The 72,089-nt window shown below is 42.8% G+C and overlaps 1 long non-coding RNA gene across 2 annotated transcripts; it reads right to left on the reverse strand.

Annotated features, from left to right (window-relative positions):
* Positions 1-19,640: 19,640 nt before the first annotated feature.
* LOC138356339 (uncharacterized) lies at positions 19,641-31,637 on the reverse strand. 2 transcript variants are annotated; one of them, XR_011224366.1, is made up of 4 exons: positions 31,535-31,637; positions 30,808-31,025; positions 26,737-26,896; positions 19,641-19,691 (listed from the first exon to the last, which is right to left on the reverse strand). It is a non-coding gene; the product is annotated as an uncharacterized lncRNA (long non-coding RNA). The 2 variants fall into 2 exon arrangements; XR_011224367.1 differs by lacking the exon at positions 26,737-26,896 and having other exon boundaries at positions 19,655-19,691.
* Between the last annotated feature and the right edge of the window lie 40,452 nt (positions 31,638-72,089).

Consider the following 72,089-nt stretch of genomic DNA (forward strand, 5'->3'; position numbering starts at 1 on the left):
TCGGCCAGTAAGCACCCTGCTCAGAACATATAACGAAAAAGTGTGATGTACCACATCCGATTTCTGGAGAAAGGTAAATTTTTCGGCTCGATTTCCTCCAGAATAAGCACATCTAACCGAGGTGAGCACATGATCGCGACCGCACCGGAAACGAGAACTAGCACCTTGCATTGAGGGAAAAGACTGGAGCCTAAAAACAAAATAATGGGAAACATTTGCTCCTTTTCTCTAGCAACCACGAGACACTATGTCGACAATTCGTCAATACTCGAGTGTAGGCTCCTTCGCATTGTTTTCTAAAACATCAGATTACCCATGAGGAATGTGCAAAAAACACCGAGTCTACCCTATATGTATCGATTACGTTAAAGTGAGTTCATTACATCGTTCATTTGAGTTGCAAATGTTCGGCCAGGATGGGATGCAAACATAGTGTATAATATACTTTATGTTTGAATTGAGATTCCCACCAAAGTTTACCACAACGAAACAAATGTTGCCAATACGCCAGTATCTGTCTGAAGGCTACCTCGCATGGTTCTCTCAGACAGCAGGTTACCCGTGCGGAAAATGACACCAACACCCAGTCTACCCTATATATATCGAATACGTTAAGGTGATGTCGTTACATCGTTCAAATGAGTTTCAAATGGTCGCCCAATAAGCACCCTGCTCTGAACATATAAAGAAAAAGTCTGATGTACCACACCCGATTTCTGCGGAAAGGTAAATTTTTCGGCTCGATTTTCTCCAGAATATGCACATCTAAGTGAGGTGAGCACATGATCGCGAATGCACCGTAACCGAGAACAAACACCTTGCATTAAGAGAAAATACTGGAGCCAAAAAACGAAAATTGAAACATTTGCTCCTTTTCTCTCGAAACAACGAGACACAAACATGTCGACAATTCGTCAATACTCGTCTGTAAGCTCCTTCGCATGGTTCTCTAAAACAGCAGATTACCCATGAGGAATGTGCAAAAAACACCTATATGAGTCTACCCTATATGTATCGATTACGTTAAGGTCATGTCATTAAATCGTTCATTTGAGTTTCAAATGTACGGCCAGTAAGCACCCTGCTCAGAACATATAACGAAAAAGTGTGATGTACCACATTCGATTTCTGGAGAAAGGTAAATTTTTCGGCTCGATTTCCTAGAGAATAAGCACATCTAAGTGAGGTGAGCACATGATCGCGACCGCACCGGAAACGAGAACTAGCACCTTGCATTGAGGGAAAAGACTGGAGCCTAAAAACAAAATAATGGGAAACATTTGCTCCTTTTCTCTGGCAACAACGAGACACTATGTAGACAATTCCTCAATACTCGTCTGTAGGCTCCTTCGCATGGTTCTCTAAAAACATCAGATTACCCATGAGGAATGTTCAAAAAACACCGAGTCTACCCTATATGTATCGATTACGTTAAGGTCTTGTCATTAAATCGTTAATTTGAGTTTCAAATGTTCGGCCAGTATGGGATGCAAACATAGTGTATAGTATAGTTTATGTTTGAATTGAGATTCCCACCAAAGTTTACCACAACGAAACAAATGTTGCCAATACGCCAGTATCTGTCTGAAGGCTACCTCGCATGGTTCTCTCAGACAGCAGGTTACCCGTGCGGAAAATGACACCAACACCGAGTCTACCCTATATATATCGAATACGTTAAGGTGATGTCGTTACATCGTTCAAATGAGTTTCAAATGGTCGCCCAATAAGCACCCTGCTCTGAACATATAAAGAACACTTAGTAAGCCAACCAGGGGCTTAGGGCCCGCGCAGGAATATCCCTCCTAAAAAAATTCTCTTAATAAAGCACAGTACTTCAGCTTTGCAGCTTACATGTGCATACCTCACCGATTGCAATTCATCCACTTTTCATGGTGTTGTATTCAGTGTATTTTAAACTTTGTATTTGAAGTCTTTAAATCTTTGCGCTGCATAAGATTTAATGAAGCATTAATGATTCAACAAATTTTACTCCATTAAACATTGGATGAGGGAAGTTTTTACTCAGTCTAAGCATACTCCATTGTGAATTGTGTTAAGAACATTTATATTGCGACATGGAATTGATAAGCTCTTTATTTTGAGGATGGGATGCAAACATAGTGTATAATATAGTTAATGTTTGAATTGAGATTCCCACCAAAGTTTCCCACAACGAGACAAATGTTGCCAATACGCCAATATCCGTCAGAATGCTCCCTCGCATGGTTCTCTCAGACAGCAGGTTACCCGTGCGGAAAATGACAGCGACACCGAGTCTACCCTATATATATCTAATACGTTAAGGTGATGTCGTTACATCGTTCAAATTAGTTTCAAATGGTCCGTCAGTAGGCTCCCTCGCATGGTTCTCTCAGACAGCAGGTTACCCGTGCGGAAAATGACAGCGACACCGAGTCTACCCTATATATATCTAATACGTTAAGGTGATGTCGTTACATCGTTCAAATTAGTTTCAAATGGTCGCCCAATAAGCACCCTGCTCTGAACATATAAAGAAAAAGTCTGATGTACCACACCCGATTTCTGCGGAAAGGTAAATTTTTCGGCTCGATATTCTCCAGAATATGCACATCTAAGTGAGGTGAGCACATGATCGCGAATGCACCGTAACCGAGAACAAACACCTTGCATTAAGGGAAAATACTGGAGCCAAAAAACGAAAATTGAAACATTTGCTCCTTTTCTCTCGAAACAACGAGACACTATGTCGACAATTCGTCAATACTCGTCTGTAGGCTCCTTCGCATTGTTCTCTAAAACATCAGATTACCCATGAGGAATGTGCAAAAAATACCGAGTCTACCCTATATGTATCGATTACGTTAAGGTCATGTCATTAAATCGTTAATTTGAGTTTCAAATGTTCGGCCAGTATGGGATGCAAACATAGTGTATAATATAGTTTATGTTTGAATTGAGATTCCCACCAAAGTTTACCACAACGAAACAAATGTTGCCAATACGCCAGTATCTGTCTGAAGGCTACCTCGCATGGTTCTCTCAGACAGCAGGTTACCCGTGCGGAAAATGACACCAACACCGAGTCTACCCTATATATATCGAATACGTTAAGGTGATGTCGTTACATCGTTCAAATGAGTTTCAAATGGTCGCCCAATAAGCACCCTGCTCTGAACATATAAAGAACACTTTGTAAGCCAACCAGGGCCCGCGCAGGAATATCCCTCTTAAAAAAATTCTTTTAATAAAGCACAGTACTTCAGCTTTGCAGCTTACATGTGCATACCTCAATTATTGCAATTCATCCACTTTTCATGGTGTTGTATTCAGTGTATTTTGAACTTTGTATTTGAAGTCTTTAAATCTTTGCGCTGCATAAGATTTAATGAGGCATTAATGATTCAACAAATTTTACTCCATTAAACATTGGATGAGGGAAGTTTTTACTCAGTCTAAGCATACTCCATTGTTAATTGTGTTAAGAACATTTATATTGCGACATGGAATTGATAAGCTCTTTATTTTGAGGATGGGATGCAAACATAGTGTATAATATAGTTAATGTTTGAATTGAGATTCCCATCAAAGTTTCCCACAACGAGACAAATGTTGCCAATACGCCAATATCCGTCAGAAGGCTCCCTCGCATGGTTCTCTCAGACAGCAGGTTACCCGTGCGGAAAATGACAGCGACACCGAGTCTACCCTATATATATCTAATACGTTAAGGTGATGTCGTTACATCGTTCAAATTAGTTTCAAATGGTCCGTCAGAAGGCTCCCTCGCATGGTTCTCTAAGACAGCAGGTTACCCGTGCGGAAAATGACAGCGACACCGAGTCTACCCTATATATATCTAATACGTTAAGGTGATGTCGTTACATCGTTCAAATTAGTTTCAATTGGTCGCCCAATAAGCACCCTGCTCTGAACATATGAAGAAAAAGTCTGATGTACCACACCCGATTTCTGCAGAAAGGTAAATTTTTCTGCTCGATTTTCTCCAGAATATGCACATCTAAGTGAGGTGAGCACATGATCGCGAATGCACCGTAACTGAGAACAAACACCTTGCATTAAGGGAAATTACTGGAGCCAAAAAACGAAAATTGAAACATTTGCTCCTTTTCTCTCGAAACAACGAGACACTATGTCGACAATTCGTCAATACTCGTCTGTAGGCTCCTTCGCATGGTTCTCTAAAACAGCAGATTACCCATGAGGAATGTGCAAAAAACACCGCGTCTACCCTATATGTATCGATTACGTTAAGGTCATGTCATTAAATCGTTCATTTGAGTTTCAAATGTTCGGCCAGTAAGCACCCTGCTCAGAACATATAACGAAAAAGTGTGATGTACCACATTCGATTTCTGGAGAAAGGTAAATTTTTCGGCTCGATTTCCTCCAGAATAAGCACATCTAAGTGAGGTGAGCACATGATCGCGACCGCACCGTAAACGAGAACTAGCACCTTGCATTGAGGGAAAAGACTGGAGCCTAAAAACAAAATAATGGGAAACATTTGCTCCTTTTCTCTAGCAACAACGAGACACTATGTCGACAATTCGTCAATACTCGTCTGTAGGCTCCTTCGCATGGTTCTCTAAAACAGCAGATTACACATGAGGAATGTGCAAAAAACACCAAGTTTACCCTATATGTATCGAATACGTTAAGGTGATGTCATTACATCGTTCATTTGAGTTTCAAATGTTCGGCCAGGATGGGATGCAAACATAGTGTATAATATAGCTTATGTTTGAATTGAGATTCCCACCAAAGTTTACCACAACGAATCAAATGTTGCCAATACGCCAGTATTTGTCTGAAGGCTACCTCGCATGGTTCTCTCAGACAGCAGGTTACCCGTGTGGAAAATGACAGCGACACCGAGTCTACCCTATATATATCTAATACGTTAAGGTGATGTCGTTACATCGTTCAAATTAGTTTCAAATTGTCCGTCAGAAGGCTCCTATACACCCTCCTCCTCTACACCCGTCTCCTCTACACCTACACCCCTCCTCCTCTACACCTTCACCCGTCTCCTCTACACCTACACCATTCTCCTCTACACCTACATCCTCCTCCTCTACACCTACACCCGTCTCCTCTACACCTACACCCGTTTCCTCTACACCTACACCCGTTTCCTCTACACCTACACCTGTCTCCTACACCTACACCTGTCTCTTCTACACCTACACCTGTCTCTTCTACACCTACACCTGTCTCTTCCACACTTACACCCGTCTCCTCAACACCTACACCTGTCTCTTCCACACTTACACCCGTCTCCTCAACACCTACACCCTCCTCTACACTTATCTCCTCTACACCTACACCCCTCCTCCTCTACACCTTCACCCGTCTCCTCTACACCTACACCAGTCTACTCTACACCTACATCCTCCTCCTCTGCACCTACACCCATCTCCTCTACACCTACACCTGTCTCTTCCACACCAACACCTTTCTCTTCTACACCTATACCCTCCTCCTCTACACCTACACCCATCTCCTCTACACCTACACTCTCCTCCTCTACACCTTCACCCGTCTCCTCTACACCTACACCAGTCTCCTCTACATCTACTCCCTCCTCCTCTACACCTACACCCACCTCCTCTACACCTACACCCGTCTCCTCTACACCTACACCCGTCTCCTCTACACCTACACCCGTCTCTACACCTACACCCACCTCCTCTACACCTACACCAGTCTCCTCTACACCTACACCAGTCTCCTCTACACCTACACCCGTCTCCTCTACACCTACACCCGTCTCCTCTACACCTACACCCGTCTCCTCTACACCTACACCCGTCTCCTCTACACCCGTCTCCTCTACACCTACACCCGTCTCCTCTACACCTACACCCGTCTCCTCTACACCTACACCCGTCTCCTCTACACCTACACCTGTCTCCTCTACACCTACACCCGTCTCCTCTACACCTACACCCGTCTCCTCTACACCTACACCCGTCTCCTCTACACCTACACCCTCCTCTACACCTACACCTGTCTCCTCTACACCTACACCCGTCTCCTCTACACCTACACCCGTCTCCTCTACACCTACACCCGTCTCCTCTACACCTACACCCACATACAATATAAATAAATCAAAATAAAAACGCTTGCATAGATTAATCAACATTACCTAGAACATCGTCAGTGGAGAACAATTGATATTACTGAGGAACAAGTAAGTTGAGAGCCAAGAACATTCTCATGAAGAACACTCTGGCGTAGAACAATGAACATTTCCCTGAACACTCTGAGAAGCAGGTGAGGAAACACCTCAGGAGGAGTTTTTCTCAGATGTTTCAAGAATACATGTCTGAAGATTTTCAAAGTTATTTTTTTTCAGTTCAGTGTTGAAGCGAAAGTCTTTTATGCCTTTGATAAATTACAAAAAAGAGAGGAGGTAGTATAATAAAGTTTTTATGGAAGTATTTTAGTAATATTTCATGAAAAAAGGTCCTTTTTGACGAGTACGATAGCAAGGACTCCACGCCGGGGCGGCAACACATAAAACAAAACAAAAAAGCCAAACTGCATGCAACAAACAAAAGACTTTTCTCTTAATGCCTGGTAAGAATTGCTACAAAAGTTCGATTTTTAGAGCTTGTTGGAACAAAGAAAGAACTTTAGAGCTGTTGTCCTGCGACCTTTGAAGAAACGGGTTGTCTGGGAGAACTGACGGAGAACACTGCCCTAACTTTCTCACTCTGTCACAGCAATGTCTCGTGGTTACGAATGTTGCAGGTCACTGCTCGTGTTGGCCTTGGTGAGTTTCTGTATTTACTACTAGCTGTACCCGGCCATGCGTTGCTGTGGCTCAGCAACCCTTCCCTGTCCTCTCGTCCTCCCCGCCATTCCCCACTCTCCGGTCCCCGGTCCCCCTCGTCCTCCCTACTATTCCCCACTCCCTCGTCCCTTGTCCTCCCACCATCCCCCACTCTACTCCTTCGTCATCCCCACCATCCCCAACTTCCCCATCCCCTCGTCCTCCCTGCCATTCCCCACTCCCTCGTCCTCCCTGCCATTCCCCACTCCCTCGTTCCTTGTCCTCCCCACCATCCCCTACTCTATTCCCTTCGTTCTCCCCTCCATTCCCCACTCCCTCATCCGATGCATTCCCAAATGATCTGATGAGCACCCACTGTACACAGCCCACCTCACCACCGTAGGGGCGAGTGCCATTTCGTTCCTCCCTTCTGCTTAGCTGTGACTCCGTAAGCTCCTTTGCCATCACCTGGGAGAGAACCTAACTCACTTTTGTGACCCAGAAGCACAACGCACGCTGCCTCCTCTGCGTCCCACTGCGCTGTCCCACCCGAGCACGCTAAGAGGTTAGGACAGCGGGAAATTCTCTTAAAGTTTCAAAACGTCATGAAAAAACGTTAATTGAAAGTTTCCTCTCCTAACCTTACCGAGTAGGCCGGACGACTCAAACAGAAAACGGGACAGTACGTCACTTTCATGAGCCGATTTCATTTCATATTATGTCCAATTTTGGCCAAAGCAGACGAGCGAAAAGCGACATTACTTTAAGAGGACGGGATGTAGTGTTATCGTGTTTGTCTGTCTGCGTGACGAGGTTAATTGAAGAGTCAGTGAAGTAAATTAGTTGTGGTCATTAACTGTCCGGTGAGGCAGTGTAATTAGCGTAATTATGTGAGGTGACACATTCTTGTTTGGGAAGCTGTCTTGAGTGATATAGTTGTGTTAATGTAATTTGTCTTGATTAAGCTGTCCTCCGTGTGTCAGTACTAATTACTTACTGATTGTTTAATTGTCTTGATGACAGAGTAATTACTGTTAATTATTGCTTCAGTTGTCGGACTGAGTGACAGGTGGTCATTAACGTAAATTACTGTTGTTGTTAACTGTCTGGATGACAGTAATTAACGTAATTAATCATTGTAAATATCCCAAATTGTGGTTTTGATTAAACTGATTTGTAGTCAACTGTTCTTATCTGTGTGATACGAACAGATAAAGTAATTGTTTTGATTGTCGTCCTTAATGACATGTATTAAGGTAATTTGTGAGGGTTTACCACCCTGGAAACACAAACCGAAACTGTCTCTATTTTCCGCTTGTTACAACTTGAAATAACGTGGTTACATCGTGTTTATAACGTATTAGAACGTTGTTACAACTTGCTATATTGGTTGTTATAACTGGTTAGGTGTTAAAACTTGTTCCAACGTTGTACCAACGTCGTAGTTTCGGTGTGTGTTTGGTCTCCATGGAGACCGTCTCAGTGACCCAAATTCAAATTTAAAATTCAAATTAAAATTTTTATTGAGGAAAAGTACACACACATAGATGATTTACAACATAATGTTGTATTTATAGATAGAGCTAGTACATACATTACCTAGAGCCACTAGTACGCAGCGTTGTAGGCAAATAGCATTGTTGTTATTGTTTTGTTGCAATTGTTTGGAGTTGCATCTTGAGTGCAAGTGAGCACCCGTATTGTTGAGTCTAGTTCAGGAGCCAGATTCACGAAAGCACTTACGCAAACACTTACGAACCTGTCCATCTTTTCTTAATCTTTGGCGGCTTTGCTTACAAATATTAAACAGTTAATGAGCCCTGAAGCACCAGGAGGCTGTTTATAACAATAACAACAGTTGATTGGCAATTTTTCATGCTTGTAAACTGTTTAATAAATGTAACCAAAGCCGTCAAAGATTGAGCAAAGATATACACGTTCATACGAACATACGTTCATACGAACATACGTTCGTATGTTCACTCAGCCACCGGCCCCCTGTGTGTGTGTGTGTGTGCTTGCAGGGGTTGAGCTCTTGTGGGATATTTGGGGCTTGATTGTGATTATTTAAATATTAATGTAGTAAATTAAATTACGAAGGACCACCCGCTTTTATAGTAAAGAGGGAAACTGAGAATTTCTGATCATTAGATAATTCCTAGATGAACCAGTAACTATGGATAAAATACTAGAGAATATGATCATAGAAATAATTAATGGGCTGTATAATTAAATGAATCAAACCCTCAAACACCTACATTGGGGGGTTATTACTGGAGGTAAGTACGTCCAGGAATTAGTGTGGTTCGTTCACTAATTCAATTAATAATAATCTAATCCTATAAATTTTATATTGAAACTGATATCATTACCATAAATGAGAACATAGATTATAAGTATAGTAATGAGAGTTACAGTAAACACATATTAATCCTGAGGAATTCTGCACATAAAGAATTGCAATAGATTCATGAAAGAATATAAAATCTTAGCTTAATGATGATTCCTCTAGACAAGCCATGGAGTTTCCTCTTATTCTCTGGACTCGGTTGGCTGACGAATGGGACAGATTAACATGGGAGAAGGCGGCAGGAAGAATTCTTCTCACGTGCTGCAAGACAAATATTTACAGTAGCAACTAATTTAACTACTGAATCTCTATATTCAAGAAATTGAGAGTTACAGGTGACAAAATTTAATCACCTGTTATTAGATGTTATGCGTCATAACGGTCAATCACCCAGCTACTACAAAACTCTTTACTAGATGCATCACATAAAGGGAATATACTTAGCTGAAAGGGCACTGTATAAGTTTTAAGATTGCCGGAATTCGCGTCCCCAGGCTCCGGCTAAGCCTATCCTGGATAGTGGCGCACTTCGCTGGCTGGTCACGTGTCGTCAAGAACCAGGTTAAAAGGTTCCTTATCTGACACCAACACCAGCTGAAGATATTATCTGCAAGGTTATTCACGCCTCACAGTGGCGACTTTCATCTGAGGATGGATAACGTCTGCCCTAGTGGCTGGGCAATGGCGTCTCCTTGTGAGTACGGTATGCGCAGGTCTGCCTCTGAGCGGCTCCACACGTGTACTGAGTTGGTCCTCTTCAACCCACGCCGCGTCGCGCGTTCATAAAACAAATTATGTCACGAACATTAATATTTCTCGCATTTACGCTTGAAACGTTGAAGACTGGACGGGTTTATTATTTAGAGGAGGAAATTATTATTTACCACTTTAAGAATAGTAAATATATAAGGGAGAGGAATTAATGTCTCCCCATGGCATTCACTGGTGACGTTAGCTTTATTACGAGATAAACGTTATGACTCCAACGCTCTATTCGGCTTTTAGTTGGAAGTCAATTCATCTGCAATTAGTTATCATACAAAATGCCTTAGTTATAGAGAATCGAATTTAATTCTCACATACATTGGATATAATGTGTTTACTGTAAGGAAATCTGACGCAATACTGGCATCAGGTGACGTGAGAATTCTAGCCTACTGTACAGATGGAATTATTAGTACATGAGAATTCTACGTGTTGTTAATTTTTCTTACTACAATAATTAATATAGTAATAAGTAATGAGAATACAACAGTGTTGTATTCGGTGTTGGAAATATCCAACATAACTCCGGGGGGAGGATTCTAGGGTCGTAGTGTACTGTGTAGTACTGACCTATCCCGAAGTGATATTAAGATTAGTACATTAGTATGTTAGTACACACATAACAAACGTCCCGGATTTATCAAGGGCTTACAAGAACTTGAGTCTTGCTATTTACATGTCAAATGAAACATGTTGCTTGTAGCCTACACAATATTTATAGAATTTAACTCTCCCAATTTAAACTAACAGAATCTACGGTGATGCGATATCCTGGGTCATAGTGACATGTAATGTTTTGTTATGTGATATCACATCGTAGTATCATCATAGTTATCTCAGTGGGAAGTGAAGGAAATTACTCTTCTTCAGAGTTGTAATAGGCTTGCTGTTTCCCTTAGTGGAAACATGCATGAAATATTGAAACATTAAATGATTAAGTTATCGGCAATCAGGAACACACTAAAGCTCACAATAAACTCAACAACTAGGGTCGCAGTGACATGTAATGGTGTATTACGTAGCGGCTGAATCGTAGGTAAACTCAGAATAAGTTCCTAAGAACTGATAACACTATTGTATGATTATACAGTAAAGTATTATTAGTCATTTAAGATCAAGGAGACTATGACACTACAGTAAGGTGACTGTCTAGGGTCGCTGTGACTTGTAACTATTGAGTTACTAGACAATAACATCACGCAGCATCACGATCACCTCAAATTCAAATGAGGAAATTGAATTTAATGTGCACTGCCGTGCAGTAGTCATTCTGACTGATGGTACAATTAATTTGCTAACTAGCTAAAATAATAGAAGTAGAGAACTGAAAAGTTTATTCATTAAATCAAGGAAAATTCTGAGTCGACAGTGAGATTAGTAGCCTAGTCATTCTGACTTATGAGCTAATTAAACGGCAGCTCATAGGCTTGACACTGTAAACTGGTTAGTACGAAATCACCTTTACATGAATTTGAGTTTATTAAATCAGTCCCTATAAGTATAGTCAACTGCAATTAATGGTGAGTACAGACTAGGCTAGTACTCAGTTGACATTAACTAAAGTCCCTAAACCTACCTAAATAAATGGTTTGAATTTCTAACCTACCTAAGTAAGGGACTAAGCTAATTGTGAGCAAAAATGTACTCGAATTAAGATTGTGAGCAGTATTGAGCTCATTAACAAGTCGAGCTACATTGAACTCGTGAACATGGTGAGCTACAGTGAGCTCGTCAACAGTGTTGACAGGGTGAGCTGCAGTGAGCTCGTTAACATGGTGAGCTACAGTGAGCTCGTCAACAGTGTTGACAGGGTGAGCTGCAGTGAGCTCGTTAGCAGTGCTAACAGGGTGAGTTACAGTGAACTCGTCAACAGTGTTGACAGGGTGAGCTACAGTGAGCTCGTTAGCAGTGCTAACAGAATGAGTTACAGTGTTGACAGGGTGAGCTACAGTGAGCTCGTTAGCAGTGCTAACAGGGTGAGTTACAGTGAACTCGTCAACAGTGTTGACAGGGTGAGCTCGTTAGCAGTGCTAACAGGGTGAGTTACAGTGAACTCGTCAACAGTGTTGACAGGGTGAGCTACAGTGAGCTCGTTAGCAGTGCTAACAGGGTGAGTTACAGTGAACTCGTCAACAGTGTTGACAGGGTGAGCTCGTCAACAGTGTTGACAGGGTGAGCTACAGTGAGCTCGTTAGCAGTGCTAACAGGGTGAGTTACAGTGAACTCGTCAACAGTGTTGACAGGGTGAGCTCGTTAGCAGTGCTAACAGGGTGAGTTACAGTGAACTCGTCAACAGTGTTGACAGGGTGAGCTACAGTGAGCTCGTTAGCAGTGCTAACAGGGTGAGTTACAGTGAACTCGTCAACAGTGTTGACAGGGTGAGCTACAGTGAGCTCGTTAGCAGTGCTAACAGAATGAGTTACAGTGTTGACAGGGTGAGCTACAGTGAGCTCGTTAGCAGTGCTAACAGGGTGAGTTACAGTGAACTCGTCAACAGTGTTGACAGGGTGAGCTCGTTAGCAGTGCTAACAGGGTGAGTTACAGTGAACTCGTCAACAGTGTTGACAGGGTGAGCTACAGTGAGCTCGTTAGCAGTGCTAACAGGGTGAGTTACAGTGAACTCGTCAACAGTGTTGACAGGGTGAGCTCGTCAACAGTGTTGACAGGGTGAGCTACAGTGAGCTCGTTAGCAGTGCTAACAGGGTGAGTTACAGTGAACTCGTCAACAGTGTTGACAGGGTGAGCTCGTTAGCAGTGCTAACAGGGTGAGTTACAGTGAACTCGTCAACAGTGTTGACAGGGTGAGCTACAGTGAGCTCGTTAGCAGTGCTAACAGGGTGAGTTACAGTGAACTCGTCAACAGTGTTGACAGGGTGAGCTCGTCAACAGTGTTGACAGGGTGAGCTACAGTGAGCTCGTTAGCAGTGCTAACAGGGTGAGTTACAGTGAACTCGTCAACAGTGTGAGCTGCAGTGAGCTCGTTAGCAGTGCTAACAGGGTGAGTTGCAGTGAACTCGTCAACAGTGTTGACAGGGTGAGCTACAGTGAGCTTGTTAGCAGTGCTAACAGGGTGAGTTACATTGAACTCGTCAACAGTGTTGACAGGGTGAGCTGCAGTGAGCTCGTTAGCAGTGCTAACAGGGCGAGTTACATTGAACTCGTCAACAGTGTTGACAGGGTGAGCTACAGTGAGCTCGTTAGCAGTGCTAACAGGGTGAGTTACAGTGAACTCGTCAACAGTGTTGACAGGGTGAGCTACAGTGAGCTCGTTAGCAGTGCTAACAGGGTGAGTTACAGTGAACTCGTCAACAGTGTTGACAGGGTGAGCTGCAGTGAGCTCGTTAGCAGTGCTAACAGGGTGAGTTCAGTGAACTCGAATTAACGAGGTGGAGTTTTGCATCATTCAATTGTCATAGCGAGCAATATTAAGCTCGTACGCATGGGGAACAAGCACTCATATTATTACATTAATTCTAAGGTGAGCTATGTTAAGCTCATGAAGCATGTTAATTAACAATGCTAATGTTTAACGATAATGCATTAAACATATTAGTTCTCTGTAAATTCACTTACATATTAGTAAGTTTGCAAGTTTGTTCGTGCTGCGCTCCTACACTAAATAAGCAGAAACGAAAGAAAAAACAACTCAAACAATTAATGCAAGTATTTATCACTAACTCTTAGTGCAGAAAACATGGTATTAAGAAGGTTTTCTTGGCAAACCTTTAAGCGCAAGTATAGTGGACCAGTGGTCCTAGTGAATTTATTACTAAATTCAGGAAATGCCAGTGGCATTGAGTGCTAGATTCTCTAGCCTAACATTATTAATTACCTAGGGAGTACTAGATTCTCTAGCCCAACATTACAATTTAACTAGGAAGACTGAGTGTGGTCAGTTACTACTTGTCGAGAATAATTCTAGGTCTGCAGTGAATTCAATGGCTTGGTCGCTGTGACTTGTACTTGTTTGAGTACGGACCATTGGTTTTCACTGAGAGCTATGAAACATCTCGGCGAGTATCAATTGCACTACATTCAATCTGAGTTTATTACTCAGCTGTGTCTCTCCTTTTAGCTTGCTGCTTGAGAATTGATTTACTGCTGACTAATTTATTATTGTTGGCAGGTTTAGGCTTGTTCACATTCAGAACTTTACCAGTAAGTAAGTAGCCTCCTGCAGATTGGAGCATATTCATTCCCAATCGTTTAACATGTCCAGTTATGAACTGGAAATAGTAGTCGGCCCCTACTAGTACATCTATATTGTTAAGGCGGTCAGACGTTAACTTGTTGTCAGCCAAATTAATTTCACGTTCCTGCAGGAAGTGGGCTGTGTACCCCAGACCCTTAATATGTAAGTCTAAAGGTATTTGATCTACAACAATGGCTTGGATAGCCTTGGCACCCAGCAAACATTTTCATGTTTTTAAAACATCCTAAAAACGACATTTCATTGTTTTCAGCACGTTTATAATTACGTTTAGAAAAGGTTTTTTGAGAACTTTGATATACAACCTTAGAACGTATATAATTAACATTTCTAAAAACTTTTTTATGATCTTTTAATTACCTACATTAAAGCGTTTAGGGTAAATTAGGGTATAATAATTTTGTAATTCATATCTGAAATAGAAAGGGAGAGAAAGAAAGAAGACATATCTGAGAAAGAAATGGACATCCTATATATGTATGTGTAAATTACAAATAAATAGGGTACAAAAAGAGAATTAAAATATTATATTTATTTAATTAAGAATGAGTAATACAACAAAATATATGTAATAGCTCGAAATATATAGACTATATCTATAACAGAATATAAAAGTAAAAATTTAAAAATCTATAAAAATCTATATATGCAATATGTGAACACAATAGATTTTGTGATCAAGCAGCCTGTGATTCATGTCATGCTGAGATCAGTCTGACGTTACAAGCAGTTATTGTTACTTAAAACTAAAACAAGTAAAATTTTCCGAGTATACATATAACACTATAGTTTTTCTATGACTAATAATAAAAATCTATTAATCAAAAGTTTAGGACTAATTAACTAAAAATAAAAATCTACAAGTGAATGTAAACACAGTCAAGTATAATATTCATGTAGAAAGAGAAAGAAAAAGAGAGAGAGAAGGAAAGAGAAAGAAAGAAAGGGAGAAAGAGAGAGAGAAAGAAAAGAAAAAACAGTCATGTATAATATTCATATTAGCACCATGCAATATAACTTAGATTAAGTAAAAATCTCAGACATTTTTAAATCAAATGAAATATGAGAGCCAGAGAGAGAGAGCGAGAGCCAGAAAGAGAGCGTGAGCCAGAGCCAGAGAGAGAGTGAGTCTGAGCCAGAGAGAGAGCCAGAGAGAGAGAGAGAGAGAGAGAGAGAGAGCCAGAGAGAAAGAGAGAGCCAGAGAGAAAGAGAGAGCCAGAGAGAAAGAGAGAGCCAGAGAGAGAGAGCCAGAGAGAAAGAGAGAGCCAGAGAGAGAGAGCCAGAGCCAGAGAGAGAGAGAGAGCCAGAGAGAGAGTCAGAGCTAGAGAGAGAGTCAGAGCTAGAGAGAGAGTCAGAGCCAGAGAGAGAGAGTCAGAGCCAGAGAGAGAGAGCCAGAGAGAGAGAGCCAGAGAGAGAGCCAGAGAGAGAGAGCCAGAGAGAGAGAGAGCCAGAGAGAGAGAGAGCCAGAGAGAGCGAGAGAGCCAGAGAAAGAGAGAAAGAGAGAGAGAGAGCCAGAGAGAGCGAGAGCCAGAGAGAGCGAGAGAGCCAGAGAGAGCGAGAGAGCCAGAGAGAGAGAGAGCCAGAGAGAGAGAGAGCCAGAGCCAGAGAGAGAGAGAGAGAGAGACAGAGAGAAAGAGAGAGCCAGAAAGAGAGAGAGAGCCAGAGTCAGAGAGAGAGCCAGAGCCAGAGAGAGAAAGAGAGCCAGAGAGAGAGAGCCAGAGCCAGAGAGAGAGAGAGAGCCAGAGAGAGAGAGAGAGAGAAGAGCCAGAGAGAGAGAGCAAGAGAGCCAGAGAGAGAGTGTGAGAGAGAGAGCCAGAGAGAGAGCAAGAGAGCCAGAGAGAGAGAGAGCAAGAGAGAGAGAGCGAGAGAGAGAGAGAGAGAGAGAGAGAGAGCGAGAGAGAAAGCCAGAGAGAGAGAGAGAGCAAGAGAGCCAGAGAGAGAGAGTGAGAGAGAGAGCAAGAGAGAGAGAGCGAGAGAGCGAGAGAGAGAGAGAGAGAGAGAGAGAGAGAGAGAGAGAGAGAGAGAGAGAGAGAGAGAGAGAATGAGAGAGAGAGAGAGAGAGAGAGACAGACAGACAGACAGAGACAGAAAGACACACACACAACAAAAGAGGAGACAGAACAAAATTAAGGGAAGGAGAGAGAAGACAGAACAGAAACAACAGAGAGAGGAGAGAAATGAGAAATCATTGAAGAGAAGGGGAAGAGAAACAAGATAAGAAAAAGATACAAGAAAAATATACAAGATAAAAATGACATAAATGAATACCACAAATATAAAAAGTAAAGGAAGAGAGAAGCTAGAAGAGACAGGAAACGAGAGGTGTTAGAAGAGAGGAGGAAAGGAGAGATTAAAAGACAAGAAAAACAGGAGAGAAACGTAAAAGAAATAAAAAAAAGGGACATTTGTGAGGAGAGAAAATAAAGAGACCAGAGAAGACCATATATCAAGAGTGTGAGGATAAAGACTTATATATTTTCTTAGTAGACATCCTCTGGCTCTTGTTGCCCCTCTTGTATACGAATTGTACTTGCAAGTTTTCCCTGAAAAGATATTAACAAAATTAATATTTAATTATTTATTTATATAAATTACACACACAAACTTTATATATATATATATATATATATATATATATATATATATATATATATATATATATATATATATATATATATATATATATATATATATATATATATATATATATTATATAATTTCGTAAACCTCACCCTGTAAACATTCATGTTTCTACATGTTAAACAAGCTACGAGGATGAGGGAAGGTGATGTTCCCTCCATGCTGGATATTATATTTACCAGGAAAGAGAAAGATATATTTATCATTCAGTACCTCCCTCCTTTGGTACCGCCCTTTTCCTCCTTTCAGTACCTCCCTCCTTTTACCCAAGTGACATGGTCACTTGGGTAAAAGTGACCATGTCTTTTTGGGAATAAAGTATGCAATGCATTATAATCTGGAAGAAAATGAGCTTGAAGCAGTTGAAAAAACCTGACTTGTGGAGAGGTCATTATGGGGAACTCAGATATTTCCTTAAGGAATTTGACAAACACTTGCTGTTAGGACATGAAGTAAATGAGATGTATGTCAAGTTTTGTGAAATATATGATAATGGCACAACAAAATTTATACTAAAGCAGAGATGCAGAACTAGGAAAAGGGGAAAAATTGCCCAAACATACAAGCAATACAAAGATGCGAGAAACAACAATAGCAGTAAGGAGAGGGGCAGAAAGACTATGACTTTCGGTCATATTCAACAACACAAATATACACACACACACACATTATTGGAAAAAATTGGAATTGGAATATTGGAAAAAATAATTAAAACTAAATTCAGATGTTTATTCAGGTAAGGTATATACATACAAGTGATGTTACATTAATGGATTGATATATAGATAGAGCTAGTACATACAATGCCTAAAGCCACTATTACGCAATGCGTTTCGGGCAAGAAAAACATTAATATCTAGAACTTAATACTAATTGAGCATAAAGAATAAAAAGTGTTGAGAACAAATACAAATAAAGATAAAAAAAAGGGGGAACATGACTGAAAAAGCAGCACAAATACAATAGGTTGACAAACAGTGTTGATTAAAAAAAAAGAAAATAAAAGAAAATAGAAAATAGAAAAAAAAGAAAAGAAAAGAAAATGGGTAGAACACCTGGAGAGAAATGATATAATTTCAGACAGACAGTATGGTTTTCGATTTGGAAGATCCTGTGTATCGAATTTACTCAGTTTCTATGATCGAGCAACAGATATATTACAGGAAAGAGATGGTTGGGTTGACTGCATCTATCTGGACCTAAAAAAGGCATTCGACAGAGTTCCACATAGAGAGGTTGTTCTGGAAACTGGAAAATATTGGAGGGGTGACAGGTAGGCTTCTAACATGGATGAAAAATTTTCTGACTGATAGAAAAATGAGGGCAGTAATCAGAGGCAATGTATCGGACTGGAGAAATGTCACAAGTGGAGTACCACAGGGTTCAGTTCTTGCACCAGTGATGTTTATTGTCTACATAAATGATCTACCAGTTGGTATACAGAATTACATGAACATGTTTGCTGATGATGCTAAGATAATAGGAAGGATAAGAAATTTAGATGATTGTCATGCCCTTCAAGAAAACCTGGATAAAATAAGTATATGGAGCACCACTTGGCAAATGGAATTTAATGTTAATAAATGCCATGTTATGGAATGTGGAACAGGAGAACATAGACCCCACACAACCTATACATTATGTGAGAAATCTTTAAAGAATTCTGATAAAGAAAGAGATCTAGGGGTGGTTCTAGATAGAAAACTATCACCTGAGGACCACATAAAGAATATTGTGTGAGGAGCCTATGCTACGCTTTCTAACTTTAGAATTGCGTTTAAATACATGGATGGTGATATACTAAAGAAATTGTTCATGACTTTTGTTACGCCAAAGCTAGAATATGCAGCTGTTGTGTGGTGCCCAACAACAGAAGTTGGCCCATATCTTAAGAAGCACATCAACAAACTGGAAAAGGTGCAAAGACATGCTACTAAGTGGCTCCCAGAACTGAAGGGCAAGAGCTACTAGGAGAGGTTAGAGGCATTAAATATGCCAAAACTAAAAGACAGAAGAAAGAGGTGATATGATCACTACATACAAAATAGTAACAGGAATTGATAAAATCGACAGGGAAGATTTCCTGAGACCTGGAACTTCAAGAACAGGAGGTCATAGATTGAAACTAGCTTAACACAGATGCTAAAGAAATATAAGAAAATTCACTTTCGCAAATAGCGTGGTAGACGGTTGGAACAAGTTAGGTGAGGTGGTGGTGGAGGCCAAGACTGTCAGTAGTTTCAAAGCGTTATATGACAAAGAGTGCTGGGAAGACGGTCTCATCCTGTAACTACACTTAGGTAATTACACACACACTTACCTAGTAGCCAGAACGCACTTTTCAGCCTACTATGCAAGGCCTGATTTGCCTAATAAGCCAAGTTTTCATGAATTAATATATTTTCTCTATTTTTTTTCTTATGAAATGATGAAGCTATCCATTTCATTATGTATGAGGTCAATTCTTTTTTTATTGGAGTTAAAATTAATATAGATATATGACCGAACCTAACCAACCCTACCTAACCTATCTTTATAGGTTAGGTTAGGTAGCTGAAAATGTTAGGTTAGGTAGTCGAAAAAACATTAATTCATGAAAACTTGGCTTATTAGGCAAATCGGGCCTTGCATAGTAGGCTGAGATGTGCGTTCTGGCTACTAGGTACGGCACATTATATATATATTTATATATATATTTATATATATATATATATATATATATATATATATATATATATATATATATATATATATATATATATATATATATATATATATATATATATCGGACAATTAGTAAAAAAAAAAAAAAAAAAATTTAAATTATTTTACCTTGTACCTAGATCCACCAGGCCTGTTTGGTGCATGTTTCAGTACTTCAAAAATCTGGAAGGTCACATCCTCTTCCTCAACTTGTGGATGTGCGTTGATAGATGATTCTGTAAAATTAAGTTATTTATATAATAATAAATTCAGTATAACAATAATATTCTGTAAAATTAAAAGTAATTTATACATCAATCAGATAAAACTCTCCAGAGATGGTGATACACAACATATAAAGGACAAGCTTCAGAACAAAATATGCATTTAGGAATAAGGTTTTGTACATGTAGGTAGCACATGAGAAAATAAGTGGAAGGTGATCAAGTTTATATTAACATGTTAATGACTTTGTTAAGGCTTTGCAAGAATGAAAAAATATTAATAATATAATATCACCTACCAATTAATTGTACATCATTTATAAGTCAATTATTTGCATTATTATTATTCAATACTAATGATATAAAAATGCATTTTGTAATCTACTATTTATGCAAGTATTAAGCACAGGATCATGAAATAAACTGCAAAATACTGTAATGGATAAACCAATTAAGTTTACATTTTCCTATAGCTAAGTCAGTCAGTTCTATTAGCAGCAGAGAACAATTATGCCCAACCTCTATTAAATGAAACAATCTTAAGAGCAAGTGATAGAAATATAATCATTTATGCTTGGGAAAATATTATGGAATGGTTCCAAATATGAAAAATATTAAGTTTTTTGGTTAAAATTTTTTAACTTAAAATTTACATTTTTAAGTGAATTTTAAACTTTAAAAAAACCAGCGTTGAATGTAATGAAACGCCATTTTCTGGGTGAGTCCCGGAGGCTCCCCGGAGCTATCCCAGGCTGATATGCTAATGTCAGACTTTGGCATCAGTCATGTGTATGGAGTTCTTAGGCATACCGGGAACCACGGCCAGAACCGGGCCCCCTCAGAGAGGCAAGGGGAGCAATGGCCTATAGAAGCCCCCGTGTAGTTGGAAGCATTCTATGTCTGCCATCGACCGGAACAGGCACCCAGAAAGGTAAGCGCCCCAAAACAAACCCCTATTCTGGTTAAAATTGCTACCTAATACCGAACTAGTGGATAGAACTCCCCAACCGAAAACAAGCAAATTAGTGTGACGTCACACACTGCCGCGCCGCTGTCTGCGCAGCTCCCCCCTCCCCGGGAGGGGGAAGGGGGAGCCCCAGACCCCCCGCGCCGGCTACCCACACCTCAGTTCTTGAGGCTGGATGTCAAAAACGCGAAAAAACGCCGACCGGAGGGAGGGAGGGATGCCGGGGAGCCTCCGGGACTCACCCAGAAAATGGCGTTTCATTACATTCAACGCTGGTTTTCTGGGGGGAGCCCCGTCGGCTCCCCGGAGCTAACTACCCACAGACAGAAAAAGAGGGACTTACCCGGGAGGCGGTCGTCGCTCACCCCTCAACTCGAAGCCGAGACAACTGGCTGCAACCGCCGACCCAAAGCAACACAGGCCCGACGAGGGCCAGGGACATTCACAAGGTAACGAGCAGCCAGGACCCTGTTCGACCGCCAAAATCCCCGCGCCCGAATATCAGACCAAGACATATTCCCAAAGACGGCAGCAAGAGCCGCGAACTTACGAACGTCATGGGCACGGGGATAGACCGCAGGCTGGCTAGACCTAATAACCCTGCGGACGACCTGAGAGACCCGAACCCGCGAACAGGGAAGAAGGGAAACCGGATCAGCCCACAGCGCGTCCCCGGACACAGAAGCTGTGGCGCGCAAATAACGGCGAAGCGCCGCAACCGGACACAAAACATGATGCACCCCCGGCCTGACCAACCAAGCATCGACCACCCATGGACCCCTCCGGAACGCAGCAGTCTCATTCTTCGCCAGAAAAGAAGGAGACGGCTGCAAACGAACAAAACTATCACCACGACCAAAAGAGCAGAAACCCCTGCGCCGGAGGAGTGCATGAAGCTCCCCCACCCGACCCCCAGAGGCCAAAGCCAACAAGAAAAGTGCCTTGGAAAAACAATCCTGGACCGAAGGGGCCACAACGAAACGAGGAGATGAAAGGAAAGCGAGCACTCTGTCCAAAGACCAGGACGGCTCAGGCGACGCATGAGCAGGCCGGAGGTGAAACAATGCACGAGACAGCTTGCGAAACGGCGCAGACGTAACATCGATACCGAAAGCAAGCTGAAGCGGCTCCGCCAGCGCCGCACGATACGAAGCGACAGTGTTAGGCATAAGATGACGGTCCTGAAACAACCACGAGAGGAAGGACAAGACCACCCGAACAGACAAGGAGCTAACACGACGAAGACGCAAAAAGAAACAGAAGGACCGCCAGGAAACTTCATACTGCCGCCGAGAAGAAGCCCTCAGGTGGGACACCAACAAGGAGGCCACCTGATCACCATAGAGATGATGATAGACTCGAGTCAAAAAAACCATACGCGAAGACTCGAGGAGAAGATCGAACCAGCTACGTGACGTACCGGCCCGATCTGCTGAAAGAGGCGGAGCCGCGGGAAAACCCTCGGGTTCGGACACCGAGCAACCAGCGCCTGAAACCAAGGCTGGGCCGGCCACCAAGGGGCCAGAAGGACAACTCTCCCCCGGTAAGTCTCTAAGCGAGTCAGGACCTGGAGCAACAGCCGAACTGGGGGAAAGAGGTACAGGAACCCCCACCTCGACCAGTCGAGCCGAAAGGCATCGACCCCGACGGCCTCGCAATCGGGGAAGGGCGCCGCATAAACGGGAAGACGCCGCGACCACGCCGACGCGAAGAGGTCCACCTCGGGGCGCCCGAACGTCTGGCAAAGCCAACGGAAGGACTTGTCGTCGACCGTCCACTCAGTGGAGAGGGGAACGAAGCGAGACAGGGCGTCGGCCAAGACGTTGGACACGCCCCGTACGTGAACCGCCAGGAGAGCCAAACCCCGAGAACTCAGCAGACGAGTCACCCGAAGCGACCAACCCCAAAGAGACAAGGACCGCATCGAACCCCCGCGGTTCAGGCAATGAACCACCGGAGAGCAGTCCGAATGGAGCCGAATCGTCGATCCGCGGGCCACCCGAATCCTCCCCAGAGCAAACCACACTGCCGCGAACTCCCGCACCGTACTGTGAGCTCGACGGAAGGACGGATCCCAACGCCCCTGGCCGGCCTGGTGAGCACTGGTCACAAAACCCCAGCCGAGAGACGACGCATCCGTGTACACATCGAGCGAGGGCTCGGGTAGGCGCCAAGGCACTGAACCCCGAAAAACCCGAAGAGGAAGCCGGTGACGCAGCAACCGACGCAAGTCCTCCGGGGGTCGAACTCTGCGATCGCGAGAGAGGCGGAAGGGGGAACCCCGAAGGAACCAGAACAGCCGTCGAAGCCAAACCCGACCCGGCGGGTAGACCACCATCGCAAAGTTCAGGCTCCCGCACAGCCCCTCGAGCAACCGCCGGGTGACCCGAGGGCCCTCCAGAAACAGACGAAGGCGGGACCGCAGCCGCAGGAGAGACTCCGGAGGGAGAGACAAGGAGGCGGTCCGAGAGTCCCACACGAGACCCAGCCAAGTCCGAACCTGAGAGGGAACCAGATGGGACTTCCTCCAGTTCACCAAGAACCCGAACCCGGCGAGCTGGGAAAGAACCAAATCCCTGGCTAGCAAGCAAGCTGACTGGCTGGGAGCCCAAACCAGCCAGTCGTCGAGGTAGGCCAACACCCGAACACCTAGGAGACGCAAACGAGCCACCACAACCCGTGTAAGGCGTGTGAACACGCGAGGTGCCAGGTTCAACCCGAACGGGAGACAACGAAAGCGGTAACTCAGACGCCCCACTACAAAACCGAGCCAGTCCCTGAACCGCGGATGAATCGGGACATGCCAATAAGCGTCCCGGAGGTCCAGGGACACCATCCAAGCACCCGGCTAAAAGAGGAGCCGAACCTGAGACAGCGTAGTCATCCGAAAGGAGGGGCAATGAACCCAGGGGTTCAGACGGGACAAGTCCAGAATGAACCGCAGGTCCGCGCAGTCCCGTTTCGGAACCGGAAACAGACGGGAAACCCATCTGAGGGACGACGTCGTTTCGACGACGCCCAAGCGTACCCACTCCAAGACTACTCGACAGAGCGCAGGGGAAGAAGCCTGCCCCGCCAGCCCCGACCCCCCAAAGGGGGGAGGGGCCACCCAACGCCACCGCAGGCCGCGAGACACGACCCGAAAGGCCCACGAATCGTGGGACCAGGCGCGGGCGAACAGCGCAAGCCGCCCCCCCATCGCCCCGTCAAAGGGGCAAACCGCGAAAGGGCCGGCGACCCTTACGAGACCCAGAACCCCGCACAGCGCGAACACCGCGCCGACCAGACGAGGGAGGGTCCGCAGGAGGAGCCAACCCCAAACCTGACACCAGAGGCCTACCACGACGAGAGGAACCCCGAGCCCTGGCACGACCTTTCCGGGAAGACCCACCCCGGGACCCCCGGAAAACCAACAAGTCCGACATCGGACGACAAGCCGCCGACGCAGCCTGAATAAACTGCGCCACGGCCGACTCCCCAAACAGGAGAGGACAAAAAGGTGAAGAACGCCTAAGAGCCAGAGCCCAAGCAGATTCCACGGAGGAACCCAGCACCGCCTGCCGACACGCGAGACGGGAAGCATAGAACAGGGAAACCGCATCCCGCAAAATCGGCGTGAACAGCTTCAACAAGGCAGCCGACGAACGCGCAGCCGAGGACAAAGTGCCGGACCCCGGGACGGACCCAAGCGTCCCCACATCCTCCACGAGCCAATCTGAAGACAGCTCCAGGAGGGAAAAGAACCGCAAGGCCGAACACAAAAGGCCCCGAGCGCGCAAGTCCTCCGCCACGAGCGCCGCCGAAAGGGAGGGAACCTGCACATGGAGCTGAATAACGCCCACATCGCGGGGAAGGGCAGGGGCAAACAAGCACTCATTCAGGTACTCAAGTTCACCCCCCAGGAAAACCTGAAGCACCGTGGAAGCTTCCCGCCACTCCAGCGTGCGGGAACGACAGAAGGAATGCCAGGAATCCAGACCAAACAAGGGGCAGTCTGCTAGCCAGGATGACTCCGGAACCTCGTAACGGAGCCAGAAAGGGAACGAAGTCCCAAACCTGAACGTGGACGGATCCATTTCCGAGGCATAATCCGGGTCACGCAGGAGGTAAGCTGCAAAGGCCGCTCGCACCACACCAGGTTGGATGCGATAAGCTGAAAACCTCCGGAAGGACGGAACCGACGTACCCGGGGTAACACGGAACCGTACCCGGGGAGGGGCCGACACCAAATCCAACTCGTACGCAGAGGGGGGGAAAGAAAACCCCACTCCTTGTAACAATAAGCCCTGCTCAGTGGGAAGAAAAACCCAGGCGGGGTCCAGCGGGGCCCAAGGCCCCCAAGTCAGCCCCTCCCCAGCCTCGAGGTCCGTCACCACAGGACCCGAGGCCGAGTCCTCTCCCCAAGCCCCGACCCCACAAGACAAGGACGGAGCAGCCGGAAAAGCTGGAGGAAGGGGGGCCCACTGGTCAGACCCTGAAGCTTCGGCCGGGAGACAAGACTCGAATGCCTCTGCCGCCCCCCCGGAAGGGGCAACCCCCGAAGCTGCCCGAGTCTCGAGATCAAATAACCCCTGCTCCGACCCCGAAACCCTCAGACGCTTCGGGGCCGGAAGCAGGGGCGGGGGACCAGAACGAACAGAAGGACGAGGAGGTGCGGACTGAACCAGGATCGAAGCGACCCCCACCCCCAAGTCTGGGTCTCGAAAAGCAAAGCGGGGCAGCCCCAGGGCATCCGGGGAAGCAACCAACCGAGCGCGTTGCAACAGACGAAACCTAGACTGCAACGCACGTGCCGCCTGTACCCGAATAGAATCATCAGAGGATTGGATAAATTGAGTCACAAGCAAGCAGCAACACTCACAGGACTCAGGGTCGAAAGTATCACCGACCCAACAGGCAGCGTGGCAGAGGCAAAAACAATGAGGGTCACCCTGAGACAAGGGGACCGAGCAACCCTCAAACTCGCACACAGCGAGTGGGGACTCCGGGGTCACATCCATCGGACCCACGCGCCCCCTAGGGGATTCCCAGGGTCCTGAGCGTTTACTTTAAGAGGACTCGCGCTCAGGTAGTCCCAGGCAGGGTGCTGCAAACCGGCGCCCAAAACTACCAAGCTTCTAAAGCTGAACCCCAGGGACGTGTACACTCACGGGGACCTAGCAGGGGGCGCCACCGAGGAGAACAGTGGAAGGGCAAAAACAAACTGAATAAAATGACAGAACCCCCCACCAGGCAAAAACAAAACCCCGCAAGAGGACAGCGAACCCCAAGGAACAGAGCCGGCCGCGATGTCGGGAAGTACAAGCTGAGCAGCACCCTGCGCCCCTACCAGTGCAAACTGCCTCTTACCTGCCGGTAACAAGGGAGAACAGAACACCCAAGAGCCCAACAGGCGGCCGAAAAACCGAAAGGTAAAACGGACCAGCAGAGGCAGACCCCGAGGAGCCTGTGGAAGGTGGCCCCAAGCCCCAAGGGCAGTACTTACAGGGCACCTAGGGAAGGCAGCCCTAGGCGCATGCAGCCCGAGTACTGAAGATAACTCCTGGCTCTCGCACCCACAAAACTAACACCACACTCAAAGCACAGTGCAGTAGCGACACCGGAGCCAGAGCACACGACCATCGCCTATAGCATCAGCCTCAAGAACTGAGGTGTGGGTAGCCGGCGCGGGGGGTCTGGGGCTCCCCCTTCCCCCTCCCGGGGAGGGGGGAGCTGCGCAGACAGCGGCGCGGCAGTGTGTGACGTCACACTAATTTGCTTGTTTTCGGTTGGGGAGTTCTATCCACTAGTTCGGTATTAGGTAGCAATTTTAACCAGAATAGGGGTTTGTTTTGGGGCGCTTACCTTTCTGGGTGCCTGTTCCGGTCGATGGCAGACATAGAATGCTTCCAACTACACGGGGGCTTCTATAGGCCATTGCTCCCCTTGCCACTCTGAGGGGGCCCGGTTCTGGCCGTGGTCCCCGGTAGGCCTAAGAACTCCATACACATGACTGATGCCAAAGTCTGACATTAGCATATCAGCCTGGGATAGCTCCGGGGAGCCGACGGGGCTCCCCCCAGAAAATTATTTAATTTTTTGGTTACTTACTTAAAATAACATTATATAGTTCTTGTTTTTGTAGAAATGCCAATTTCTTCTTTTGCCCTTCCAGACTGTATAGTGACCACAGGCCGTTTGTTCATATCTTCATTATTCTTCGAACTGTGGTTGCACAATCAGACCCACGTACACTGGTTAAAAGCATCACCTAAAAGCAACAACAAAAATGTAGTACACTGATGAATTTTGAATATATATATATATATATATATATATATATATATATATATATATATATATATATATATATATATATATATATATATATATATATATATATATATATATATATATATATATATATATATATATATATATATATATAGTTGATTTTATACCCGCATTAGGTCAGGTGATAATACAATGAAGGTGAAAACATGGGGGGATACATAAGGGATAAACATAGGGGCTGCAGAAGGCTTATTGGCCCATACGAGGCATCTCCTATCTAAACACAAAGATTAATCCAGTGTAATTGGCCTGTTATGTTGTAACATAACATAATATATATATATATATATATATATATATATATATATATATATATATATATATATATATATATATATATATATATATATATATATATATATATATGTGTGTGTGTGTATATATATATATATGTATGCCATATACATATATATGCTATGTTGTATGCTACAACTTGGCTGATAATAAAGCCATTCACAACTGCAGGCCTAATAAAAAAAGGAGGTGGCATAGCAATAGCTTACAAAGATACCTTCATCTGCAATAGTCTCATTAGTAATAGAGACGACTATTGTGAATATACCTTTGCCAAGTTCTCCAGTAAATCCCTTAAATCCTCCTTGACTATAAGTGCCATCTATAGATTTCCCAATACCGACATAGCTTCATTCTCAGATAACGTAAGGAATCTTATCATAAATAACAATCTCAACAAAAATCAAACCAACTTAGTGGTTTGTAATGGTGAACAAAACATGCAGATACTTATATATAACCTGTGAATAGAGTGTAATAACACCAAAACTATTTGTTTATTGTTTTATGACCATAATAATTGAATCACTAATATGATTCACTAATATATAATCCTAATAATAATCACTAATATATAATCCATTGAGCATGCTGCATCTCTTTCAGTCTCTTTGCAATTTGAACAAGAGGGTTTTTAATTGATCGAACCATATTCTTAAAGTAAAGTAAATGAGATGTATTCCATATTTTGCAAAATATACGATGAAGGCACACAAACATTCATACCAAAACTGAAGGGCAGGATTTATGAGGAGACATTAGAGGCATTAAATATTCCAAACTAGAAGACAGAAGGAAAAGAGGAGATATGATCACTACGTACAAAACAGTAACAGGAATTGATAAACTTGATAGGGAAGATTTCCCGAGACCTGGAATTTCAAGAACAAGAGGTTATAGATTTAAACGAACTAAACAAAGATGCCGAAGAAATGTAAGACAATTCACTTTTGCAAACAGAATGGTAAACGGTTGGAACATGTTAGGTGAGAAGGTGGTGGAGGCCAAATCCGTCAAAAGTTTCAAAGCATTATATGACAAAGAGTGCTGGGAAAATGGGACACCACGAGTGTAGCTCTCCATCCATCTGATTGATAACCCAAATGAATTTTTCATGGATATGATACCAACATCAAATCATAAATCAGATGTGATCCTATCCCCACTGGATTTTGAAGAAGCCATAGACAGTATGCCTATGCACTCTGCACCAGGCCCTGACTCTTGGAACTCTATATTCATCAAGAACTGTAAAAAACGTTATCGCAGGCCCTTCACATTCTTTGGAGACAAAGCCAAGATACTGGCATTGTCCCTGACATACTAAAAACAGCAGAGATAGCACCGCCCCATAAAGGAGGAAATAAGGCAGAGGCAAAAAACTACAGACCGATAGCACTAACATCGCACATCATAAAAATCTTTGAGAGAATGCTAAGAAGTAAGATCACAAAATACATGGAATCACAGCATCTCCATAACCCCAGACAACATGGTTTCAGAACAGGGCGCTCTTGCCTATCACAGTTGCTGGACCACTCTGACATGGCACTAGATGCCATGGAAGACAAACAAAACGCTTTGACAAAAAAAAGCCTTTGACAAATGTGACCATTGTGTTATTGCACATAAAATGCGTTCAAAAGGAATTACCGGAAAAATAGGCAGATGGATATACAACTTCCTGACTAATAGAACCCAATGTGTAGTAGTCAACAAAATAAAATCTGGACCATCAACCGTAAAGAGCTCAGTCCCCAAGCGTACTGTGCTTGCTCCAATACTTTTTCTCATCCTCATATCGGACATAGACAAGGACACAACCTATAGTACTTGATCATCCTTTGCAGATGACACTAGAATCTTCACGAGAGTAGGCAACATAGAGGACACGGCAAACCTCCAATCAGATGTAAATCAGGTCTTTCTATGGGCTACAGAAAATAACATGGTGATTAACGAACATAAGTTTCAGCTCATGCGCTACGGAAAAAATAAAAAATATAAAAACGGAAACCACTTACAAAACTCAGTCAAATCATAACATTGAACGGAAAAGCAACGTAAAGGATTTGGGTGTACTGATGTCAGAAGGCCTTACATTTAAAGAACACAATAAAGTAGCCGTCACAACTGCAAGAAAAATGACAGGATAGATAACAAGAACTTTTCACACTAGAGATGCTATACCGATGATGATAGTTTTCAAGACGCTAGTGCTCTCTAGAGTGGAATACTGCTGCATAATGAAAGCCCCTTTCAAAGCTGGAGAAATTACTGACCTATACTTATGCATTTATCTTCGGTTTAACACAACAGGCACCAGACACACGCTAGGCATCATACACACTAGGATAAAACAAACATTAGGCCAGAAGTCAGAAAAGAATTCAAAGAATTTTACTGGAAAGGCTTGCTGTTAGGAAAGGAAGTAATTGAGATGAATTAATGCACAGTATGTCAATTTTGTGAAATATATGATAAAGGAACAAAAACATTTATACCAAAACAAAGATGCAGAACTAGGAAACAGGATTTGTTCAACTGAAATTTCAAGACGGACAGAGACCAAAAGACACAAAAATGGAATCAATATACGAAGAGGCCAAACCCCCAAACATACCAGTAATACAAAGAGAAACAACTACACGGCAGTGAGGAGAGAGGCAGAAAGAAATTTTGAAAAAAGGAACAAACAAATGTAAAGTAGAACAAATCATATTCTATAAATACAGCAACAACCAATTGCAGGTAAAGGATAATATTCAGAGCTTTTAAATGCATGGATGGCGAAATACTCAAGAAATTGTTCACGACTTTTGTTAGACCAATGTTGGAATATGCAGCGGTTGTATGGTGCCCATACCTTAAGAAGCACATAAACAAACTGGAAAAGGTGCAAAGACATGCTACTAAGTGGCTCCCAGAACTGAAGGACAAGAACTATGAGGAGAGGTTAGAGGCATTAAATATACCAAATATACTACACAAATATATATACTACACATGCACAATAAACTACCCTACACAGGCTGAGTATGGTGTGTACAATAAATTATTAGCTAAAAGATAAGACTGAGTTTGTATAAATGGGGGTTAAGTCAGAGTGGGAAAATGTAAGTGGAGTGCCTAAAAACCCTGTCCTGGGACCTCTGTAATTCATAATATATACAAATAATTTAGACTCAGGTTTGATCAGCAATATTTGAAAATTTCCAGACGATACAAAAGGGATTTTTTTCTGGATTCAGGATTATTTTTTTATGGCTGAAAACAGGTTTTCAGCAATAAAAGAAATACAGTATTGCTGGAACAACCGTCGACATCTTCAAGAGAAAACCTGAACATCTTCAAGAAGTGAAGATGACCTTGAGAAGAAGTATAGGTTGGGAGAAGTATAGGTTAGGAATTGTCTCCAAAGAATTCTCAAAGAATTACTCGTTATTGCTATCCAAGATAATTAGACGAGCCAAAGCTAAATACTACGAAGATAAATTTACCCAAATAAAGAGTACCTTACCTAAAAATATGTACCTTACGTAAATAAACATTTGATTTTGAAGTGCCGGACAAACAAGGCTGTGGTGGATATGTGGGCCTGAGGGGCCTGTCCAAGCAACAGCCTGTTGGACCAAGCTCTCACATGTCAAGCCTGGCCTTGGAAGGGCTTGGTGAGTAGAACTACCACCAGAACCCTATAATGCATGTATCAAGGTGTCCAGGCAGTGAGCACCACATAATGCAGTGCAGTCCTGTAAGAATAAGCACAGTAAGTATGGGCATGGAGGGGGTGCAGCAGTGGCTTGTGAAGGGCTGGAGAGTAAATGGACATGCCCAGGGGTAAAAAGCATTAGGGTAACAGAACATAGCCCATAAAAATAGTAATGACAATGAATGAATAATTATATGAATGCAATAATACTTCATATCTCAATAGGAATACTAAGCAGGATGCAAGACAAGGTACTGGTGGTGATAGTGGTTGGTACAAGTCCTCACATCCCCACAGACACCAGTAACAGCCCTCACCTCCCAACACAGTACCCTTGTAGCGAGTTAATCTTATACTCGCTTCATTATCTTATAGCATAACTAATTAACACTAATTACAGAAGCTACACAGGTGATACTTTGGTGTGAGTTGAGCGCACTGAGCGTCGGTATCGCTACACCCTTGTTCCTTAACAACCCTTTGGACCTTTATTACAGAAAAATAGAATCAATTAATTTAATAAAATATAAAATATAAGTGCTTACTTACGATAATACTATCGGTGGAACACAAAATCTTCTTCTTCTTGATAGTAGGTGCAGTTTGCATGAAGGGTTAGTCCTCGCCATGACTGAACTGACGACAAAATGGCCGATGTGTTGATATGGCGTCAGATGACGCTGTGACGTCACAGGTGAGGGACGCTTTGCGCATTACTCCCTCGTACTTAAAAAGTACTACAGGTACTTTTTGGTTTTATTTTTGAATATGGCAGAAGTTGGACAGCTTTTCAAATCATTATAAGGGAGTGAGTTCCATAGACTAGGTCCCTTTATTTACATAGAGTGTTTACATAGATTAAGTTTGACTCTGGGGATATCAAAGAGATATTTATGTCTGGTGGGGACGTGGCCATGTGTTCTATTACATCTGTCCAGGAAGAGTTTCAGAACAGGGTTTGCAGTTAGAAAAAGGGCTTTATAAACGTAATTTACACAGGAGAATGTATGGAGTGAATTTGTTTAGCATGTTTAAGGATTTGAACAAGGGAGCTGTGTGTTGTCTGAAGGTAGAGTTAGTTATTGTCCTGATAGCAGATTTTTACTGGATGATGATGGGCTTGAGGTAGTTTGCAGAGGTTGAACCCCAAGCACAAACGCCATAAGAATGATAGGGATAGATAAGTGCATAATAGAGTGAGAGGAGAGCAGAGTAGGGTACATAATATCTGATCTTAAACAGTATACCAACTGTTTTAGAAACCTTTTTAGTTATGTGTTGTATATGGGTGCGGAAGTTGAGTCTCTTGTCTAAGTATAGGCTAAGAAACTTTCCATCATTTTTATTGCTAATGTTTACATTATCTATCTGAAGCTGAATTGCATTTGTTGATTTGTTTCCAAATAAGATATAGTAGGTCTTTTCTATGTTTTGTGTGAGGTTTGTTGGTTGACATCCACAAGTAGACTTTTTTTTAATTAATTACAACATTATTTAACAGGAGTGGGTTGGGGTCAGAGTAGATGAGTAGTATCATCAGCCAACAATATAGGTTTAAGTATGTTAGAGACATTAGGGAGATCATTGATGTATATAAGAAACAGGAGGGTCCTAGGATGCTGCTCTGTGGCACCTTTACGGTAATTAAGTGGTAGAGTGGGAGAGGTTATATCATTGATGGCTTCATATTGGTGTCTGTTACTAAGATAGGATCGGATATAGTTTAGGGCAAGGCCACGGATTCCATAATGGTGGAATTTAAGTAAGAGGTAGTTATGGTTAACAGTATCAAAGGCCTTTCTCAGGCCGATGAAGAGTTCAATTGGAAACTCACTTTTGTCAAGGGCTGAGAAGATTAAGTCAAGCAGACTAACAATAACATCATTGGTACTCTTTTGGGAGCGGAAGCCAAACTGACAGGGACTTAGTATATTGAATTTTACAAGATTGGAGTAGAGCTGTTTGTAAAAAAAAAAAAAATAATTTTGATAATATAGGTAGATTCGATATGGGTCTGTAATTATTTATGTCTGCCGTGTTACCTCCTTTATGAACTGGCGTTACTCTTGCTTTTTTAAGGATATCAGGGAAGGTATGACACTCTAGGGATTTGTTGAACAGCAGTGCTATGGATGGTGCAAGGGCATGGGAGGCACGCCTGTGTACCATCGATGGTATTTCACTAATGTTCCCAGCTTTGGTTTTTAGCGAGTGAATGATGGACACAACATCTGTAGGGCTGACCGGAGAGAGGAGAAGAGAGTTTGGATAGCTGCGTGAAAGATATGTGGTAACATATGTCTGAGTCTCTGGGATTTTTCGGGCAAGGTGAGCACCAAACGATGAAAAGAAGCTATTAAATTCAGTTGCTGTTTCAAGATCTGTTGCAGGTGTATAACCATCCTTGGAGATTTTTATCTTATTATGTAAATGTTGTTTAGCTCCTAGGATGGTAGAGATGGCTCTCCATGTGCTTTTTATGTTGCCTTTTGCTTCTTTGAATCTATTCTCGTAATAGGAACGCTTTGCTCTTATTATACTGGTAAGCACTGATGAATACCTCTTAACTACTTCTTTTCCAACTAGGCCAATCCTAAGTTTTTTTTCATATTCATGTTTCTTGTCGATTGCTTTAAGTATGCCATTAGTGAGCCAGGGATTATTTAACCTTTTTGCCAGTTACTTGCTTGGTGAGGAGAGGACAATAAGTATTGTAAAGGCTTTAAATTTTGGAAAGAGGCTAGTTAACGAATTATTATCCTGTGTATTGATAAATTTAGATTCCCAGTTTACATTGTGGAGGGCATTTGTGAGATTGCCTATTGCCGCTTCACATTGTAACCTAAAGGTAATTTTCTTGTTACCTGGTGGTGTTATGGCCATGTTCGCTACAAGGAAGGTAGGATAGTGGTCAGTTGTTCTGTCAGTGATTATACTTGATGTAAGAGGAGCTGTTATGTTGGTCCATCAGTGATCCAGGGTAGTCGCAGATGTTTGAGTGACTCGGGTGGGCCTGGTGATTGCGGGGATGAGCATACAGGAATTCATGCTGTTGAGGAAACAGTCTACTTGAGGGTTATTTTGTAGCCCTAGGTCAATATTGAAATCACCTCTGAGAACTATGTGATTTTTGTTGAGATTATTGTTTATGATAAGGTTCCTCAAGTTGTTATTGTATTTGTGTCTAGCTTCAGACACAAGCATGTTACAGTTATGTCTTAAAGAGTTGAGAGCAATTAAGGATGATAAAGAGTCACTTACAACTAATGTATCAAGTTTGGATACTTGTACACATTTCAGTGCAAGGAGCAAGGCAAATAGTTCAGTCTGAAGGGTAGAGGCCCAGTTGTTTATACGGACTCCCCACTCAAAATATAAGTCATATCCTATTGCCAGGACAACTGCACTTCCAGCTGCACCCGTTGAGCGTTGTAGGAAACCTTCAGTGTATATGATTTGAGAGAGAGAATGCTCTGTGGACAGAGCATCAATATGGCTTAAGACGTTGAGCTTTGCCTCAAGACAAAGCTGGGACTGATCTCTAATTTGCTCCTTTGATGGAAAGGGAGGGATTAAAATTGAAAAGGGTGTAATTTCCTACAGTGCAGGAAAGTGCTATTGTTGTCTCTCTTGGTACAAATTATAAATCTGATACTTTCTGAGTTCAGTTCCAATTTTATTTATCTATTTGAAACAATGTTTACATTCAATAAAGAAATTCTGGAGGGCTTCTGTGCAACGGTTAGGATGAGCTAGCCTAAGCATTTTTATACCAATTTGACAGTTATTTTCAGTAACACGATAAACAACGCTCGGAATATTAAGTTCCATTCTCATATTTAGTATCTTTGTGGTACGAAGGCACCCAAGGATTATCCTCAAGGCTTCGTTCTGCAATTTTTCAAGCCCTCCAAGCTTTCTTTCAGGATGCCTTAAAGTTAGTTTAGTTCATTTATTATGCACCCCATACCCATCTTGTGGGCGGTAGTGGAAAGGGTTGCAGAGGCACATAATGGGCTCAGGGACTGAACCCAACAATTCATTTAGCTAAGCAAGTTACAATCTTGATGAGCTAGTTACAAAATTCAGTATAAGTCGTCACATCAACAATAGGTTCGAGATCGATCACAAGTACAGTTTCTAAATTAAGCAACTGACATATGTGGAGAGCTAGTGTCACAATTGATATGTTTGTCCTGCACACCGCTCCCCATCCAGTGGGCAGCGGTGGATAGGTTACAATCACTTAGTTACTACTTACAGTTAGCAAACTGGGGATATTTGGCTAAAATTTCTGGTACCAGATCATTTTGAATGAAATATTGACACATCGTTGGTACATTGGTTATAGAACTGTCTCTGAATTCACTATCACATAGTGACGGAGGGTGTGCAAATAATTTTGTTGACAGTTAACATTTGGTCAGGTCTACATCGGCAGATAATGAGAATTCCCAGAAATACTTGTAACCGAGTCTAAGCCGAGCAGTAGTAACATCTAGAAGTCTGCTGATTTTATTGGATGAACCATAGATGTGTGGCTCCTTTTGCATAATAGTATTGAACGAAAGTTAATCTCCCCAAACACTTTCGCGTTTTGGGCAAGTTACCCCTCCACTCTCTCCATTTTTGTTTGGACATTCCCTGGTAGTGCGCGGAAATACTGAAAAGTGTATACTCTTTTCAACTTTGTCACCTTAATTCTCGTCCTATGTCTTTCATTTTGGTATCAATGCGTTCGCAATAGAATTCCCAACAGAACTATGTGCATATAATGTCAAAGACAGCAGCGCGCTCCACCCGCCGACAAGATGAATGTAGGCCAAGGGTACCAGAAAAAGAAAGCTGAGCGACCCTCAGGCAACTCTCATTACATTAGAGAGCGTGATAATACTGAAAAGTGTATACCCTTTTCAACTTTGTTACCTCAATTCTCATCCTAGTTTTTTCAATTTGGCATCAATGTGTTCGCAATAGAATTCTCTACAGGACTAAAGGCATATAAACTCCAAAAGCCCGGCTTACCATCCGCAACAAACAGAGTAAGCGAGAGTGTGTTACCAGGGAGCGCACAAGAGCGATAAAATGTATACACTCTTTTCATTTTGGTCACCCCAATTGTCATCCTAGGTCTTTCATTTTGGTATCAATGTGTTAGCAATAGAATTATCTACAGGTTTAAATGCATATAAACTCCAAAAGCAAGGTGTACCATCCGCACAAAACAGAGAAAGTGAGAGAAAGTAACCCGGGAGCACTCTAGTGCAATGTAATGTGAACACTCTTTTCACTTTGGTTACCTCAATTCTCGTCATATGTCTTTCATTTTGGTATCAATGTGTTCGCAATTGTATCTGCTGGCATTTTACCCTTTGCTTGGATCTGAAGTGTTTTAGGCTCACCACGATGCAATCTGATAGTACCACACGTGTATATACCTATCTTCAAGCAGCAATTCACTCATTCAAACTGACTTATAATAGTTATCCATATATAAATGGTAATCTTTGTTCTACCTGTTAACCTGTCATATGAAGAAAGATTGTCAAAGCTTATATTACATTCTCTAGAAAAGCAAAGAATTAGGAGTGACATATGGTAGAGGTGCACAATGGGATGAATGGACATAACAAAGGGGACATTAATGGGGTATTAAAAGTAGCAACACAAGACAGAACTCGAAACAAAGTGTAAAAATTGGAAAAATTTAGATTTAGGAAAGAACTGCATGAGTAAATACACTGGGTTTGTACCTTAAGGTTCATGTATGCAATATTACAGAGTTCCAGTTAACTCCCATGCATGCAATTAATTTATGTTATGTTTATGTTTTTTATGTTAAAATGTTTTTGTTGATTTGTTTGTATATTTTCATAAGTAAAGCATGCTTACCGTCTTATTCCAAGTTTTATGATAACTTTACAAGGTTTAAAACATAAAGTTCAATATATATTCTGGTTTTCACACAGGAATTATACGTTAATATAACATCATAATAACGTAATGATGTCGTGTAAATAACGTTATACTGACGTCATATAAATGTTATATTTATGTTATAAGAACGTAAATTGGATAGCTTTACAGAAAGTAAACAAAAAAAACTAAATGTTGACTGAAAATTATTTATTCTTAAATATAAAGCATGAAAACATTATAATACCATAGCATTCACTATTATTTTTAAATTTTTACATAAATCTTAAAAAACTGTGTCTCAAGAATATATGTTTTTAGTTATATCCTTTGGTTTTAAGAATGTCAGATATACGTATTTATGTCAAAAGTTACAGTATTACCTTTGTGGAACCATTTAAAAACGTCCACAAACGTTCTGTGTTTGCTGGGCAGTATCATAAGAAAGGCAAAACTTGCATATTATGTGAATAGATTCAGTGAAGCAAAAGGCAACATGAAAAGCACTTGGAAAACCATTTCTAGTATCCTAGGAACTAAACAACACTCACATAACCAAATAAAACTCTACAAGGATGGGGATATACCGTCAACTGATTTAGAATGGCAAATAAATTTAATAGTTTCTTTTCATCGGTTGGTGCTAATCTTGCCAGTAAAATCCCACATACTCAGACACATATTAACACATATCTCTCAGGCAGCTATCCAAACTCTCTTCTCCTTTCACCAATCAGCCCGGCAGATGTTGTGTCCATCATACACTCTCTAAAAGCCAAGGCAGGGAACACCAGTGAAATTCCGTCCATTGTGTACAAGAGCGCCTCCCATGCCCTTGCCCCACCCATTGCACTACTGTTCAACAAATCTATAGAGTGTCACACCTTCCCTGATATCCTCAAAAAAGCAAGAGTAACGCCAGTCCAAAAAGGAGGCAATCCGGCAGACATAAACAATTATAGACCAATATCAAATCTACCCATTCTATCAAAAATATTTGAAAAAAAATATTTACAAACAGCTCTATTCCTACCTCGTAAAATTCGACATACTCAGCCCCTGCCAGTTTGGCTTCCGGTCCCAAAAGAGCACCAACGATGCAATCATTAATCTCCTTGACGTTATCTACTCAGCCCTTGACAAAAATGAGTTTTCGATTGGACTCTTCATTGACCTAAGAAAAGCCTTTGATACTGTTAATCACAACTACCTCTTACTTAAACTCCAGCATTATGGAATCCGAGGCCTTGCCCTTGACAACATCCGATCCTATCTTAGTGACAGACACCAATATGTAACCATCGATGATACAACTTCTTCCACTCTATCAATTACCGTTGGAGTGCCACAGGGCAGTATCTTAGGACCTCTTCTATTTATATATATAAACGATCTGCCTAATGTCTCTAATATTCTTAAACCTATATTGTTTGCTGATGATACTACCCTTATCTATTCAGACCCCAACCCACATACACTAAATAATGTTGTGAATAATGAATTAAAAAAAAGTCCACTTATGGATGTCAACTAACAAACTAACACTAAACATAGAAAAGACCTACTACATCTTATATGGAAGCAAATCATCGAATGCAATTCAGCTACAGATAGACAACATTAACATCAGTAATAAAAATGATGGCAAGTTTCTTGGACTATTCCTAGACAAGAGACTCAACTTCAGCACCCACATTCAACACATAACTAAGAAAGTCTCTAAAACGGTTGGTATACTCTCCAAAATAAGATATTATGTTCCTAACTCTGCTCTCTTCTCACTATATTATGCACTAATTTATCCCTATCTTAATTATGGTATCTGTGCATGGGGGTCTACCACTGCAAACCACCTTAAGCCCATCATCACCCAGCAAGAATCTGCTATCAGAATAATAACAAACTCTGCTTTCAGACAACACTCAGCTCCCTTGTTTAAATCTCTTAACTTGCTAAATATTAACTCCCTCCATACATTCTCTTGTGTTAATTACATTTACAAAACCCTGTTCTTAAATGCAAATCCTGCTCTGAAACTCTCCCTGGACAGATGTAATAGGACCCATTATCACCACACCAGAAATAAATATCTCTTTGATATCCCCCAGGTTCAAACTTAATCTGTGTAAATACTCTATGCAAATTAAGGGACCTAGTCTATGGAACTCACTCCCTAGTAAATTGAAAAACTGTAAAACTTTTGCCTCATTTAAAAACAAAAACAAAAAGTACCTAATTTCATCTTCGTAGTTTCCTACACTGAGCTTTAAATTTGCTCTGTACCTAGTGTTACGCAATCTTCCAATCTTTATGTACTTAATCCAAACAACTTTATCATTGTGTTCATTGCTGTTTTTTATGTGCTAGCCATATGCTGTATTGTGCCTATTAATTTTTGTTAAACTACCATTCAAGCTGTCATTGCAATCAATCTGAGCTACCTATGTACTTTAATATGCCTACAATTTTCTCTCATCTTTTATTTTTTTCTTGCTATGTAACTTTTATCATTTTTATAAATTTTGCAGGTAAATACCTACTTAAAATTTTCTTAGATTAAGGACCTGCCCGAAACGCTGCGCGTACTAGTAGCTTTACAAGAATGTAATTACTATGCTATGTATCCTCTCAATCTCAATGTACCTGTGAGCCTCTTGTTGATCACTTGTGACACAAAGATTATTGATGTGTGTATTTCGGTGGGTGATTAGATATGTATGTGTATGTATATATGTATACATATATATATATATATGTACATGTATGTATGAGAGTGTATACATGTATATAACATTAATAATCTTGTAACTAGCGTCAAAAATTGTTATTTGCTTAGCTAAACGAACTAGAGGGTTAGATCCAGCAGCTGATGGCCCAGCTGGTGGTGTTCCAGCTGAGCATGCCCCTGGAGGCCAGGCACAGCTGCTGACGTTCCGGCTGACGTGGTCCCAGCCGATGATCCAGCAGCTGATGGCCCAGCTGGTGGTGTTCCAAGCTGAGCACGCCCCTGGGGGCCAAGCACAGCTGCTGACGTGCCGGCTGTTGTGGTCCCAGCCGATGAGCCAGCAGCTGCGGGCTCAGCTGACGGTCTTACAGCTGAGCATGCCTTGGCCAGACCCAGCTGCTGAGGAGGTGGCTGACGTAGTACATGCCGATGATCCAGCAGCTGAGGGCCCAGCTGGTAGCGTTACGGCCACTGGGCGAGGCCCAGCTGTTGGGCCAGCTGGTGGTGTGCCAGATGTTCATGACACCGGGGGGCCTGGCCCAGCTCCGGATGTCCCGGCTGACGAGTTTTCAGCCGATGACCCAGCAGCTGAGGCTCCGGAAGGAGGTATCCAGCCAACGATGTCCCAGCTGCTGAAGTTGCCATCTAGCGGCGTCCAACTGAAGATGCTGCAACTGCACTGGTCCAGCTGCCAAGGCTAGTTATGCTGGGCTTCATTCAATTCCACCCATTCCTGCCTTACGCAACAGGTGTCGCAGCCAGTTATCCCCACTCTCACAGCCTAAGTTGCCAGCAGTACGCTTTGATGCGGGTCCCACACACCTGTGCCTTTGCTTTTCACGTTACCTCTGCACACCAGCTCCTGCCCACCCTTACTGCTTTAATACTTCCAGATCCACAATAGACCGAGGAAGAGGAAAACCTGTGATGATGGACCAGTACGGCTCTCATGCCCACCGTGCGAGGTATCCTGGGAGGTGACCAACACGCTTCTAAGCCGACACCTCCACTCCACACCCGCGGGGCTCACCACAGCGACAATGTGGTGAGCCCACTCCCACACCTGCCCTGGGGCCAGCCTTCCAGGACTGGTCTCTGTGAGGGCGGGCTACTACGACGAAGATAAACACGGGATCGACCAGTCATTCGCCATGGCGGAAAGCGCTCCCTGCTCGGAGTACAAACCCGGCAGTAGGTATTCCTCTCAGGGCACAGTCGGTGGGCCATCTCGCCTCTCTGCTCCACGACTCGTCAAGATGGAGCTCCGTCGGCCCACCAAGCGAGCTGCGTCTGTTAGCAGCATCTGTCTAGTAGACCCGGATTGGTACCTTTTTCAGTCAGGATCCTGATTGTTTTTTAATGGACTCTCCGGGCATACGGGCACGCTTACGGCCACGGTAGCGAGAAGTCATGTTCCTACTTAGAGCAGCCAGCTTCCGCTCGCCCTTCGGGGGTGGGGGTTCTGCGCCGCTGACCCTCACGGGATTGGGGGTGCTCCTACGGAACCCCCAAAGTGAACCCCCAAAACTAATTAGAGATGTCACTTCACTGTATTTGATATAATCATCATTATAACGGCTATCCATTAATATTATTTCAGTATAATAATTTATGGTTATTCACTAATCATTATTAGCCACCATAATTAATTATCCACTTTAATTATCTATTTATTCGTTATAATGAGCTAGTAGGCTTCTTCATTTAAGGATTATCAATTACTTAATCACTTATGATTATTAATTAATTATTTGTTTTTAATAATTAATTATTATTATTTATTATTATAAAAATAAATTAAGTCCCACTCTGTAAGCGTTTTCTTCCAATCCGCAGAAATATATATATATATATATATATATATATATATATATATATATATATATATATATATATATATATATATATATATATTAGTATATTTTGGTAGCAGTCTTTCCTGTAGACATATATTATTAAATATGACCGAAAAAGTAAGATTAATAATTCTAAAACGAATTTTCTCAATCTTTCGTACATTTCTTTTCACTGTTGGAGGTAAATCAAAAATCAATTCTCCAAAATTCATTTTTATTTCTAGTCTGACGCGACACGAGCGCGTTTCGTAAAACTTATTACATTTTCAAAGACTTTAGTTTACAAATACACAACTGAATAGAACTTACGCATCTCCGATTTTATATCTACATTTGAGTGAGGTGGATGGGGTGAGGTGGCATTAATAGGGTATTAATTTCATCAACACAAGACAGAACAAGAGGGGGCATTAATAGGGTATTAATTTCATCAACACAAGACAGAACACGAAACAATGGGTATTGAATAGAAGTGTTTGTAGAAAGCCTATTGGTCCATATTTCTTGATGCTTCTATATTGGAGCGGAGTCTTGAGGTGGGTAGAATATAGTTGTGCATTAATTGGCTGTTGATTGCTGGTGTTGACTTCTTGATGTGTAGTGCCTCGCAAACGTCAAGCCGCCTGCTATCGCTGTATCTATCAATGATTTCTGTGTTGTTTACTAGGATTTCTCTGGCGATGGTTTGGTTGTGGGAAGAGATTATATGTTCCTTAATGGAGCCCTGTTGCTTATGCATCGTTAAACGCCTAGAAAGAGATGTTGTTGTCTTGCCTATATACTGTTTTTTTGGAGCTTACAGTCCCCAAGAGGGCATTTCAAGGCATAGATGCCTTCAAATGCCCTCTTGGGGACTGTAAGCTCCAAAAAAACCAGTATATAGGCAAGACAACAACATCTCTTTCTAGGCGTTTAACGATGCATAAGCAACAGGGCTCCATTAAGGAACAAATAATCTCTTCCCATGTACATGTATATATACCATTAATAATTTTGTAACTAGCTTCAAAAGATTGTTATTGGCTTAGCTAAACGAACTAGAGGGTTCAGATGTGCCTCTGTAATCCTTTACACAACCGCCCACGGGATGGGTATGGGGTTTATAATAAAGAAAGCTGTTATACCAACTAGTCAGCTATAAGGGTGATATTTGGCCAGATGTGGGCCACAGGCAAGCCCGGCCTGGCCCATTAACCCCCAACAGACACTGTAACCACAGACAATACTGCATTTATTTATTTATTTATAGTAATATACCAGAAGGTACATTGGGCCTTAACACAGAATATAGAAATGAAGTTGAATTTAGATTCTTGTAAAGCCACTAGCACGCATAGCGTTTCGGGCAAGTCCTTAAACTAACAGAAAATTTTAAATAAATTGACAGTAAAATTTATAAAAAATGTTTACAGGTACTTTACAGCTTTTCTTTACAGGTACAGATAATTTTACGTAGACTAATTACAGTAAAATTGTCAACAAATGTTTACAGGTACATTGAAGAAATTTTGACACAAAAGCAGATTAGAATAATACATAATAATAATAACAATACACAATAAAGAAACAAGGATTACTAGGTACATGAGGACTGGCCACTGTACTGGCATCTGAAAGTTAGTTTAAGTAGTTTGCAGTTATTTTTACTCTACAATCTCAATATGTATGTAGAACAAATGTATAATACATGTATAACAAATTCATTTAGAAAAATCAATTATCCACTATATAGACTGAAATTTGACACCCTACCTCTGAATCTGGCAACTTTGATTTAGCATGTAAACATTGACTTGCATTCACAATATAGTTATTTATATTTCAATAATATAAAATGGGTTATGAAAATATACACATTGGTATATTATTGTAAAGGCACTATACTATACACACACACACAGACACACACGCACACACACACACACACTAAGGATAAGGATAGAGGATTAGTGGGGGATGGGTTAGTGACTACGGTTGGGATGGGGAATCCCCAGGGGACAGGCTACCAGCATGACAATGAATTACCGAGGAGACGGTCTATTATAATACATGGATTATTCGAATCTAGGGCACCAACAAGACAAGAGAGAATAGAAACAGAAAAATACGAATTGCACGAGATATTGAGGTGTATTGGAGCAGGAATGGCAGAACACGAGGTGGATATAAATCGACGGGTTGGACCTTACAATTGTACCAAGAATAGACCTGTTCTGGTGCAATTCTCCAATGAGGAGGCAGTGGAGTACATAATGAGGACCAAGCATTTACTCAGAGGAAGTGAAACCCATTACAATGTGTTTATAGAGAGGTTTATGACGAAAGATGAGCAAATAGCCCACAAAAATAGATGGCAACAACGACACCGAACTAGCCTTTCAGGTAGTCTCACCTCCCAGGTCACATCCCAGGTCACCTCCCAGGCCACCTCCCAGGTCACCTCCCAGGTCGCATCCTCCCCAACTCAGCCCTCCTATACCTCCCCCCTGCCTCAGCCTCCCAAAACCCCCCTGTCCCTTCCACATTTGCACCTCCCCAACGATTCCCCTGCCCCTGCTACATCACACTTGTCAGCGACCCCAGTGGGTCAAGCCATGCCCTCCCCAAACCCACCTTCCCATCCCCCCTCCCCAAATACCCCTTCCTACTCCCCTGCCCCTTCTACCCCATTGACTTCAATTCCATCTACTCCATCCCAGCTTCCACTGCACCCCTCTTCCACTCACCCCCAAACCCCACCCAACCCTCACCCCTCCTATGCACCTCCAACCCACATTTAACCCCCTCACCTTGTGACCCCCTAACACCTTCCCCCATCTCCCTCTTCCCCTCTTCTACCCCAAAACCCCCACCTACCCCCGATTCCCCCCTAACTAATATACCCTCTCTTCCACTCCCAGCACCCATGCTCCATTCTCATATCAGCTCTCCGCCCTCAGTATCCCTCTCCCCCCCAACCTCTCAACCTCTATCTGACTCTCAGTCTCACTCTATTTCTCAGCCCCCCTATGCTATTCAGACCCCTAACTTTCAGACCCATTATGCCCTTCCTACCCCCCTAGATGCCCAGACCCCATTCGCCTACCAGGCACTCCCAGGCACCCCCCTAGCACCCCCCCACTCACCCCCACAGCCCCCACTTGCCCCCCAGACACCCCCCAGTTCCCCCCAGACCGCTGGTGAAAGGGGGAACTCTGACACCAGAGTTTCCAAGAAGAGTCTCAAGGTTTGGTACACCAATGCTGATGGGGTAGCCAATAAAGCAGAAGAGATAAAAGAAAGAGTTAGTGAGGCAGACCCAGACATAGTGGCAATAGTGGAAACTAAAATAAATGGTATGATCTCGGATGCAATCTTTCCAGAGGGGTACCAGGTGATAAGAAAAGAAAGGACACAGAGACAGGGAGGAGGAGTGGCACTACTAATAAAGCGGAAATGGAAGTTTGATGAGCTGGAAAATCCGGGTACCAATGAAATCACAAGCTTCATACATGGAACTCTGACAGTGGATGGGAAGAAGATTGTAATCTTGATACTCTACAATCCCCCACCAAACAGTAGAAGGCCCAGGCAGGAGTACGAGGACAGCAACAAGACATGTATGGATGAACTGCAGAGGGCAGCAACTTTAGCGCATAGAATGAGAGCGAAGCTGCTGGTCATGGGGGACCTAAATCACGGAGAGATAGATTGGGAAACGAGGAATCCCCATGGCGGGGAAGAGACCTGGGGAGCGAAGCTGGTAGACGTTATTGACAGGAATTTCCTAACACAGCATGTGGAAGAAGATACTAGGGAAAGAGGAGGGGATACGCCCAGCCTATTAGATCTCATTATCACTCAGAATGTAGAAGACATCGAGCAGTTGGAACATGAAATACCACTAGGAGCTAGTGACCATTGTGTCCTAGTCTTTGACTACATGATGAAGTTTAAAATTGTGACCAAAGGACAAGAGGTCCGGGAAAGGAGACTTGATTACAGAAAAGGGGACTACAGAAGGATAAGGGACTACCTGGGAGAAGTGCAGTGGGAGGAAGAACTTAGAGGAAAAACAGTGCAAGGTATGATGAACCAAGTCATATTGAAATGCAAGGAGGCTGAAGATAGATTTATTCCAACAATAAAGGAAAAAAGCAGGAGGGAATATAATAACCCATGGTTTAATAGACAGTGTCAGGAAGCAAAGGTGAGAAGCAGGAGGGAGTGGAGGAAGTACAGAAGACAAAGGACAGAGGACAACAGGATTAGATGTAACAGAGCTAGGAATGATTACATTAACATAAGACGAGTGTCGGAAAGAAATTATGAGAATGATATTGCAGTCAAAGCGAAAAAGCAACCAAAATTACTACATAGCCATATAAGAAGGAAGATGTCGGTAAATGACCAAGTGACAAGACTGAGGAAAACAGAAGGGGCATATACAGAAAGCGACAAGGAAATCTGCGAGGTACTGAATGCAAAATTCCATGGAGTGTTCACAACCGAGCCTGAGCAGCTCCCTTTGTTAGAAGAGATTACCCAAGATGAAAGACTATCAGATATAGAGGTGACAGCAGAGGATGTAATGAAAGTTGACAACACTGGATGCAAATAAAGCTGTTGGACCAGACAAAGTATCACCGTGGATACTTAAAGAGGCAGCGCAGGCTCTCAGCGTGCCTCTGGCAATGATCTTTAATGAGTCACTTATGTCGGGAGAATTGCCCAGTTGCTGGAAGGAGGCAAATGTCGTACCGATTTTCAAAAAAGGTGATAGGGAGGAGGCACTTAACTACAGACCCGTATCACTGACAAGCATCCCCTGCAAAATACTTGAAAGAATAATTAGGCTAAGACTTGTTGAACACCTGGAGAGCATTGGGTTTGTAAACAAGCACCAACATGGGTTCTGGACAGGGAAATCATGCCTAACAAACCTTTTAGAATTCTATGATAAAGTAACAAGGATAAGGCAGGACAGAGAAGGCTGGGCAGACTGCATATTTCTTGACTGCCAAAAGGCCTTTGATACGGTACCGCACATGAGACTGCTATACAAACTTGAGAGGCAGGCAGGAGTAAGCGGAAAGGCCCTAGTATGGGTGAAGAACTACCTAACAGGAAGGAGCCAGAGGGTAATGGTAAGGGGCGAAAAGTCGGACTGACGAACAGTAACAAGTGGAGTACCTCAAGGATCGGTGCTGGGACCAATCCTCTTTCTAATTTACGTAAATGATATGTTTACAGGAGTGGAATCATACATGTCAATGTTTGCAGATGACGCAAAATTAGTGAGAAGAGTTGTGACAGACGAGGATTGTAGGATCCTCCAAGAGGACTTAAACAGGCTGCAGAGATGGTCAGGGAAATGGCTACTGGAGTTTAACACCAGTAAATGTAAAGTTATGGAAATGGGATCAGGTGACAGGAGACCAAAGGGACAGTACACAATGAAGGGGAACAGCCTACCTGTAACGATTCGAGAAAGAGACCTGGGAGTGGATGTGACACCTAATCTAACTCCTGAGGCACATATAAATAGGATACGACAGCAGCGTACTCTACACTGGCGAAAATTAGAACTTCATTCAGAAACCTAAATGAGGAAGCTTTTAGGGCACTTTACACTGCCTACGTGAGACCCGTCTTAGAGTATGCCGCGCCATCATGGAGCCCCCACCTGAAGAAACACATAAAGAAACTGGAGAAGGTTCAGAGGTTTGCGACGAGGCTTGTCCCAGAGTTACGAGGGATGGGATATGAAGAGCGGCTGAAGGAACTGAACCTAACGACACTAGAGAAAAGAAGGGAGAGAGGAGATATGATAGGGACATATAAAATACTCAGGGGAATTGATAAAGTGGAAATAGATGAAATGTTCACACGTAATAATAACAGAACGAGGGGACATGGGTGGAAACTGGAAACTCAGATGAGTCACAGAGATGTTAGGAAGTTTTCTTTTAGCGTGAGAGTAGTAGAAAAATGGAATGCACTTGGGGAACAGGTTGTGGAAGCAAATACTATTCATACTTTTAAAACTAGGTATGATAGGGAAATGGGACAGGAGTCATTGCTGTAAACAACCGATAGCTAGAAAGGCGGGATCCAAGAGTCAATGCTCGATCCTGCAAGCACATATAGGTGAGTACATATAGGTGAGTACACACACACATATATATATATATATATATATATATATATATATATATATATATATATATATATATATATATATATATATATATATTTATATATATATATATATATATATATATATATATATATATATATATATATATATATATATATATATATATATATATGTCGTACCTAGTAGCCAGAACTCACTTCTCAGCCTACTATGCAAGGCCCGTTTTGCCTAATAAGCCAAGTTTTCATGAATTATTATATTTTCTCTAATTTTTTTCTTATGAAATGATAAAGCTACCCATTTCATTATATATGAGGTCAATTTTTTTTATAGGAGTTAAAATTAACGTAGATATATGACCGAACCTAACCAACCCTACCTAACCTAACCTAACTTATCTTTATAGGCTAGGTTAGGTTAGGTAGCCGAAAAAGGTAAGTTAGGTTAGGTTAGGTAGGTTAGGTAGTCGAAAAACAATTAATTCATGAAAACTTGGCTTATTAGGCAAATCGGGCCTTGCATAGTAGGCTGAGAAGTGCGTTCTGGCTACTAGGTACGACATATATATATATATGTCGTACCTTGTAGCCAGAACTCACTTCTCAGCCTACTATGCAAGGCCCGATTTGCGTAATAAGCCTAGTTTTCATGAATTAATGTTTTTTCAACTTCCTAACCTACCTAACCTAACCTAACCTAACGTTTTCGGCTACCTAACCTAACCTAACCTATAAAGATAGGTTAGGTTAGGTTAGGTTAGGTAGGGTTGGTTAGGTTCGGTCATATATCTACGTTAATTTTAACTCCAATAAAAAAAAATTGCCCTCATACATAATGAAATGGGTAGCTTTATCATTTCAGAAGAAAAAAATTAGAGAAAATATATTAATTCAGCAAAACTAGGCTTATTAGGCAAATCGGGCCTTGCATAGTAGGCTGAGAAGTGAGTTCTGGCTACTAGGTACGACATATATATATATATATATATATATATATATATATATATATATATATATATATATATATATATATATATATGTCGTACCTAGTAGCCAGAACGCAGTTCTCAGCCTACTATGCAAGGCCCGATTTGCCTAATAAGCCAAGTTTTCATGAATTAATGGTTTTTCGACTACCTAACCTACCTAACCTAACCTAACCTAACTTTTTCGGCTACCTAACCGAACCTAACCTATAAAGATAGGTTAGGTTAGGTTAGGTAGGGTTGGTTAGGTTCGGTCATATATCTACGTTAATTTTAACTCCAATAAATTTTTTTACCTCATACATAATGAAATGGGTACCTTTATCATTTCATAAGAAAAAAATAGAGAAAATATATTATTTCAGGAAAACTTGGCTTATTAGGCAAATCGGGCCTTGCATAGTAGGCTGAGAAGTGCGTTCTGGCTACTAGGTAGGACATATATATATATATATATATATATATATATATATATATATATATATATATATATATATATATATATATATATATATATATATATATATGTCGTACCTAGTAGCCAGAATGCACTTTTTGGCCTACTATGCAAGGCCCGATTTGCCTAATAAGCCAAGTTTTTCTGAATTAATATATTATCTCTAATTTTTTTTTATGAAATGATAAAGCTACCCATTTCATTATGTATGACATCAATTTTTTTTAATTGGAGTTAAAATTAACGTATATATATGACCGAACCTAACCAACCCTATCTTTATAGGTTAGGTTAGGTTAGGTAGCCGAAAAAGTTAGGTTAGGTTAGGTTAGGTTAGGTAGGTTAGGTAGTCGAAAAAAAATTAATTCATGAAAACTTGGCTTATTAGGCAAATTGGGCCTTGCATAGTAGGCTGAGAAGTGCATTCTGGCTACTAGGTACGACATATATATATATATATATATATATATATATATATATATATATATATATATATATATATATATATATATATATATATATATATATGTCGTACCTAATAGCCAGAACGCACTTCTCAGCCTACTATTCAAGGCCCGATTTGCCTAATAAGCCAAGTTTTCATGAATTAATGTTTTTTCGTCTACCTAACCTACCTAACCTAACCTAACCTAGCTTTTTTTGGCTACCTAACCTAACCTTACCTATAAATATAGGTTAGGTTAGGTTAGGTAGGGTTGGTTAGGTTCGGTCATATATCTACGTTAATTTTAACTCCAATAAAAAAAAATTGACCTCATACATAGAGAAAAGGGTTGCTTTATCATTTCATAAGAAAAAAATTATAGTAAATATATTAATTCAGGAAAACTTGGCTTATTAGGCAAATCGGGCCTTGAATAGTAGGCTGAGAAGTGAGTTCTGGCTACTAGGTACGACATATATATATATATATGTCGTACCTAGTAGCCAGAACGCACTTCTCAGCCTACTATGCAAGGCCCGGTTTGCCTAATAAGCCGAGTTTTCATGAATTAATTGTTTTTCATCAACCTAACCTAACCTAACCTAACTTTTTTGGCTACCTAACCTAACCTAACCAATAAAGATAGGTTAGGTCAGGTTAGGTAGGGTTGGTTAGGTTCGGTCATATATCTACGTTAATTTTACCTCCAATAAAAAAAAATTGACCTCATACATAATGAAATGGGTAGCTTTTTCATTTCATAAGAAAAAATTAGAGAAAATATATTAATTCAGGAAAATTTGGCTTATTAGGCAAATCGGGCCTTGCATAGTAGGCCAAAAAGTGCGTTCTGGCTACTAGGTACGACATATATATATTTATATATATATATATATATATATATATATATATATATATATATATATATATATATATATATGAATTAATATAGAGTGTGGCAGCCGTAACAGTCGGTCGTGCAGGGGGTTGGGTCCCACATTTGTGCCCATTCAACAAGGATAACAGTGCCTGAGGAAGTCAAGAATCGACTCATGTTGTGGGAACCGACCTGTGAGATTTATATTTATTTAATTTATATGAATTTATATTTACGTTAATTTATATACTTCGATAGCAATTTGTATAATGTTAAGTGGACTGTATTTCTGCAATAATCTCAATCTCACAAATCGATCCTCTACACATTAGGGGGGTTTATTAAATTAATATATATGCAGCCAATCAAACTACAGTATTAACTACATACATTGAAAAGGTTCCTTATCTTATAGTACAGCAGGCTAGTCCACCAGGTATAACTAGGGTGTAGACACCAAATTATCCTCTTTGAGGTAGCTTCCTCACCCAGTAACTGGTGCACAAAGTCTTCCATCCTCGTCTTGACCTGTCAAAAGTGCGCTAGCTGTGAAGCCAGAATCCTATATATGACAAGCTATATCAGAGAAAACACTATACAGTACATGGAACATTGAAGACCTGGCTTAATTACCTTTAGTTTGAGGCTTCCACGTAATCTAACCGGGTCACCCTATATCCTGACATTAATGGCCATAAATGAATGATAAACGGGTTTCGGATAGACACTTAACTTGAATTTGTAGACAGCGTGTTGACAAATGGTACACCTTTGGTTTCCATAACACTACGTCCAAGTAAATTTAACAGGAGCCGAATTTGCTCCCGTGTGAGCCTCTGGTCTCAATATAAACAATGGCTGCCCCTTCCTCCTCACTCTGACGCCTGGCTTACATTGTCCACATTTCAGAAAGTGATAGAAGGGTCACATTTACTCTACTTTAATATTGATAATTAAGTTAATTTATATAAGATGTTTTTATGATGGTAAAGTCCAAAGACTAATGTATTTAAGAATAATTCCCACCATAATAGGTGGTGAATTATAATAGTATGTGGTGATGATATCCCGTTTTCTTTAGACGGTAATTCCACTACAAGTTACGTTTTCTATGGGTTACTTGTTTATACAATACAGCTATTATCTGTATGATTATTAAATGGTGTCGGATTTTCCAACACATGTCTGTGTTAATACCTGCTGAAGACTCTTAGTGGGTCGAGGAAGCCTACCTCTCCAGCAGTGCAACAGAATCAACTGTAAAAGGTGTGTTGTCCTGGCGGGAGGCGTGCTATGGAGGGGAAGGACACAGGCCTGGGTGAGGGTTATCTCAGTGCCTCCATAAACAACAGCCTCCAGGCGGGGAGGAGGCCTCATGTGGAGTGGGGGGGGGGAGTGAAGGGGAGGCTCACAAACCTGCTTGTATTCCAGCAGTCTTATAAGTGAATGTGTGCGTCTTTTCAGATGAACGGTGAGTTTGTAGTGATAAACATAATGCACCTGTGAAACTTTGTGCTAATTGTGTGTGACCGGGATACCTTCTCCCCCCCTCTCCCTAGCCTCCCACAGGCCTCGCCAGCCCACCCAGCTACCCGCTCCCGGCGGCTGACCCGACGACCATCGTCCACCCCACGACCACCGTCACCCCACGCAACCCTACGCCCACCGCCACCCCACGCCCACCGTCACCCCACGCAACCCTACGCCCACCGCTACCCCACGCCCACCGCCAGCCCACGCCCACACACGCCACACGCCCTACGGCTCCCTCACCAGGAAAGGGTGGAAGGACACATGTGGTGGGGTCAAGAGACTGGGTCACCAGTGTGCCAATAAGTGCTTGAAAAAGATAAGTTGAGTCCAGTCCTGTGGTGACTGGACCATTGTGAGTATCGTGTTGAGAGCACCACACCCAGTGAGCCAGGACACATTCACCAGTGTTTAGTGACAAAAAGGAAATTATCCAAGTGTTACGTGCCACATCAACCCTCCCCTCACCCCCTGAGTGTAGTGCCTCCCCCCACCCCCTGAGTGTAGTGCCCCCCCCCACCCCCTGAGTGTAGTGTCTCCCGCTCGACCACTCCACCTGCGTAGTGTCTCCCGCTCGACCACTCCACCTGCGTAGTGTCTCCCCCCCCCCCCTCCGTGTGGTGCAGTGTCTTCCGCTCCCCCGCCCCCACCTCCCACGATCAGGTGGTCGCGCCTTCCCTCCCCGGCCCCCCTCCCAGACCGGGCCAGCGCGCAGCCTCCCAACCCCCACCCACCACCTCCACGAGCCCACCCACCCCAGACATCTGCCCAGACATGTCGCATAGTATAGGGGACAACCTCGTCCCCCCCAGCCAGGAGGGAGAGACAAATACTCCAGTGCAAGGTGACATTCACTTTACCTAAGGGGATGACAGAAGAAGCCGCTACCAGCCAGCTCACCCCTCCCGAAGCCAATCAAAGGAGAGGCACATGCAGTGGTTGTGGGAACATCGTCAGCATCAACTCTGTCTCCAGAGTCATACGCCAGCATGGTGACTGTCCTGGGTCAGGGAGGCCTCCCGTGGGAGGAGGCAGCACTCAGGAGCCTGTTGCACCAGTACAAATCGCAACAGATTACATTGCAACAGACGACCTGCTAGAGGCAATTAAAGCAACGTCAACCAGGACACTCACCCACATCCCAAAGGCCTCTCGCCCTTTTGCTGCAGGGAAATACACGGACCTCATCGCAAAAGTCAACAGAGGGTCAAATAACCTTGTTGCACCTGATACCATCAAAGCCTGGCACAATCTGTTACTTTTTGGCAATGCATGCTTAGGTGTACCAGACAGAGGAGGCAAGACACTGGCCTCATCCGTCAATAAAGCAATTAGGGATTTTCCGAGGGCTGACAACCTAGTCCGCCTCCCCAAACACACCAAACACCGCCGAGGCAGACCAAGTACGACAATCAGCGACAACAAAAAATTAGGTACCCAAGTCAGCAAGAAAATTGAAGAGGGCAATACAGTCGGGGCACTCAGGTTAATCACAAGTGAGGACAAAATTTTGCCCAGGGATGAAACCACAGCCCAAGCACTGAGAGAAAAACACCCCGTCAGGGCCGTAGGTGGACCTCCCCCACAGGTCAGGCTCGCCCCTAATCAGGAACCTCTCGTCCTCCGGGAGTCAGAGGTTTATAAAGATATCGTTTCATTTCCCCCGGGCTCCTCAGGAGGCTACACAGGGGTAAGACCTCAACATGTGAAGGAAATGGTGAACCCTGTTCTTGGCCCAGCTGCAGAAGCGCTCCTGACAGAAATCACAACGTTTGTCAACAACTGCCTCGCCGGGTTAATCCCTGATGAAATCAAACCATTCTTCTTTGGTGCATCCCTATGTGCCCTCAAAAAGAAGGGGGGAGGGATCAGACCCATTGCCGTTGGTAATACCCTTCGCCGCCTAGTTGCAAGGGCTGCTGTCAGAAGTATCCGAACGGAAGCAGCCACCATGCTGCAACCCAACCAGCTGGGGTTTGGAGTCCCCCAAGGCTGTGAAGCAGCGGCTCATGCTGCACGAGCCTACATTAGCTCTCTTACTGAAGACCAGGCAGTAGTAAAATTAGATTTTAAAAACGCTTTCAACACGGTCAAAAGGGAAGCAATCCTCACTGCAGTCCAGGAACATTGCCCAAGCATTCTCCCGTTTGTGTCAGCAGGCTACAGCAAAGACTCAACCCTCCTGTTTGGCAAACATGAAGTCACCTCAGCAGAGGGAATTCAACAGGGTGACCCACTTGCACCGTTCCTCTTTTGCATAGCGGTTCGAGAAATTACAACCAGACTGTCCAGCGAGCTCAACATCTGGTTCCTGGATGATGGCACTCTGGCAGGCACACAAGATTCCCTGCTAGAAGACTTACAGCTGGTGAAGACACGGGGGGAGTCCATGGGTCTCGTTCTTAGCCCCTCCAAGTGCGAAATTATTGCATCTAGTGAAGTAATCATTAGAGCAGTGAAATCAGTTCTACCAGAAGCCTCAGTCGTTAAACCTACCGACAGCACACTACTCGGAGCACCTCTGGGCCACAATGCCATTGCTGCAGTCCTTGACGAAAAGTTTAGAGACCTAAAGAGGATGGAAGAGAGAATTGGGGACTTGGACTCCCACGATGCCCTCTACCTTCTCACAAAGTGCCTTACCCTGCCCAGGCTAACATACTTCTTAAGGTGTGCACCAACTTTTGGCAACCCACTTCTAAATCAATATGATGAGCTCCTCAGGTCAATATTCAGGAAGGCGCTCAACCTAGATTTAGATGACAGTCAGTGGGACCAAGCAACACTACCAGTGAGATTTGGAGGGATAGGCATACGAAAGGCAACTGAGGTAGCACTTCCAGCATTCTTCTCCTCATGTACAGCAGCCAACGAATTGGTAGGGCAGATCCTACCAGAGCGTATGAGAGAGACAGCGGGAACTCATGATCAAACGTTCATCGAAGCAGCCAGACAATGGGACACCATTGCACACCCTCAACCCCGACCACAAGTCCCAAAAGACCACAAGCAGGCCCACTGGGATAGCCCCATAATGGAAAAGACTGTCACAGCAATGATTGACAAACGCTGATGCTGAAAACAAAGCCCGCCTCCTAGCGGTAACAGCACCCCACGCCGGGGATTTTTTATTTGCTGTGCCCAATGCAGCCCTGGGAACTCGCCTCAGTCATGACGCTCTCCGCATTGGAGTTGCCCTTCGCCTTGCCGCCCCCATCCTCACCGAACATAGGTGCATCTGCGGAACTGCGATGGCAGACCAATATGGTCGTCATGGTCTGGTATGTCGTAAATCACAGGGTAAAATTGCAAGACATGAAGAAGTCAACGACATCATCAAGAGGAGCCTCGCCACAGCCCGCTGCCCGGCACAAAGAGAACCACACTTATCCAGACCTAACGACCCTCAGAAGCGCCCTGATGGGGTCACCTTGCTACCTTGGAAGGATGGTAAGCAAGTGGTATGGGACTACACGTGCGCTGCCACACTGGCCAGTACCTACCTCCACTACAGCACACGTGAAAGCGGTGGTGCTGCTTCTTTCAGGGAATCGCAGAAAATTGTTAAATACAGAGGTCTAGCACACTGCTACAGCTTTGTTCCGATCGGCTCGGAGACCCTCGGTTCGTGGGGAAAATGTGCATTGAAGTTCCTGAAGGAATTGGGGGACAAATTGATCAGCGCTACAAAAGACCAGAGAGCAAAAAGTTTCTTGTTCCAGCGCCTCAGTGTTGCGATTCAGAGGGGAAATGCCTGTTGCGTCTTGGGCACTAGTCCAACTTCAGAGGAATTCGAAGAAGTGTTTGACTTGCAACAATGATCGAACCCGTCTGTGACATTCATCAATGTTTCCCATTGTTGTGTTCTTCAAGAGATCCATAACCTTTAAGCACCTTTTTGCATTATTATTTTTGTATCAACCCATGTATATCTTGTAACCATCAAATGCATAATAAAGCACAAAAAATATTCAAGGAAGGGGGTGGTAGGAGAAAAGCACACAGAAACTGTATTGGAGGGGATCTAAACATTCCCTCTAATGCGTTATGCGTGGTTTCCTCCGAGGCTATGGGTCCCCCTTCTTCCAGCTAGAGGTGGTACTCTTTATATATATATATATATATATATATATATATATATATATATATATATATATATATATATATATATATATATATATATATATATATATATGTCATACCTAGTAGCAAGAACGCACTTCTCAGCCTACTATGCAAGGCCCGATTTGCCTAATAAGCCAAGTTTTCATGAATTAATTATTTTTCATCAACCTAACCTAACTTTTTTGGCTACCTAACCTAACCTATAAAGATAGGTTAGGTTAGGTTAGGTAGGGTTGGTTAGGTTCGGTCATATATCTACGTTAATTTTAACTCCAATAAAAAAAATTGACCTTATACATAATGAAATGGGTAGCTTTATCATTTCATAAGAAAAAAATTGAGAAAATATATTAATTCTTGAAAACTTGGCTTATTAGGCAAATCGAGCTTTGCATAGTAGGCTGAGAAGTGCGTTCTGGCTACTAGGTACGACATATATATATATATATATATATATATATATATATATATATATATATATATATATATATATATATATATATATATATATATATATATATATATATATATATATATGTCGTACCTAGTAGCCAGAACGCACTTCTCAGCCTACTATGCAAGGCCCGATTTGCCTAATAAGCCAAGTTTTCCTGAATTAATATACTTTCTCTATTTTTTTTCTTATGAAACGATAAAGCTACCCATTTCATTATGTATGAGGTCAATTTTTTATTATTGGAGTTAAAATTAAGGTAGATATATGACCGAACCTAACCAACCCTACCTAACCTAACCTAACCTATCTTTATAAGTTAGGTTAGGTTAGGTAGCAGAAAAAGTTAGGTTAGTTTAGGTTAGGTAGTCGAAAAACAATTAATTCATGAAAACTTGGCTTATTAGGCAAATCGGGCCTTGCATTGTAGGCAGAGAAGTGCGTTCTGGCTACTAGGTACGACATATATATATATATATATATATATATATATATATATATATATATATATATATATATATATATTTATATATATATATATATATATATATATATATATATATATATATATATAAATTGTTGCAAGTCGAGCAACAAATATTTTACATTGAACAACAAATGAGATTGGAAAAGCAGTATTGCCACCTCTGCTATACAGAAAAAAATGACCCTGGACACACCCTGAGGGTAGCAATGGACCCCCTTACCGACCCTGTGGGTGGCAGTGGACCCCTTACCGACCCTGTGGGCGGCAGTGGACCCCTTACCGACCCTGTGGGCGGCAGTGGACCCCTTACCGACCCTGTGGGCTCTTAATTTATTTATTAAGTCGTACTCTTAGAATATCAAAACTGTATTAGTTTCTGGTGTGGTGCTCATGGGTTCTGTTACAACCTTCAATGAAACTTTTGAGGTCAGGATTGGCATTACAGTTCAGCGTTTTATATATGTATAATACTCATGAGAAAATGTGCAGTTACTTAATATCTTACATATTCAGAGATTTGAGTAGGGGTACCGAGTGATGTCTGGGGCCAGAGTTGGATATTGTCCTAGTAGCAGCTTTGTGTTGAGTAATTAGAGGACGTAAATGATTTTCGGTAGTAGAACCCCAAGCACAAATACCATAGTTGAGATATGGATAGATGAGGGAGTAATAGAGAGTAACCAGGGCAGGGCGGGGTACATAATATCTGATCTTAGAAAGAATGCCAACAGTTTTTGAAACTTTTTTTTGTATATGTTTAGAATGTGTCCCCTGGAAATTTAGCTCGTGGTCAATGAGAAAGCCAAGGAATTTGCCATCTAATTTGTTACAAATTAGGGTATTGTTTATTCTGAGATTTATTTGATTAGAGGATTTATTGCCAAACAAAATATAGAATGTTTTGTCAATGATAAGGGTGAGTTTGTTGGCAGTTAGCCAAAGATGGACTTTATTTAGCTCAGTATTTACTGTGGCATTTAGAGCAAGGGGGTCAGGACTGGAATAAATGAAGGTTGTGTCGTCAGCAAATAGAATTGGTTTGAGGTGTTGGGAGGCATTTGGAAGGTCATTAATGTAGATGAAAAAGAGGAGAGGGCCAAGTATGCTGCCTAAAGGAACACCAATGTTGACGGGCAGGGTGGGAGAAATTGAATTATTCACAGAAACATACTGGAGCCTGTCAGTAGGGTAGGATTTGAGGTATTGCAGGGAGTGTCCTCTGACTCCATAATGATGTAATTTAAGAAGAAGGTTTTGGTGGTTGACAGTGTCAAAAGCCTTACGCAGGTCCACAAATAACCCAACAGGGAACTCATTTTTATCAAGAGCTGTATGAATCAAGTTAAGCATACTAATAAGTGCATCGTTAGTGCTTTTTTTGGGTCTGAAGCTATATTGGCAAGAGCTAAGTATATTGTGTTTGGCTAGATAAGAGTAAAGCTGCTTGTAGATTAGTTTTTCAAAAATTTTTGACAAGTTAGGCAGGATTGATATAGGTCTGTAGTTGGTAACATCTGTGAGACCACCACATTTGTGTACAGGGGTAACTCTCGCTTCTTTTAGGATATCTGGAAAGGTTTGGAGTTCAAGTGACTTGTTGAAGAGCAACGCAAGTGCAGGGGCTAACGTTCTGGAGTGTTTTTTTTTGTAAATTAAAGTTGGTATATCCTCAAGGGCACTAGACTTGGTTTTAAGGGAAAGGATTATATCTCATTGACGTCAGTGGAATTAATAGGCTTTAGGTACAGAGACTGTGGATACTTACCTATAAGATAGTCCTGAACATCAGTACTGGAAGATGGAATATCATTTGCAAGGGATGACCCAATGGAAGAGAAGAACCTATTGAACTCAATAGCAGAATCTGAGGCTGAAAGCTGACCATCGTTATTGGACAGGAGTGTTGGTTTGTTATTTAAAATCTTCTTTGATCCCAATATTTGTGAAATTGTGCCCCAAGTTTTTTTAATGTTGCTCTTTATATGGGTAAATTTATCTTCGTAGTATTTAGTTTTGGCTCGTCTAATTATCTTAGATAGCAATAACGAGTAATTCTTTGAGAATTCTTTAGAGACAATTCCTAACTTATACTTCTTCTCAAGGTCATGTTTTTTATTAATGGATTTAAGTATTCCCTTTGTAAGCCGGGGATTGTTAAGCCTTTTGGTTGTGACTTGTTTTGAAACCATAGGACAGTGGGTGTTATAAAGGCTAAGAGTTTTTTGAAGAAAAGATTGCACTGCTAGGTTGATGTCCCCTATGTTATCTAACTCGGACTCCCAGTTGACATTATCAGCAGCAGTTATAAAATTGTCTATATAGCAGTTTCATTGTGCAGCCTAAAACTTAACTCCCTTGACTCTAGAGGTGGTTTGCTAATCTTAGTTAAGAGAAATGTGGGGTAATGGTCTGTAGTGCTATCGGTGATTATACCTGAAGTAAGCGGAGAGGTTATGTTTGTCCAGATGTAATCTAGAATCGTGGCAGTACTATCAGTGATTCTAGTAGGTCTAGTGATTAAGGGTATGAGGAAGCAGGAATTCATACAGTTGAGGAAGCTAACAGCAGTAGGGTGTTCAGGCTCGCAGAGGTCAATATTAAAGTCCCCTGCGATAATTAGATGGTTTCTGTTCAGTCTGTTATCGAGTATTAGATTTCTAAGGTTTGAGTTGAATTCGGACACATCGGTGTTAGGAATTCTATAGACTGCACCCACAGACAGGACAGACTCGGCACCCTTGACTCTGAAGCTGGCAAAGATATACTCCCCACAGCAGTCTCTAGTTCTAATTACTTTTAAGCATGTTAGTGCTTGGTGGTAGTAAAGAGCAGTACCACCACCTCTCTGAATTTGACGACAGTTGTGAATTGCAGAGTAGTTAGGCATGTTAAAGAGTTGAGTAGTATCCTCTTTCAACCATGTTTCAGTAAGTCACTTGAACTCCAAACCTTTCCAGATGTTCTAAAAAAAGCGGGAGTGACGCCTGTCCACAAATGTGGTGATCCCACAGATGTTAACAACTACAGACCTATTTCAATCCTGCCTAACTTATCAAAAATTTTTGAAAAACTAATCTACAAGCAGCTTTACTCTTATCTAGCCAAGCACAATATACTTAGCTCTTGCCAATATGGCTTCAGACCCAAAAAAAGCACTAACGATGCACTTATTAGTATGATTAACTTAATTCATGCAGCTCTTAATAAAAATGAGTTCCCTGTTGGGTTATTTGTGGACCTGCATAAGGCTTTTGACACTGTCGACCACCAAAACCTTCTTCTTAAATTACATCATTATGGAGTCAGAGGACACTCCCTACAATACCTCAAATCTTACCTTACTGACAGGCTCCAGTATGTTTCTGTGAACAATTCAATTTCTCCCACCCTTCCCATCAACATTGATGTTCCTCAGGGCAGCATACTTGGCCCTCTCCTCTTTCTCATTTTCATTAATGACCTTCCAAATGCCTCCCAACACCGCAAACCTATTCTATTTGCTGACGACACAACCTTCATTTACTCCAGTCCTGACCTCCTTGCTCTAAATGCCACAGTAAATACTGAGCTAAATAAAGTCCATCTGTGGCTAACTGCCAACAAACTCACCCTTAACATTGACAAAACTTTCTATATTCTGTTTGGCAATAAATCCTCTAATCAAATAAATCTCAAAATAAACAATACCCAAATTTGTAACAAATTAGATGGAAAATTCCTTGGCGTTCTCATTGACCACAAGCTGAATTTCCAGGGACACATTCTAAATATATCAAAAAAAGTTTCAAAAACTGTTGGCATTCTTTCTAAGATCAGATATTATGTACCCCGCCCTGCCCTGGTTACTCTCTATTACTCCCTCATCTATCCATATCTCAACTATGGTATTTGTGCTTGGGGTTCTACTACCCAAAATCATTTACGTCCTCTAATTACTCAACACAAAGCTGCTATTAGGACAATATCCAACTCTAGCCCCAGACATCACTCGGTACCCTTACTCAAATCTCTGAATATGTTAGATATTAAGTCACTGCACATTCTCTCATGTGTATTATACATATATAAAGCGCTGAACTGTAATGCCAATCCTGACCTCAAAAGCTTCATTGAAGGTTGTAACAGAACCCATGAGCACCACACCAGAAATAAATACAGTTTTGATATTCCAAGAGTACGACTTAATCAAACTAGAAATGCTCTACAAATCAAGGGACCCAGAATGTAGAATGACCTTCCCAACCATGTTAAAGACTGTACCTCTCTCAACCAGTTTAAGATAAAAACTAAACACTACCTAATAAATTCCCTGTAACCTACCTCACTCCTCTATTGTCAACCCATGTGTGTTATTTTTTTTTTAATCAACACTGTTTGTCAACCTATTGTATTTGTGCTGCTTTTTCAGTCATGTTCCCCCTTTTTTTATCTTTATTTGTATTTGTTCTCAACACATTTTATTCTTTATGCTCAATTAGTATTAAGTTCTAGATATTAATGTTTTTCCTGCCCGAAACGCATTGCGTAATAGTGGCTTTAGGCATTGTATGTACTAGCTCTATCTATATATCGATCCATTAATGTAACATCACTTGTATGTATGTACCTTTCCTGAATAAACATATTTATATTTATTTATTTATATAAGTATAATAACAGAGAATTTTTTGTCAATAGTTTCAATCAAGGCACTAACATCATCGAAGTGTTTACCTAGGGATCTAACGTTCAAGTTGATTACAGAGATATTGTGATTATGTGTTAATACATTGTTTACATCATGTGCTGCAAAATATCTGCAATTTAGGTCATTAAAGTGATGATTGTCATAGATAGTGGATAAGAGATTTAGTTCTGGGTCTATACTTGTCTGCATAAAAAAGCTGGTTGCAGGAAAACAAGGCAAGAAAGGCAAATTACAAAGTAGAATTAAGCTATAAAAGGGGGAAAAATATATAAACAATACTATACAAAACAAACACAAAATGAACAACAAAAGAAAAAAATGAGGTAGCTTACAAGGGGCTTACAGGGGTACAATGGAGTAAGGGAGTATGGCGAGGCTAGGCAACCTAGGTAATAAATGAAATCAAAGAAAAAAGTTGAATAATAAACATAGGCAAATTTAAGCTAACGATTATTAACTATAAATAGTTCAGTTATGACTGTATAATTAATAAAACCTAGAGTAATATTAATGCACTCAATTAATTAAGTCCAGTAAATGACTAGTAAAGAGTAAGTTAAAAATTATGTCAAAAAGTGAAACAAGGAGACTTAGGATACCTAGCCCGCACTAGGTGACAAGGGGGTTAATTAAGTTGATTCATTGAGAGTGATAATAAGGTGAGACAAACCACATTGGGAGAGGAAAGTATTGAGGTTCTCTTCATTAGCAATTGTAAACATTTTACCCTCTGCAGTCTTTCTCACCTTAATCAATCCATCTCTGACGAAGCACGGATGAATTGCATCTGGGTTTTGATGACGGATTTGTCGCAGGCGGTGGAGGAGTTGCTGTCTTTTTCTAGTCAAGCACTCGTTGATGTATAATCCCTTCCATCCCATTTGTTGTGTGACCTGACTGCATTTTATGTTTAGTTTGGGGTTTTACATTCTTATTTTTTTGCCCGACTTCACGGATGTTTGATCCGAAGTTGGGATACATTATCCATTGTCTCTCTCCAGGTGTATACTACACAAATTTAGATTTGTAGAACCCCAAATCCTTATCCTGACCATTTCCCAGTGGTTGGGCACCATTCCTTCACCCGTCCCATCACTAATCCTTATCCTGACCAACTTCCCAGTGGTTGGCCACCATTCCTTCCTCCCATCCCATTCCTAATCCTTATCCTGACCCCTCTTCCCCGTGGTTGGGCATCATTCCTTCTCCACCGTCCTATCCCTAATCCTTATCCTGACCCCCTCTTCCAAGAGCTATATAGTCGTAATGGCTTGACACTTTCCCCTGATAATTCCCTCCTTCTCTGCCTCTTGAGAATACTGTACTACTACTACTACTCCTACTACTACTACTACTACTACTACTACTACTACTACTACTACTACTACTACTACTACTACTACTACTCCTACTACTACAACTACTACTCCAGGAAGTTTGTTAAATAACTAGTCAACACTCGACCCATCCTCCTGTTTACATAGTAACTATTGTGAAAATCGTCAATAGTCAGAATTCGTACTTACTTAGCTTTTAGATAGTAGTATACTGACTAGTAAGGAATTCTTTTAAGTTTAAATGAAGCAAAAAACAAACTTACATATTCCTAGGCCTAGTATAGCATGCACATGTACTATATTAGGCCTCAGATATTGTGTATTAGGCCTATGAAGGTTGGGTTAGTTCAGTTTGTCAAAGCAACACAAGTACAATAAAAAAATTCTAGTTTGTCCAGCTAAATAGTTCAAATTTCTACTTTCTAATTTTGCTGTACGTTGGTATATATACTATGGTCCTCCTCATTACTATCAGTACTACCAAAATAGAAGGATGGGCTGCACAATTAGTCATATATATAATTTACCATTGCTTGATACAGTGTTAAGCAAAAACATTACTGATCAAAGATTTGATATATCAGTACGTATCATGAGATGATTTCCGGGCTTAGCGTTCCCGCGGCCCGGTCCTCGACCAGGTCTCCTTTTTGTTACACATCCTTAGGAGGCAACCCGTAGCAGCGGTCTAACTCCCAGGTACCTATTCACTGCTAGGTAACAGAGGCATCAGGGTGAAAGAAACTCTGCTCATTTATTTCCGTCTCCACTGGTGATCGAACCTGGAACCTCAAGACTACGAACCCGAAGCGCTGTCCACTCAGCCATCAAGCCCCTACTTGCCTGCCTGCCTACTTACTAAATACCTACTTACAAATAACAACACATATACCACAGTATTTAAAAGGGGGCAAGGTAAGGTAATTATCAAAAGAAGGCACCAAACCGGAAAGGCTATGTAGCACCATCAGAGTGCGAAATAATCAAAGGGCGCAAAATATCACCAAGAATGCCAATACGAGAACAGAAACGCACAAGGCGAACGATATCAAAAGTATCCGATTCACCAAGAATTCTATCGAGGGACAAGTGACCGCGACGGACGGTCGGAAAGCAAAACACACGCTCGTCCTGGAAGTCAGGATACTCATCAAGAATATGCACAACTGTATGAGGGACAACGCAATAAGGAGCAGGGCGGCGCTCCATTAAGTGACCGTGAGTTAAGCGAGTATGGCCAATCTGCAGTCTTGCCACAGCAGTTTCCCACCACTGATTACGGTGATAGGTGGAAGGCCACGGGGACACACTACGTTTGAGAGTGCGCAGCTTGTTACTAACTACAGAGGAACAACAACCCTGCCAACGGGCAAGGATGGAGGAATGAATAACGGGATAAAAGTCGGAATAAGGAATTCCTTTACGGGAGATGGAACAAGAACGGATAGCGTCCCTAGCGGCAGCATCTGCACGCTCATTTAAAGAAACAACAATATGGCTGGGAACCGAGCAAAACTCTACTGATTTAAATTTACTAGAAATAAGAAACAGCCAATGTTGAATCTCGATGACCACCGGATGAACAGGATTAAAGGACCCTAGAGCCATGAGGGCACTACAAGAGTCAACTACAATCACAAAGGAGGAATGACAATGAGAAAGCAAGAGACGGAGAGCATAGATATTAGCATAATGCTAATCTCTATGCATGTGGAATGACCTTCCCAACCATGTTAAAGACTGTACCTCTCTCAACCAGTTTAAGATAAAAACGAAGCACTACCTAATAAATACCCTGTACCTTACCCCCTCTATTTTCAATCCATGTCTGTTTTTTTAAACAATGCTGTTTGTCGACCTAATTGTATTTGTGCTGCTTTGTCAGCCTTGTTCCCCCCTTTTTTATCTCTATTTTTATTTTTTCTCAACACATTTTATTCTTTTTACTCAATTAGTATTAAGATTTAGTCATTAATGATTTTCATGCCCGAAACGCTTTGCGTAATTAGTGGCTTTAGGCATTGTATGTACTAGCTCTATCTATAAATCCATCAATCTTTGTCAAATCTCTTGTACGTATATACCTTACCTAAATAAACATTTATTTATTTATTTATTTATTATTTATAAAGTTCTGCTGTGAAGACGCTAGCCTTCCAAGGGAGGCGACACATATAAGTGCGGTCAGGAGAAGCAACAGAGTAGTCCACACCGTCCGCAGACTTAGACCCATTGGTGAAGACGGAAATAGAGTGGGAGTGCAAAGAAAAGTGCTCAAGGAAACGGCGTTTCAGAATCGTAGGAGGGGTAGAAGCTGCAGTGATGCGAGTCAAGGACGTACAAAACTTTGCTAGAGGAACTCTCCACGGAGGCAAGGATGGAATAATACGAGGAGAAACATTAGAAATATGAACAGAAAGAGAATCCTGTAAGCGAGATAACCGGACAAAAAGAGGGAGGCGATGAAGAACAACAGGAACCACAGGAGGGGTAAAAGTTAAAGCACGACAGAAGAGAGAGGAAGGATGTTGTAAGGACCGCTCAAGATAGCAAAGACAGTAGCGATCACGGCGGTCCTGGAGAGAGAGGATGCCAATGTCAACATACAAACTGAGGGCGGGAGTCAAACGAAAGGCACCAGAGCTGAGATGCAACCCATTATGGTGCAAAGCATCAAGACGGCAAAGAGTAGAAGGAGAAGCAGAAGAGAATGCAGGGCAACCATAATCGAGTTTAGACAGAACGAGAGAGGAGTGGAAATAGAGGAGTGTGCGCCTATCCGCTTCCCAAGAAGTATGGGACAAAACCTTAAGGAGGTTAAGGGCCTTAGAGCATTCAACTCAGAGGTAAGAGATATGGGCTGACCAAGACAAATGAGTGTCAAAGATTAACCCCCAAAGCTTAGCGGAGTACACAAGGTGATGACCATAAAGTGACAAAGCGGGACGAAGAACGACATGCTTTCGAGTAAAAGTCATAGCACAAGTCTTAGACACAGAGAACTTGAAGCCATGATCAGTTGCCCAAGACGACATGACATCAATCGCAAGTTGAGGCCGCCGTTGAAGGAGAGGCGAATCATCACCCTGACAACAAAGGGTAAGATCGTCAACATAGAGAGCGGAGAAGACGCCAGAAGGAAGAAAGGAAAGAAGACCGTTGAGGCCAACTAGAAAAAGAGTAGTGCTCATAACACTACCCTGGGGTTCACCCTCATACTGCCGAAAAGGGGCAGAGAGAGTGGTATCAAGCTGCACACGAAAGGAACGACGAGAGAGGAAACTCTGGAGGAAGAGAGGGAGATGACCACGAAGGCCAAAAGAATGAAGTTGAGACAGAATATGATACCGCCAGGTAGTGTCGTCAGTCTTTTCCAGGTCAAGAAGGATGGCAACAACGGAGGTCTTCGCAGCAAAAGCAGTACGAATATAGACCTCCAAGTTCACCAGGACATTCGTTGTGCTGCAGCACTTGCGAAAACCATATTAAGAAGGGGAGAGATGGTGATAGTATTCTAAGAACCACATCAAACGAACGGTAACCATACGTTCAAAGAGCTTGCAGACACAACTCGTGATGGCAATAGGAGGGAAGTCGTTGGGGGATGACTCCGAGAGACCCTGGTTTCCGAACAGGGAGGACAACAGCATCGAGCCAGTCTTCAGGGACTGACGATGATTCCCAGACCCGATTTTGCAGACTCAGTAAATACTGAGACGTACACGGAGAGAGATGGCAAACCATTTCATAATGAATGCCATCGGAGCCCACTGCCATAAAACCACAGGGCTTCTCAGCTCAGAGAGAGAGAAGGGATCATTATAAGGAAGGCGAAGATGAGTACAGAAATTTAAAGGACGAGATTCAAGAATAGGCTTACGAAGTAGGAAGGATTGGGGAAGATAAGAACCAGAACTAACATGAAAAGTGGGAACCCAGTTCGGTCGCGACCTGCAATGGGTCCGCCACAAGAACACCACGGGGGCGAAGGACCGGCGAGACATCGGGAATGAACTTACGCGGGTAAGTTCGTAATCTTACGAATACGCTTACAGACCAGTGGTAAAGGAGTTTTGGACATAACGGTGGAGACATAAGACATCCAGCAAGCACGTTTAGTCGAACAGATGGTCCTACGGGCCACCGCACTCGCCTTTCGAAACAAAAGAAAAAGTCTCTTCCAGGCTGCACGCTTACAGCGGACAGCACAAGTACAGTCCACATTCCACCAGGGAACATACTTCCACATTCCCCAAGAGGAAGAGTGAGGAATAGAGTGGAGGGCAGCATCAAAGACAGTGTCATGAGGGAGAGGCAGAATGGAGAGGTCGGAAATAGTAACATGGTGAGTAAAGAGGCACCAGTCAGCCTCTGCAAACCGCCACCTAGAGAAGGAGAGAGGAGGGTGAAAAGAGAAAAAACTAACAAGGATAGGAAAATGGTCACTGCCATGGAAGTCATCAAGGACACACCACCCAAAATCTGAGGAAAGGGATGGCGAGCACAGAGAAAGATCGAGACAGGAAAGGGAGCAAGTCCGAGAGTCCAAATGAGTGGGCTCACCAGAATTAAGAAGGGACAGGGAAGAAGAGAGGAGGAAAGGTTCAAGGAGGTGACCCTGGGTGTTTGTCAGCACATCACCCCAAAGGGCATGACGACAATTGAAATCACCCAGAAGAAGCACAGGTTCTGGCATGGAGTCTAGGAGGTGTTTAAGATCGGGAAGAGAAAGTGGGACAGTGGGGAGGAGATAAATGGAACAAACCACGTACCATTTACACACAAAGACACACGCAGCAGAACAAAGGAGAGGTGAGGAAAAAAGTAAGGGGACGAAGGGAACATCTGAGTGAATCAAGAGAGCAGAAGAGTTATGGGCTCCAGCAACAGCTGGGGGGGGGGGGGGTGGTGAGAGAAATGAATAGCCAAGGAAGCGACCAGGACGAGCACCAAGCATCAACTCCTGGAGACAGACACAAAGGGAAGCGAAAACTGTGAAATTAGAAGTTGGAGGTCAAGGAAATTGGTGTATTATCCACGGATGTTCCACGGAAGAATAGACATTGGCAAAAAGAGAAAGGATTGCAACAGAGATCAAAGATGAAACAAAGGTGAAAAGGGAATACAGCACGTGAAAGAAGCACAGGGTCAGGATCAGCGAAGTCAGGGTTAGGGGGCATGGGTAAACTGAGTAAAGAAGGAGGGAAAGAAGTGGGAGGACAGACCAGAGGTGGACGAACAGGGTCTGGAGGAGGAAAAGGAAGAGGAGGAGGAGGAGGGGCAGAAAGAGGGGAGCACACCTCAGCAAGGGCAGTATCCGAGACGGAACCGGGGGCTAAACAAGCCCCCACAGTAGGAACAGGGAGCTCCACTACCGAAGCGGGAGGGGAAGGAACAAAAGAATCAGAGATAGGGGGTTGAGAAGAAAGCGAAGCCTTCTTACCTACCGGGAAGGAGGAAGGAGCGGAGCCAGGTTTCCGCTTCTGACTCAAAGAGACTGGTTTCCCAGCAGCAATGTACTGGGTAACAGACTCCAGCATCTCGAAAGGAGAAGAGCACGAGCAAACAACATGACCATCAGGAGAGCGATGGACATCGGCCCGCACTGTCAGGTGGCGTGGTGAGCCAAGAGACGGAGGAGAATGACGTGTAGGAAGACCAGAAGGAGAGGAGAAAGAAGACACAGAAGACATGACAGACTGGGTAGAAAGAAGGGATACCCTAGACAGAGAACCAGAAGGGGAGGGGACCCTCTGGGACAGAACGGAGGGAAACAGGGGAGGTGGTGGTGGGTGTGTCCGGGTCTAAGGCTTGGAAACGGTTGTAAGACTGAGTAAGGTGGGAAGGACGAGGAGAGGAAGAGCGCACCACGCAAGCATAGGATACGCCAGCGAAAGAGGGGAGACAATGAACTTAGCGCCGAACCTCAGGAAAAGACAAATGGTCCCGGAGCTTCAAGATGAGGACAGCTGCCTTAAATTTGTAACGTATACACGTGCGGGAGAAGGTAGCGTTGGCCTCACCGCAATTGAGGCAGCGGACCTAGGGAGAAGTGCACTCCATCTTAGAGTGACCCTCGCCCCCACACATGGGACAGAGAGAGATAGGACTAGAGCATTTGAGGGCACCATGCCCAAACCTCCAGCACTTACTGCAGAGCCGATGAGATGGAATATACTCCTGAACAGAGCATCTGGCACCAGCAAGAATGACAGAGGGTGGAAGGATCCTACCATCAAAGTTAATCTTCACAACCCGAAGGGGCATAAGGCGATAACCATGAGGGGGATGAGTAAACATATCCACCTAGAGGACAGAATGACCCTGGGCCTTGAGGATATGCTTGATATCCTCGTGGTCTTTTCAGTCTTTTAGATTCCTAACACCAGTCGCAACATGGTGTGCGAGGAGAACAGTGCCAACACTGGCATTTACCCGAGCGTTCTTTGAGACCCGAACAGGGGTCTCGCCAAGGCAGGATAAGGCGGCTAAGCGGGTGGCTGCATCCTGAGGAGCAGCAACGACACGAGTACCAAGACGGGTGGGGTTGAAGGTAACTGAGGCATCTACGGAATCTACAAGATGCTTATGAAGGGAAAAATTGTCAGGAGTTGAATGTAAAGGATGGAGGTCAAAGTAACTAGTCCACGTAGGACCAAACAAAGCATGGTACGAATTAGTATGGGAAGGGAGCATAAGAGAGAGTAGCCGTGGCGGGGACGGCGATGAGAACCTTTAGAGAGAGATGGGTCAAAAGGCGCAGTAGTCACAATAAGATGGAGCCATGCAAGGGGACGAGGCGGTCACCACAGCAGGCTTGGGGCTCGACCCAACCACAGAGGAGGGAGGGGAGCAGGAAGGAAGAGTCCGATCTGGGCTTAAACCGGGCCCTGTAGCGGGGGCTACAGATCCTGGTCTTCCAGGACGGTCCAACTCAGGGGCCTGGTCACCCACCCCATGAGCCTGGGTAAGAGAAGTCGTGTCGTCATCCATGCAGCAAACAATATCAAAAGTTTGGGACCTGGAACCAAGAGATGCCACCTACCAGGGCAGCCAGGGAGACTGAGCGTGGGCCAGTGTAGGAAGGGTGCGTTGACCCCAGCGGTGCTCCCCCTTTTCAACAGGGGAGTCCTACTACATCGTCCATTCTCCCACATTGCTGCTAAGACCCCATTCCCCCTATCGCACCAGCCTGGACACCCAACCATCCACTCAGGGCGGCCCCTCACAGGCGACCCCTCCAGCGGGTGGTCCGATGGCTCATAAGGCCCCTACGTGGTGCCCTTCAGCACGTCTACCAACCAAAAAGGGGCAGGAGAGGGGGCTAAGGCAACCTACACCGGTCACAATGTCCAATTAAGTACATGAGCCCCTCACCACGGCAAGGAGGCACCACGGAGGGGTTAAAAGGGGCAATACCAGTCGTCTTGTACTCCAGAAATTATGAAACTTTACAGCAATAATAAGTTTTTAAACTCAAATATACTTTTATTGTTTATTATCAAGCCAAGTTGAGGTACACAACTGTTATCAATCAAACCTTTATCTGTATACAAATCATGGAAAACATTCTTAAGAAAAAGAACATCACTTGTGATACAGAAATCACAATATCATTATTCATTTAATGAACAAATCCACAAAGGCCATAGTGAGGGTTCGAACTTGTGTCCAGGCTAAGATGCACGCTAAGGTTCAACTAAGGTGCTTCCGAAGTCATCCAGCACGTAAATCAGTACAGCCACGATGGGTCGCACCGCTGCGGTCAGATCACTTCGCCGCCACACCCACACAAGCAACGCCATATTCAAGTGGTGTTCCTGCCAAAGAGAAATAAAAAAAGATTATCTATAATATTCTCTCTACTCCGAGTAAATACCTAACCTGTCCTCCGATAAAGAGCATCACGTTTTGCTCATATGCATCACACAAGGCCAAAAAAATTATGAGAAAATGAAAGCAACTCAAGAAAGTGATGTTCTGTCCCATTTTCTGTTTTGGAGCCTCTGGTAGGGTAGGAGAGACTACTTTAAATTGACCGTTTGCTTGACATTGTGAAACCTTTGGAGGATGGTCTGAAACACCGTCCATCCCTTTGAAACCGGGTAATGATGATCACTGTTATTTATTACCCGAGGCAAACTTACATTACTGTATAGTGTGCCCGGCACATGTGTTACGAACCAAAATTCCTCGCCCGAGCACGAAGCCGTGAAGTTCACGCCATCTGTGAGTCCGCTCCCGAAAATCCCACAACATGGACAATGCCATCTAGTGATGACAAGAGTTGCCGGCAATAAGTGCTGGATGCCTGTCCTAATCGGCTCGTGATGTAGCCACTGCTGTCCTCTGGTGAGGTGGCTCTTAGACAGTGAACGTCATCTATGGAGCGAATAGGTGGACGTTTGTGTCTAAGCTAGTAAGTGATGTTTCCTAGTGTTCCCATGTAGTGTCCCCAGTACTGATGACATGTCTGCTTTCAGAGTCAACCTAGGACGGCTGTGAGGTACGTTGAATCAGTCTACCCAAGGCAGCCAAGGTCTCTTCACCAGTCTGCTTTGTAGAACTTGTGAGCCACCCCCGGACGAACTCTGCTGAGTGTGTGATAGCCTGCCTGAGGAGTGGCAGTGACGGGATTCGCCGTCTCCGGGGCTGGCTGGTGGAAGAGACCACCCACTGCGGTGCCGACCAAGGAGAGTGAACAGCGAGTCACACGAGGCTCCTGCCTAGGGCTCGCAACCCAAGTATTAGTCGTGGAGTGGCCTAACAGCGAGGCTGACTAGTACCTGCCAGCTACAGGCTGGACTGTGGTTGTAAGCCATCACGACGAGGCACCCAGTGGGATTGTAATTTGGCTGGCCTGTGGCTAAGGTAGATTCATTGTGGGTTCTGGGCGACAGAAGAGAAAACCAGGAAAGGCTACCCAGAGTGAGCATCGCCAAGTATCCAGTGTCTTCAGAGGAAGACGAAGATGTAAATACTGTGTAGTAATAATTCCCTTTTGTGACTTTAATTTACATATGGTGGTGGGAAAGGAATATATATAATTAAATATACTTGTGTATTTAATGTACCTCTCCCATT

This window comes from Procambarus clarkii, chromosome 71 (assembly GCF_040958095.1).
Source record: "Procambarus clarkii isolate CNS0578487 chromosome 71, FALCON_Pclarkii_2.0, whole genome shotgun sequence".
NCBI classification, from domain to species: Eukaryota; Metazoa; Arthropoda; class Malacostraca; order Decapoda; family Cambaridae; genus Procambarus; species Procambarus clarkii.